General features: G+C 42.0%; 5 protein-coding genes and 1 long non-coding RNA gene across 7 annotated transcripts in view; 4 read left to right on the plus strand and 2 right to left on the minus strand.

Moving 5' to 3' along the window:
• Positions 1-2926, minus strand: part of LOC132985490 (unconventional myosin-VI-like) — a 137121-nt gene extending 134195 nt beyond the window's left edge. Inside the window, exon 1 of the mRNA XM_061052897.1 lies at positions 2729-2926. The gene's annotated coding sequence lies outside the window, so the exon portion shown is untranslated. The remainder of the gene's footprint in view (positions 1-2728) is intronic.
• A 6633-nt stretch (positions 2927-9559) lies between these two features.
• Positions 9560-11555, minus strand: LOC132984598 (uncharacterized). The gene is made up of 2 exons (XR_009674981.1): positions 11372-11555; positions 9560-9928 (listed from the first exon to the last, which is right to left on the minus strand). It is a non-coding gene; the product is annotated as an uncharacterized LOC132984598 (long non-coding RNA).
• Positions 11556-16598: 5043 nt separating this feature from the next.
• On the plus strand, positions 16599-19089 carry LOC132984599 (tripartite motif-containing protein 16-like). Its single transcript, XM_061051447.1, has one exon. It carries the CDS (start codon positions 16699-16701, stop codon positions 18529-18531), a length of 1833 nt encoding a protein of 610 aa, XP_060907430.1. The 5' UTR covers positions 16599-16698; the 3' UTR covers positions 18532-19089.
• Positions 19090-21147: 2058 nt separating this feature from the next.
• Positions 21148-23777, plus strand: LOC132984600 (tripartite motif-containing protein 16-like). The gene has a single exon (XM_061051449.1). The coding sequence runs from the start codon at positions 21237-21239 to the stop codon at positions 23061-23063; it is 1827 nt and encodes a 608-aa protein (XP_060907432.1). The 5' UTR covers positions 21148-21236; the 3' UTR covers positions 23064-23777.
• A 5237-nt stretch (positions 23778-29014) lies between these two features.
• On the plus strand, positions 29015-48282 carry LOC132985469 (uncharacterized). 2 transcript variants are annotated; one of them, XM_061052871.1, is made up of 8 exons: positions 29023-29381; positions 29584-29913; positions 30047-30313; positions 30412-30468; positions 31187-31282; positions 31370-31398; positions 31549-31617; positions 32040-32359. In XM_061052871.1, the coding sequence occupies exons 1-8, from the start codon at positions 29345-29347 to the stop codon at positions 32175-32177; spliced, it is 1023 nt and encodes a 340-aa protein (XP_060908854.1). In that variant the 5' UTR covers positions 29023-29344; the 3' UTR covers positions 32178-32359. The 2 variants fall into 2 exon arrangements, with proteins under 2 accessions (XP_060908855.1, XP_060908854.1); XM_061052872.1 differs by lacking the exons at positions 30412-30468; positions 31187-31282; positions 31370-31398; positions 31549-31617; positions 32040-32359 and adding exons at positions 46871-46927; positions 47802-47888; positions 47968-48282 and having other exon boundaries at positions 29015-29381; positions 30047-30322.
• LOC132984601 (tripartite motif-containing protein 16-like) lies at positions 36060-38378 on the plus strand. The gene has a single exon (XM_061051450.1). It carries the CDS (start codon positions 36062-36064, stop codon positions 37814-37816), a length of 1755 nt encoding a protein of 584 aa, XP_060907433.1. The 5' UTR covers positions 36060-36061; the 3' UTR covers positions 37817-38378.
• Positions 48283-71431: the final 23149 nt, after the last annotated feature.

Raw genomic sequence — 71431 nt, forward strand, 5'->3', positions numbered from 1 at the left:
AACAATGTGAGTAAGAGCAAACGATCAGCTTTGAGTCTGATTGGACACACAGGTGCTGACAGGAAGTGACCAGAGGCAAAGCACAACATTGAGGGCAGTTCTTGAGAGCTCTAATCAGTATAGAAACCATCTTATAAGTCGTCGTTATCAAACAAAAACCATCGTCATTACCATCATCATCATCAATAATATGGAGACCATCATCATTAAGTTAGTAGGTATTCATGAAAGAGCTGGGTCTTTAGCTTTTTCTTAAAGGTGCAGAGGGACTCTGCAGATCACATGGAGTTTGGTAGTTGGTTCCACCACCGGGGGGCGACAGAGGAGAAGAGTCTAGTCAGCGTCTTAGGACCCTGTTGTGAAGGTTGGATCAGACGCTTTTCATTGGCAGAGCGGACCTAAAGACAATTTCAACCCAGATCTTAAAAAAAGTGGATCTGCAGAAAGTTACCAACTCCTGGCTTTAAGGCGTAATGAGGGCAGAGCTCTACTGTAGTCCAGTTTATCAGTTCAGTTCAGTTTATTTCCATTTCATAAAAACCACATTGGAAAACATTTCCAAGAGGTAGACATTACAATTGGACAAGGACACCGTTTTTAATTCAAACGCTTTTATAGAGAGATTCTTGTGTTCCTGTATTTTTGTGTCACGTTTGGGTGTCCTGATTGTGACCTTCCACAAAGAATTAATGACCCGTTCGCCAACATCCAGAATACACTTCCCGGATTATTTCCAGGAATTCTTGTCGCCTACTATAGGTTTCCCCTACAATTTCCCTCTGCGGCCTCCAGTTGACTTCCTCCTCAGAATCACCGAACATAAAAACAAACATCTGTTTTACAGCGAGAGTATAATACTCTGAATATGTTCAAACTGCTGTGTGTTGTTGTTTTGGTTGTCTCATTTCCGGAATCCTCTGCTTTCTCATGTATTCAAGGATATGTTAAGTGGATGAAGATGCATGTAAACTGCTTATCCTGAATAAGACACTTTGGCATGCGCCATTACCCAGCATGCCAAGCACTTTTTTCACTGGACCCATGTCTTGCAGCCAACGAGTCCTTCTTAGTTAACGCCCGACTCTGGTGCTCCAGTATATCTGATATGAATATCACTACGGCCGCAGCATTAATCCAATAATCATGCAAACATGGACTTTGATCCCTGAAGTTCCTGAACCTCAGGAAGGACAGCGTGGTTACTGTAAGCAGTGTTTCCTGTTGTGACATAATGCAAATATAAGTCAATAGGGCCATAAAACACGGAGCAAAAGTCAAAGTCCCTGCAGGGGATCAGGCAGCAGGAGAGGCCTCCACCCTGGAAAATGCAAGCTTGTAAATCTATAACATTCAAAGCACTATGGAAAACAGCACAAACTGCACATACAGAACATGAAGATTACGATAAAAAGAAAAAACACAACACAATGTGCTTTTTGAGAAAGTCAGACAGGTTTTCAGAGGTTTTGTTAGGAGATAAATGACCATTATAGAGATCTAAAAGCAGCCTCAGCATAAAGAACACAATAAGCACAGAGAGCTCTTATGTAATCATGCAACACACAGATAAAAAAAAACACACAGCCATGACTGAGCCTGTTCTCTGCATCCTGACTTCAGAGGATGCCACATTATCCTTCATCATCGCTCAGGCAATAACACCACAATGGCCAAACCCACCACCACCAGCCGGCCTGTGCTTTTTTTTTATTATGCAAAACATGTCCATTGACTCTTCTTCTTCTTCCCAGGCTCAGCAGGAGCAGCAGTGTGGGTGTGTGTAAGTGTGTGTGCAGGCCGCAGTCGTGCTCGTATTGTGAGATCTGACATATTGGAGCTGCTGCACAGCCACACAGTCTCTCATGTCATGTACGCACCAGTGAATCCTCCACGCAGCTGCCAAGCTCTGTCCCTTTTGAACTCCCCTCTAATGAAATAAGGCTTGTGCTAAATGCTTTCTCCCGATGTGTGCAGCGCTCTCGACTGTGTAAACACGGTCTCGCGACGCGCCGAACCTCCTTTAAAAAACATTACACTCTGCTATCGCGTTGCGTTTTAGCAACAGAAATACACAATGCACAATGAATCATCACTTTTTCTACATCGGGATTTACTTGTCTTTAATTCGGCGTACATGAGATCCAAAAAGAATCCCGACTTTTTGGATAATCCAACTTTTAAATGTTGTTCAACGGTTGTTCGCCGCTGCTCTTTCAGCCCTTTGGTGGCAGTGGAAGTGACGGTGAGCGTGTTAAAAAAGTTGAAGCCATACTGCAATAAAAGCAGGCACAGTTGATTTTTCACAGCCGAATGATTAACTGCCTCCTAAGTGTTCAAAATATATAATAATACATGTTTTCTAATATAGATGTCTTTATTTATCATCGAAAAATGGTTAAGTTGCCTTTAGTTTGAATGAAGTCTGGCGAAGACTCCTCTGAACAAAGCTAGACAAACGGGAGCACGGTTTTTGTTGATAAAAACATAAAATGTCCCTCCTGTGAGTGTAGGAATGATTAACATCAGGTTGATGTTACATTATTGAGGATGTATGTATGTGTCAGAGCTTTTCCTCCTGGGAAAGCCACAATGTGCGCTGACAGCCTCCCTGCGCTGCTAGCACCGGGGGACGCTGCTCCGTGCTGCTGTAGCCGCGTCAGCTAACATCCCCGTCTTGTTGAGATAAATTCTCCCTTCACCATGCACACGGCGTGTCGGTGTAGCTTACCTCGTTCCGTGCGTGAATTTTCCAGCAACTTCTCTGACGAATTCAATGTTATTATCCCACAAAATGAATGCGCACGTCCCTCAGAAAAACGCAGCCGCACAAGCCGGGTGTCTCCTGATGATAGGTAGGTGTCCTCCTCTCCGGCAGCTTGGGCCAAAACTCTCCCCGCCCTGCAGCCTCCGACTCCCGCAGCAATCCTGGGAAACTGGCCCTGTGACGTCACGAGCTGGATAAATACTCCTCGGCCCTGCAGAGTCTCCCTACAGAGGGCGCTGTTTTTTTTACTCCAAGAGTGGGATTGGGAGGTTTTTTATTTATTTATTCATGCTTTGCTGCACAATGGAGCATCCAAGGTGCAGCCGCGATGGAGGGAGGAAACAGATCCTTTAAAGGGGACATATTAAAAATTAAAAAAGTGTTTCTGAACATATATCTGGGTAACCTGAGAGTCTACTGACCCACAACATGTGAAATAAACCCATCCAGTCCTTTGTTTGTGGTCTGCATAAGTCTTACAACACAGAGAAAAATGCTCCGTTTCAAATGTGCTCTCCTTGTGATGTCACAGTGGGATTCTGGTAAAAAAAAAAATCCCCTCCCCTCCCCTGGTATCTCCACCCATGGACTCCACCCCCAGTCTATCCTCTACAGCGGAGTGATGTCTACGGGGAAAACTCAGGGGGGGGGGGGGGGGGGGGGGGTCATTTAAAGAGACACACACACCAAAACGGAGCGTTCTGAGAGAGCTGGTTTTTGATTGGTCCTTTACCGTGTGTCATGTTTTTTCAGCCTCTACAGGATGAAGTGTTTCCTTCTCTCTGCTGTCTGAGTCACACTGAGCTGTAATACTTTAATGAAGACGGGGATTAACGGGGATGATGTCAAAGACGACAACAAGGGTGCTAATCCGTCTGCTGCACCCTCGACTGGTCGCTGCAGACAAACGTCCCCCAGGAACACCCTAGGACCCCCAGGACCCCCAGTACCCCCAGGACCCCCAGGACCCCCAGGACCCCCCAGGAGGACGCTGAGAGGGTCTCAGGTCTCATACTTTGGATTCATGCACGTTGCTTATAACCGTTTATTTTAAAGTCAAAATCTGATCAAAACCCTCCACCTTCATCCCTCCACCTTCATCCCTCCACCTTCATCCCTCCACCTTCATTTCTCCATCTTCATCTCTTCATCCCTTCATCCCTCCACCTTCATCCCTCCACCTTCATCCCTCCATCTTCATCTCTTCATCCCTTCATCCCTCCACCTTCATACCTCCACCTTCATCCCTCCACCTTCATCTCTTCATCCCTTCATCCCTCCACCTTCATACCTCCACCTTCATCCCTCCACCTTCATCTCTTCATCCCTTCATCCCTCCACCTTCATCCCTCCACCTTCATCCCTCCACCTTCATCCCTCCATCTCTTCATCCCTCCACCTCCATCCCTTCATCCCTCCACCTTCATCCCTTCATCCCTCCATCTCTTCATCCCTCCACCTCCATCCCTTCATCCCTTCATCCCTCCACCTTCATCCCTTCATCCCTCCATCTTCATCCCTCCACCTTCATCCCTCCATCTTTTCATCCCTCCACCTCCATCCCTTCATCCCTCCACCTTCATCCCTTCATCCCTCCATCTCTTCATCCCTCCACCTTCATCCCTTCATCCCTCCATCTCTTCATCCCTCCACCTCCATCCCTTCATCCCTTCATCCCTCCACCTTCATCCCTTCATCCCTCCATCTCTTCATCCCTCCACCTCCTTCCCTTCATCCCTTCATCCCTCCACCTTCATCCCTTCATCCCTCCATCTTCATCCCTCCACCTTCATCCCTCCATCTTCATCTCTTCATCCCTTCATCCCTCCACCTTCATCCCTCCACCTTCATCCCTCCACCTTCATCTCTTCATCCCTTCATCCATCCACCTTCATACCTCCACCTTCATCCCTCCACCTTCATCCCTCCACCTTCATACCTCCACCTTCATCCCTCCACCTTCATCCCTCCATCCCTACACCTTCATCCTTCCACCTTCATCCCTCCATCTCTTCATCCCTCCACCTCCATCCCTTCATCCCTTCAACCCTCCACCTTCATCCCTTCATCCCTCCATCTTTTCATCCCTCCACCTCCATCCCTTCATCCCTTCATCCCTCCACCTTCATCCCTTCATCCCTCCATCTCTTCATCCCTCCACCTCCATCCCTTCATCCCTCCACCTTCATCCCTCCACCTTCATCCCTCCACCTCCATCTCTTCATCCCTCCACCTCCATCTCTTCATCCCTTCATCCCTCCACCTTCATCCCTCCACCTCCATTTCTTCATCCCTCCATCCCTTCATCCCTCCACCTCCATCCCTTCATCACTCCATCCCTTCATCCCTCCACCTTCATCTCTTCATCCCTCCACCTTCATCCCTTCATCCCTCCACCTTCATCCCTCCACCCTCAGTGTACAGATCATCAGACTTGATGTGTTCTTTGTTGGTGAAGTCTCCGGTCGTCCTCGGCTGCAGGTTACTTTCTCTCCTATAAACACTTCAATCAGCTCTTAATAAAGGAGTCTTTAATATTTGATCTGATGCAGACTCACTGATGGAGCTCTTTAAGTGGGACGACAAAACAACAGTTCAGAAGTCCTGAATGTTTTAGTGTTCTGTAACTGAACACTGTGAGAGTCCGCTCTGACTGAAGAAGAAGTCACTCAACACCAGACTGAAAGCTGAGAGCATCGCTTCATAACAAACCGTGAGAGAGAGAGAGCAGGAGACATGACGGTCTTTATAAACATCTCACACCTGTTTGAATTCAAACTTCAGGCCTGTTGCTTTAAAGAGGACATATGATCCCCCTCCTCCACCTTTTCAAACAGTCCCCCTACTCCACCTTTTCAAACAGTCCCCTCCTCCACCTTTTCAAACAGTCTCCTCCTCCACCTTTTCAAACAGTCCCCTCCTCCACCTTTTCAAACAGTCCCCTCCTCCATCTTTTCTAACAGTCCCCCTCCTCCACCTTTTCTAACAGTCCCCTCCTCCACCTTTTCAAACAGTCCCCCTCCTCCACCTTTTCAAACAGTCCCCTCCTCCACCTTTTCAAACAGTCCCCTCCTCCACCTTTTCAAACAGTCCCCTCCTCCACCTTTTCAAACAGTCCCCCTGTGGTCTAAATGAAACATCTGTGCTTTGGTCAAAATATAACATGAATCAAGCAGCAGAGGAGGTTTGTGACCCTGTATAAACCAGTGGGCGCGCACTGTAGCTGTTCCCACTCAACGTTCTTGAAGCCAAAATACGCCGCTTACGGGCGCTTCCATCTTGCGATTTTATTTATTCATGCTTTGCTGCACAATGGAGCATCCAAGGTGCAGCCGCGATGGAGGGAGGAAACAGATCCTTTAAAGGGGACATATTAAAAATTAAAAAAGTGTTTCTGAACATATATTTGGGTAACCTGAGAGTCTACTGACCCACAACATGTGAAATAAACCCATCCAGTCCTTTGTTTGTGGTCTGCATAAGTCTTACAACACAGAGAAAAATGCTCCGTTTCAAATGTGCTCTCCTTGTGATGTCACAGTGGGATTCTGGTAAAAAAAAAAATCCCCTCCCCTCCCCTGGTATCTCCACCCATGGACTCCACCCCCAGTCTATCCTCTACAGCGGAGTGATGTCTACGGGGAAAACTCAGGGGGGGGGGGGGGGGGGGTCATTGCATTTAAAGAGACACACACACCAAAACGGAGCGTTCTGAGAGAGCTGGTTTTTGATTGGTCCTTTACCGTGTGTCATGTTTTTTCAGCCTCTACAGGATGAAGTGTTTCCTTCTCTCTGCTGTCTGAGTCACACTGAGCTGTAATACTTTAATGAAGACGGGGATTAACGGGGATGATGTCAAAGACGACAACAAGGGTGCTAATCCGTCTGCTGCACCCTCGACTGGTCGCTGCAGACAAACGTCCCCCAGGAACACCCTAGGACCCCCAGGACCCCCAGTACCCCCAGGACCCCCAGGACCCCCAGGACCCCCCAGGAGGACGCTGAGAGGGTCTCAGGTCTCATACTTTGGATTCATGCACGTTGCTTATAACCGTTTATTTTAAAGTCAAAATCTGATCAAAACCCTCCACCTTCATCCCTCCACCTTCATCCCTCCACCTTCATCCCTCCACCTTCATCCCTCCACCTTCATCCCTCCACCTTCATCCCTCCACCTTCATTTCTCCATCTTCATCTCTTCATCCCTTCATCCCTCCACCTTCATCCCTCCACCTTCATCCCTCCATCTTCATCTCTTCATCCCTTCATCCCTCCACCTTCATACCTCCACCTTCATCCCTCCACCTTCATCTCTTCATCCCTTCATCCCTCCACCTTCATACCTCCACCTTCATCCCTCCACCTTCATCTCTTCATCCCTTCATCCCTCCACCTTCATCCCTCCACCTTCATCCCTCCATCTCTTCATCCCTCCACCTCCATCCCTTCATCCCTCCACCTTCATCCCTTCATCCCTCCATCTCTTCATCCCTCCACCTCCATCCCTTCATCCCTTCATCCCTCCACCTTCATCCCTTCATCCCTCCATCTTCATCCCTCCACCTTCATCCCTCCATCTTTTCATCCCTCCACCTCCATCCCTTCATCCCTCCACCTTCATCCCTTCATCCCTCCATCTCTTCATCCCTCCACCTTCATCCCTTCATCCCTCCATCTCTTCATCCCTCCACCTCCATCCCTTCATCCCTTCATCCCTCCACCTTCATCCCTTCATCCCTCCATCTCTTCATCCCTCCACCTCCTTCCCTTCATCCCTTCATCCCTCCACCTTCATCCCTTCATCCCTCCATCTTCATCCCTCCACCTTCATCCCTCCATCTTCATCTCTTCATCCCTTCATCCCTCCACCTTCATCCCTCCACCTTCATCCCTCCACCTTCATCTCTTCATCCCTTCATCCATCCACCTTCATACCTCCACCTTCATCCCTCCACCTTCATCCCTCCACCTTCATACCTCCACCTTCATCCCTCCACCTTCATCCCTCCATCCCTACACCTTCATCCTTCCACCTTCATCCCTCCATCTCTTCATCCCTCCACCTCCATCCCTTCATCCCTTCAACCCTCCACCTTCATCCCTTCATCCCTCCATCTTTTCATCCCTCCACCTCCATCCCTTCATCCCTTCATCCCTCCACCTTCATCCCTTCATCCCTCCATCTCTTCATCCCTCCACCTCCATCCCTTCATCCCTCCACCTTCATCCCTCCACCTTCATCCCTCCACCTCCATCTCTTCATCCCTCCACCTCCATCTCTTCATCCCTTCATCCCTCCACCTTCATCCCTCCACCTCCATTTCTTCATCCCTCCATCCCTTCATCCCTCCACCTCCATCCCTTCATCACTCCATCCCTTCATCCCTCCACCTTCATCTCTTCATCCCTCCACCTTCATCCCTTCATCCCTCCACCTTCATCCCTCCACCCTCAGTGTACAGATCATCAGACTTGATGTGTTCTTTGTTGGTGAAGTCTCCGGTCGTCCTCGGCTGCAGGTTACTTTCTCTCCTATAAACACTTCAATCAGCTCTTAATAAAGGAGTCTTTAATATTTGATCTGATGCAGACTCACTGATGGAGCTCTTTAAGTGGGACGACAAAACAACAGTTCAGAAGTCCTGAATGTTTTAGTGTTCTGTAACTGAACACTGTGAGAGTCCGCTCTGACTGAAGAAGAAGTCACTCAACACCAGACTGAAAGCTGAGAGCATCGCTTCATAACAAACCGTGAGAGAGAGAGAGCAGGAGACATGACGGTCTTTATAAACATCTCACACCTGTTTGAATTCAAACTTCAGGCCTGTTGCTTTAAAGAGGACATATGATCCCCCTCCTCCACCTTTTCAAACAGTCCCCCTACTCCACCTTTTCAAACAGTCCCCTCCTCCACCTTTTCAAACAGTCTCCTCCTCCACCTTTTCAAACAGTCCCCTCCTCCACCTTTTCAAACAGTCCCCTCCTCCATCTTTTCTAACAGTCCCCCTCCTCCACCTTTTCTAACAGTCCCCTCCTCCACCTTTTCAAACAGTCCCCCTCCTCCACCTTTTCAAACAGTCCCCTCCTCCACCTTTTCAAACAGTCCCCTCCTCCACCTTTTCAAACAGTCCCCCTGTGGTCTAAATGAAACATCTGTGCTTTGGTCAAAATATAACATGAATCAAGCAGCAGAGGAGGTTTGTGACCCTGTATAAACCAGTGGGCGCGCACTGTAGCTGTTCCCACTCAACGTTCTTGAAGCCAAAATACGCCGCTTACGGGCGCTTCCATCTTGCGATTTTGACGTCATTTGGAGCCAGAGTCTGCGCAGTAGGGTCCGGGGGGAGGAGCCCTGGTAACACGCCCCGCCCATTTAGCGTACTGCCCTGATGACTTACGCAGCCCAGCTACGCCGAAAGCGCTCCGCCGGTCTACGATGAAGAAATGTGTAAGTACAACAAACCACCGTATTCAAAGTCTAATATTTAAACACACTGTTTCAAAAAATCTATTTTGATCATTATTGAAAATACGTGGGCTGCTGGGTCCTCTGTTTTTAACGAAATCGTTCTATATTTAAGCTAGGTTAGCACCACAGACCGTAGGCTACAGGTGGTAAGATATGTTGTATTCTGTTAGAAACTGATAGTCTGTAATGTGATTCATGTCTGCTTTTCTAATATATTTAAGTGAACAGTAAATCAATTGTTTTTTGTGTCTTCATTTAGACAAAGAAGAGATAAAAGCAGCTGGTCTGACATCTTCCAGAGGTGAAGTGTAAGTTAAAATCATCTGTTAAAAGTTTATATCCTGTGATCTTTATTTAAGTTTCATAAGAGGATTGTAAAAACAAGCTATTGTTAACAATACAGTCTTCTAAAATAAAAATCACACTGAGTTATACACCAGCTAAATGTTCAATAGAAAGGTGATGTTTTCTTTTCCTTTTTACAATCAACAGAACCTAAAAATGACTAATTTCAACCTTTGTCTGCACACCTGTTACAGAGGTCAGGCTGGGGTCACATAGTCTGAAGGAACCTCCTCCTTCTTTCACCTGTGCCAGACGCCCTGCTCATCCACTGTGGTAGAAATGACCTTACACCAGCAGCTCTCCCAGATGAAGAGTCCTCTCTGCCATCACCCAGAGGAGCTGATCAACGTCTGCACAACTGAAGAAGGTGGACAAAGTCTGGAGCTTTGTTACAGTGAACAGTGAGAAGGTGGACAGAGTCTGGAGCTTTGTGACAGTGAACAGTGAGAAGGTGGACAGAGTCTGGAGCTTTGTGACAGTGAACAGTGAGAAGGTGGACAGAGTCTGGAGCTTTGTTACAGTGAACAGTAAGAAGGTGGACAGAGTCTGGAGCTTTGTGACAGTGAACAGTGAGAAGGTGGACAGAGTCTGGAGCTTTGTTACAGTGAACAGTGAACAGTGAGAAGGTGGACAGAGTCTGGAGCTTTGTGACAGTGAACAGTGAGAAGGTGGACAGAGTCTGGAGCTTTGTGACAGTGAACAGTGAGAAGGTGGACAGAGTCTGGAGCTTTGTGACAGTGAACAGTGAGAAGGTGGACAGAGTCTGGAGCTTTGTTACAGTGAACAGTGAGAAGGTGGACAGAGTCTGGTGCTTTGTGACAGTGAACAGTGAGAAGGTGGACAGAGTCTGGAGCTTTGTGACAGTGAACAGTGAGAAGGTGGACAGAGTCTGGAGCTTTGTGACAGTGAACAGTGAGAAGGTGGACAGAGTCTGGAGCTTTGTGACAGTGAACAGTGAGAAGGTGGACAGAGTCTGGAGCTTTGTTACAGTGAACAGTAAGAAGGTGGACAGAGTCTGGTGCTTTGTGACAGTGAACAGTGAGAAGGTGGACAGAGTCTGGAGCTTTGTTACAGTGAACAGTGAGAAGGTGGACAGAGTCTGGAGCTTTGTAACAGTGAACAGTGAGAAGGTGGACAGAGTCTGGAGCTTTGTGACAGTGAACAGTGAGAAGGTGGACAGAGTCTGGAGCTTTGTGACAGTGAACAGTGAGAAGGTGGACAGAGTCTGGAGCTTTGTGACAGTGAACAGTGAGAAGGTGGACAGAGTCTGGAGCTTTGTGACAGTGAACAGTGAGAAGGTGGACAGAGTCTGGAGCTTTGTGACAGTGAACAGTGAGAAGGTGGACAGAGTCTGGAGCTTTGTTACAGTGAACAGTAAGAAGGTGGACAGAGTCTGGTGCTTTGTAACAGTGAACAGTGAGAAGGTGGACAGAGTCTGGAGCTTTGTGACAGTGAACAGTGAGAAGGTGGACAGAGTCTGGAGCTTTGTTACAGTGAACAGTGAGAAGGTGGACAGAGTCTGGAGCTTTGTTACAGTGAACAGTGAGAAGGTGGACAGAGTCTGGAGCTTTGTGACAGTGAACAGTGAGAAGGTGGACAGAGTCTGGAGCTTTGTTACAGTGAACAGTGAGAAGGTGGACAGAGTCTGGAGCTTTGTTACAGTGAACAGTGAGAAGGTGGACAGAGTCTGGAGCTTTGTGACAGTGAACAGTGAGAAGGTGGACAGAGTCTGGAGCTTTGTTACAGTGAACAGTAAGAAGGTGGACAGAGTCTGGAGCTTTGTTACAGTGAACAGTGAGAAGGTGGACAGAGTCTGGAGCTTTGTGACAGTGAACAGTGAGAAGGCTACCATAGTCATCCTCAGATAAAACACAGAGATCCTGGTCAATATTTAATTTATTTTTCTCTCCATGATGTTGCCCTGTGTTTGAAAGGCCAGATGCTGGAGGGTTGTGTTGGATTTGCTTTTCCATCATCTTTTAATAGTTAAACAATCATCCAGGATCTTTATACTTTATTTGATTTTTGTTTGGATTTCTTTATTAAATTATTTTTTATACTTTCTCCTATGTCCCAGCAGTTCGACCTGATGGTCTCCCTTACTTATTTTCCACATGGTTCATGAAGCCAGGGGTTGTTTATTGAAGTTTTCTTTTTTCATAAAATGTTTAAATAAACTTTTTTAAAATCTGAATTGACTGTCTCTGATTAACTGGAGCACTACAAAGTGTTGGTCACAATAAAATCATTTAGCAGTTAAGTTTATAGCTCACATTTGAAAAGGCCTTGAACTGACATTAATTTCTTCTTGACCAACAACAGCTAAGACAACAGCAAAGCTAACAGACGAGCTCAGCTTGTCACAGCCGGTCTCGTCTGAGATAAATGTCCTCTCTCTTCAAGTCAGTGAGCCTATGGACAGGGACAGACAGATGAGCAGAACCGGTTTATACTGGTTTGTGTTAGCCATAGATACTTTTATTTCTGAAGTGCAAACACATGAACACATTTAGTTTAGACAAAACTCACTTTAGACACTAGGTGGCGGTATTTGGCTGTTTAGGTTATTGCTCAGTAAATTGGGTCATTTGTTGTATCTGAAGCAAGTTCAACATATCCAGGCTTTCTTTAAGAAAGCCAGAAGCCCCAGATAAAGATATCTGATAGCATGAGCTGATTATGAACTTTTTTAACTCAGGCGTTCTGCTTCAGGCGTCCTGCTTCAGGCGTTCTGCTTCAGGCGTCCTGCTTCAGGCGTTCTGCTTCAGGCGTCCTGCTTCAGGCGTCCTGCTTCAGGCGTTCTGCTTCAGGCTCTCAGCGCGTCACAGAAAGGGGGCGTATGAAACGTCTTTTGACCATTCTTACTCACAAAAGCGTTGAGTGCAGGCGGTCCAATATGATGAGGTGTGATGATGAAGTTAAAGTGGTAAAACAGGATACTGCAGCTGCAGATAAGGAACGAGAGAACAATCCTGCATACTCACACTACAACTGTGAAACTTAAACAGTGAGACTTGATTTCAGCAGTGTGAGCAGAAACTGCAGTTAGTTGGATTCTTGTGCTTCTTGACAAATATGCAGATGTAGCTTCAGTATTTGGCTAAAAAAAAAGTAAATTCAATGTACTGATTTGGTGTTGTGTGGTAATTACCCATTAAACGAATCAGACAGCCAATTTGTGTGCAGAACCTCACCGGAGCTGGAATCAGAGTCTGGACTGCTGTTTCCTTTTGGGCATTGAGACAGAAAGAAGAACAATTTAAACATGAACTTCTTGTAGAACCATAGAGGCTGTTAAAATCTTCTGCTAGTCTTCCTTACATTTTAAGAAAGAATATAAATTGTTACTAAAATTACTTTGATGCTGATAGCGTTTACAATAACACGGTCCAATCATATGAGAGATCATTTTACCTTGGAGTCCTATATGAAGGCGTTCTCTTCAGAATCAGCACTGCAAAGACAAGATGATGGCGTCCACCTTCACAACATGCTGCTTCAGTCTGGCTGCATCATGGTCACCTACAGGAACATCACACAAATGCAATCAAAGCACTTCACTTTATTTATCAGAGGATGTACTCAATGCAAAGTAGAATTAATGTTTTAGCTATAATTCCTCAAAAAGATTTGAGACTGCTTTGTTATTTGAGAGGTTAAAATTTAAGTCTAAAACTAAAAAGTTATAACAGACAAACATGATAATGAAATAACCAAAAGAGCATTTTAAATAGAAATGAATCTTGTTGAACAGAAATAGTGTTAAAAACAAGAAAGTTATTATATAACAAAGCAAGAAGAGTATTTCTGAACAAATTCTGAATAAGCTGAACTAAAGTCACAACAAATCAACTGTAAACTATTGAATTGACTCCTGGTAGTGTGCTGAAGTCTTGAATATTAACTAAAGTAAATTAACACTGAAGTCAACCTGTTGAAGTCTTAAATATTAACTAAAGTAAATTAACACTAAAGTCAACCTGTTGAAGTCTTAGTAGAATATGATCAGCCTGTTTTGAGTCCTTATACAAATCATGTTTGGTTCATATTACATTTCACCGTCGGCTGCTGATGTTAACATGTCCGTTCTGTTTCTTTTCTTTGAACAGTTAGAGACATTATTGAACCAGATAATAACTTTAGTGTTATCTGAACACATGAAGAAATATTCTGCCTCTTCCAAATATTAATGTTACATTTCAGCCCCGCAGCAGCATCACAGGGAGCGGAAGAAAGTCGAGCCTGTTATTCTTACAGTCTGTGCACACTGAGCAGACTGAACAACTGTTAATGTTATTAATAATGCAGACCATCAGGACATATTCTATTTTACTTTAACAGACCGTAAAGTAAAGTTATATAATGCAGACCATCAGGACATATTCTATTTTACTTTAACTGACCATAAAGTAAAGTTATTGTCGGTGATGCGCAACTATATGATGAATTTGACTACAGATCTGATCGTTCATTAATATGAATCTTGAGCACAATTATAGTTTCATCAAGCACAGCCAGCATAGTTTATCAGGATTATCCCCTGATTCTTTACTGAAATTAAAAAATATATATAATGTGACAGTACGGCGTGGAGCTTCAGTCAGTTAGCTAAGACGGCTGCAGTAGACTTAGTTAAAGGATGGGCGGATTATTAAACGTACAGACAAACCAGACAGACTAAGAATCACAGCAAACTGTTCTCTGGTGATGACGAACGCCACAAAGGAGGATTTTGGTCGATACTTCTGCATTCAGGAAAAACTGGGACAACGACAAGACGGAGAAGCTGTGGTTGATGTGACTGTTGTTACCAGTAAGTACATCATCATGTTTGTTACGATGACTGTTTAGAAGAGTTTTACACGAGTTGTCTTCCACCATTGAGTGTCTCCGCCTCCTTATTTTAAACAAAATTGAAGCCAAAATCCCCCCTAGGACAGGCGCCGACGTGTTGTGGATTCTGAGCTATAGTCCGTGCAGGAGGGATCAGCTGGTAAAGCGATTGTATTGACGTCCCGCCACTTCCTCTGACCAAAACAGTTCTCCCTCGCCCCCGGCCTCAGGGGTGTGTGAGAGAAATCTCGCCTTTTTTTTTGTTTAAAAGGCTTTCTGGTCAAAAAAATGAAATTAATTATATATATATATTTTATTACATTGTTATAATAATAATGATAAAAAATGAATGAATAAATTACGTCAGCAATGATTATAATATTCTTCCACATCATCAACATTATTATTGCCACCATCATCATCATCACTACTAGCAAAAACAAATTTGTGCTTTTACTGTAAATAAGAAACAGGATCTCATGTTGTGTCAATAATCTTTGCACACTGACTCCGAACCCTTCGTCCATTGTTATTTAATTTGGAAGAGGTTCAATCTGTGTGCATCGTTCCTTCGTGGTCTTCTTTTTAAAGGGGACATATTCTGAAAAATCCTCTTCTACAGTGTTTCTGAACATATATCTGTGTAACCTGAGAGTCTACTGACCCACAACATGTGAAATAAACCATCCAGTCCTTTGTTTGTGGTCTGCATAAGTCTTACAACACAGAGAAAAATGCTCTGTTTCAAATGTGCTCTCCTTGTGATGTCACAGTGGGATTCTGGTAAAAAAAAATCCCCTCCCCTCCCCTGGTATCTCCACCCATGGACTCCACCTCCAGACTAGAACAAAACTTTTGAGCAGGTCGGCCTATTTTTATTCTCTCTACAGAGGAGTGATGTCTACAGGGAAAACTCGGGGGGGGGGGGGGGTCATTGCATTTAAAGAGACACACACACCAAAACGGAGCGTTCTGAGAGAGCTGGTTTATACAGGGTCACAAACCTCCTCTGGTGCTTGATTCATGTTATATTTTGAACAAAGCACAGATGTTTCATTTAGACCACAGGGGGACTGTTTGAAAAGGTGGAGGAGGGGACTGTTTGAAAAGGTGGAGGAGGGGACTGTTTGAAAAGGTGGAGGAGGGGACTGTTTGAAAAGGTGGAGGAGGGGACTGTTTGAAAAGGTGGAGGAGGGGACTGTTTGAAAAGGTAGAGGAGGGGACTGTTTGAAAAGGTGGAGGAGGGGGCTGTTTGAAAAGGTGGAGGAGGGGACTGTTTGAAAAGGTGGAGGAGGGGGCTGTTTGAAAAGGTAGAGGAGGGGACTGTTTGAAAAGGTAGAGGAGGGGACTGTTTGAAAAGGTGGAGGAGGGGACTGTTTGAAAAGGTGGAGGAGAGGACTGTTTGCAAAGGTGGAGGAGGACTGTTTGAAAAGGTGGAGGAGGGGACTGTTTGAAAAGGTGGAGGAGGGGGACTGTTTGAAAAGGTGGAGGAGGGGGACTGTTTGAAAAGGTGGAGGAGGGGACTGTTTGAAAAGGTGGAGGAGGGGACTGTTTGAAAAGGTGGAGGAGGGGGACTGTTTGAAAAGGTGGAGGAGGGGACTGTTTGAAAAGGTAGAGGAGGGGGATCATATGTCCTCTTTAATGTTTTTGTCAATTCAGAAAAAAAAGTGTTGACAGAAATGTCTGAGTTTAATACAGACCTTTGACTCAAACTGGTAACTATAATCATTCTTCCTCAGTTTGCTGGTTTATAACTGCCCTGCTCCTACTTGATGTGTGTATAACTACCTCCCTTTACGGCTTGTATTTGTCACATCTGCATGTAGATGACAGTACTCCAAGTTAAAGACTGTTACAGGAGTTGTTACGACAGCGTTATGTTTACGGCACTAGACTGCTTTACGACAGACAGAACATGCTTTTGCACTGCGTTATTTTCTCTCCTGAAAATGGAGCTGTATGTTGATCACCTACAATAAACCTGTGTGGTAAAAGTAACTCGACCCTCGATCATTCTACAATATTTAGAAGTTTTGTACCTCCTTATACTGAGAGTATACTTTACTTGATGTTTATATTCAACCCTGCTTTTATTTTGAAATAAAGTGAGTGTGACACCTTTTCTAAAATCTGAAAGGAGAAGTGTTTTTAAAAGAGAAATGTTCCCTGTTGTAAACAAGTATCTCTCTCAAACCGCTCCTCTTCCTGGAATGAATCGTAGTTCGATCAGCCCTCCCTCTTCTTCCTGCTCTCAAACACAGCCTGCTGCACTCTGTCCTCATACTTCATGGTTCCCTCCCCTTTAGATCTACAGTTTGAGGATGGGTGTAACCAACAAGAGCTGCACAGTCACATGCACAGACACATGCTTTGTGGATCAGAGGTGAAACTTGTTTTCAGTTATGAGGAAGTGAATCTCAGACAGTCGTTGTTACCGAGAGGAGAAATGGCGCAGAAAGGAGTTCAGCTGAGCCAGGAAACTATTTCTTGTTCGATCTGTCTGGATCTCCTGAAGGATCCGGTGACTCTTACCTGTGGACACAGTTACTGTATGAAGTGTATTAAAAGCCACTGGGATAAAGAGGATGAGAAGACAGTCTACAGCTGCCCTCAGTGTAGACAGACCTTCACAGCGAGGCCTGACCTGAGGAAAAACACCATGTTGGCAGATTTAGTGGAGGAGCTGAAGAAGACTGGACTCCAAGCTGCTCCTGCTGATCACTGCTATGCTGGATCTGAAGATGTGGCCTGTGATGTCTGCACCGGGAGAAAACTGAAAGCCTGTAAGTCCTGTCTGCAGTGTCTGGCTTCTTACTGTGAGAAACACCTCCAGCCTCATTTTGAAGCAGCTCCATTTAAGAAACACAAGCTGGTGGAGCCCTCCAAGAAGCTCCAGGAGAACGTCTGCTCTCGTCATGATGAGGTGATGAAGATATTCTGTCGTACTGATCAGCAGTCTATCTGTTATCTCTGTTTAATGGATGAACATAAAGGTCATGACACAGTCTCAGCTGCAGCAGAAAGGAGCGAGAAGCAGAGAGAGCTGGAGGTGAGTCGACAAAACATCCAGCAGAGAATCCAGGACAGAGAGAAAGATGTGAAGCTGCTCCAACAGGAGGTGGAGGCTATCAATGGCTCCGCTGATAAAACAGTGGGGAACAGTGAGAAGATGTTCACTGAGCTGATCCGTCTCATGGAGAAAAGATGCTCTGATGTGAAGCAGCAGGTCAGATCCCAGCAGCAAACTGAAGTGAGTCGAGTCAGAGAGCTTCAGGAGAAGCTGGAGCAGGAGATCACTGAGCTGAAGAGGAGAGACGCTGAGATGAAGAAGCTGTCACACACACAGGACCACAACCAGTTTCTACACGACTACCCCTCACTGTCACCACTCAGTGAATCTACACACTCATCCAGCATCAAGATCCGTCCTCTGAGGTACTTTGAGGACGTGACAGCGGCTGTGTCAGAAGTCAGAGATAAACTACAGGACGTCCTGAGAGAGAAATGGACAAACATCTCACAGACAGTGACTGAAGTGGATGTTTTACTGCCAGAACCAGAACCAGAGCCCAAGACCAGAGCTGAGTTCTTAAAATATTCATGTGACATCACACTGGATCCAAACACAGTAAACACACATCTGTTATTATCTGATGGGAACAGAAAAGTAACACGCACGAAAGAGACCCATCATTATTCTAGTCACCCAGACAGATTCACTGGATGGGAGCAGGTCCTGAGTAAAGAGAGTCTGAGTGGACGTTGTTACTGGGAGATAGAGAAGAGAGGAATAGGAGTTTCTGTAGCAGTCACATACAAGAATATCAGCAGAGCAGGGAGATTGAAAGAGTGTGTATTTGGACGTAATGACAAATCTTGGGCGTTAGATTGTAACAACAACAGTTATAACTTTTGGTACAACAAAGTCATCACTCCTGTCTCAGGTCCTCAATCCTCCAGAGTAGGAGTGTACCTGGATCACAGAGCAGGTATTCTGTCCTTCTACAGCATCTCTGAAACCATGACTCTCCTCCACAGAGTCCAGACCACATTCACTCAGCCTCTACATGCTGGACTCAGGTGTTTTGGAGACTCTGCTGAGTTGTGTAAACTGAAATAGACAGAAGTCATTAACGAGACAGATGTTTAACTTGCTGTTTTAAATCTTCAACTTGATTTTTATCCACGCTCGTTGCTGAGATCTGATCGTGGTCACCTGTCAATCAAACTTTATGGGCGGTACTTTGACCTCTTCTCGTCTGTTCTGTAAATGTTTGAGTGTCTTTAAGTGACACTCCTTCCTGTGTCTGTTTAGCCGTGGACTCTTTCACTGCTCAGGATGACTTTTGTTCACCTGAACTGACATTTCTCTGCGTGATAAATATCAACTTCTCTCCTCTCTCCATGTTTGATTATTTGTTTTCATACATTTATATTTTCTGTTGTTTCTGTTCTGATTCAGGAGTCTGAAGAGAGAGAGAGAGAGCAGCAAACTTTTCTTTCATGCTGATTTTCTCTTCTCACCACTTTGTACATTTGTAGAAAATCTATAAAATCAGACTTAAAGAAATGAGTTAGTCAGAATAAATGTTGTTGTTCATATTCAAAGTGATGTAAAAATGTCCTCTGAGGTGTTTTAAAAATGTAATCCTCCTGATTAAATCAATAAGGAGATAAATCATTGTTTTCTGTGAGTGGAGATTCTGATCAAACAAAGTGATTGTGTGGATGAAGTGAATGTGTTCATGAAATGACTGAACACACTTTACTGATTTGATGTGTGAACAAACTGAATTTTCACATCCTGAATAAACTCACATGAACTAAATGTTTTCTTCTGGTCTTCATTGCAAACGTTCAAGAGAACAACAAATAAAAAAAACCTGCTACTGTTTGTACCTGCTGAGCTTCTGTATTCAGGAAGTTCAGCAGGAAATAGATGAAGTCAAATAGAGGGGGAGGAGCTACAGAAGAGAGGAGTAATGACCAGGTTAAGTACTCTGCATATCACTGGAAAACATTCATCTGCTCTTTGTGAGGTATGCAATCAAGCAGAAGCAGGTGAACATGTACTTACTAAATGTAGGAAGTATGTAACACATAGACAGAACATGAAGTCAGAAATGGAGAGAGAGAGGGACTTGTAAGAAGAGAAAAGTATTTTGGAGGGTGGTGAAAGAGGGAGAGGCTGAAGATGCTTGTTTAAATCTCTTTTGAGAACAGGTCTGTTGAGGGATATTTAAATCCAGCAGATGGCAGTAATGACACTTTTCTGATGTCAGCTGCCAAAGAAGAAGAAGAAGAAGAAGAAGAAGAAGAAGAAGAAGAAGTATTCAATTGCAAAATCAGCTTTAAATCTAATTAATATAGATGTAAAGGTACCGTTTGGAAAAACTGAATACAGAAGTAGAATCAAAGAAGGTCTTGAGTGGGAGTGGAAAGAAACTTTGGGAGAAGGAAAAAAAGAGGCAGACATTATTTTAATCCACAACCTTTGATTAGGAAGTCTGTCAGTTATTCTGGAAAGTTAAAATAACTCGACTGAGGCTGGGTCACTGTGGGTTAAACCAATATTTACACACTATAGGAAAACATCCCAGTGGGCTGTGTGAGTGTGGCGCTCCTGAAACAGTTAAACACATATTATTACACTGTAAAAACTAAACCTTACAGCCCTCCCCTCCCCTGGTATCTCCACCCATGGACTCCACCTCCAGACTAGAACTAAACTTTTGAGCAGGTCGGCAATTTTTATAGGGTTTAGGAGGAGGGGGACTGTTTGTAAAGGTGGAGGAGGGGGACTGTTTGTAAAGGTGGAGGAGGGGACTGTTTGAAAAGGTGGAGGAGGGGGCTGTTTGAAAAGGTAGAGGAGGGGACTGTTTGAAAAGGTAGAGGAGGGGACTGTTTGAAAAGGTGGAGGAGGGGACTGTTTGAAAAGGTGGAGGAGAGGACTGTTTGCAAAGGTGGAGGAGGACTGTTTGAAAAGGTGGAGGAGGGGACTGTTTGAAAAGGTGGAGGAGGGGGACTGTTTGAAAAGGTGGAGGAGGGGACTGTTTGAAAAGGTGGAGGAGGGGACTGTTTGAAAAGGTGGAGGAGGGGGATTGTTTGAAAAGGTGGAGGAGGGGACTGTTTGAAAAGGTGGAGGAGGGGCATAATATGTCCTCTTTAATGTTTTTGGTTTTTGTCAATTAGGAAAAACATGGAAGTGTTGACAGAAATGTCTGAGTTTAATACAGACCTTTGACTCAAACTGGTAACTATAATCATTCTTCCTCAGTTTGCTGGTTTATAACTGCCCTGCTCCTACTTGATGTGTGTATAACTACCTCCCTTTACGGCTTGTATTTGTCACATCTGCATGTAGATGACAGTACTCCAAGTTAAAGACTGTTACAGGAGTTGTTACGACAGCGTTATGTTTACGGCACTAGACTGCTTTACGACAGACAGAACATGCTTTTGCACTGCGTTATTTTCTCTCCTGAAAATGGAGCTGTATGTTGATCACCTACAATAAACCTGTGTGGTAAAAGTAACTCGACCCTCGATCATTCTACAATATTTAGAAGTTTTGTACCTCCTTATACTGAGAGTATACTTTACTTGATGTTTATATTCAACCCTGCTTTTATTTTGAAATAAAGTGAGTGTGACACCTTTTCTAAAATCTGAAAGGAGAAGTGTTTTTAAAAGAGAAATGTTCCCTGTTGTAAACAAGTATCTCTCTCAAACCGCTCCTCTTCCTGGAATGAATCGTAGTTCGATCAGCCCTCCCTCTTCTTCCTGCTCTCAAACACAGCCTGCTGCACTCTGTCCTCATACTTCATGGTTCCCTCCCCTTTAGATCTACAGTTTGAGGATGGGTGTAACCAACAACACCTGCACAGTCACATGCACAGACACATGCTTTGTGGATCAGAGGTGAAACTTGTTTTCAGTTATGAGGAAGTGAATCTCAGACAGTCGTTGTTACCGAGAGGAGAAATGGCGCAGAAAGGAGTTCAGCTGGACCGGGAAACCTTCTCTTGTTCGATCTGTCTGGATCTCCTGAAGGATCCGGGGACTCTTACCTGTGGACACAGTTACTGTATGAAGTGTATTAAAAGCCACTGGGATACAGAGGATGAGAAGACAGTCTACAGCTGCCCTCAGTGTAGACAGACCTTCACAGCGAGGCCTGACCTGAGGAAAAACACCATGTTGGCAGATTTAGTGGAGGAGCTGAAGAAGACTGGACTCCAAGCTGCTCCTGCTGATCACTGCTATGCTGGATCTGAAGATGTGGCCTGTGATGTCTGCACCGGGAGGAAACTGAAAGCCTGTAAGTCCTGTCTGCAGTGTCTGGCTTCTTACTGTGAGAAACACCTCCAGCCTCATTTTGAAGCAGCTCCATTTAAGAAACACAAGCTGGTGGAGCCCTCCAAGAAGCTCCAGGAGAACGTCTGCTCTCGTCATGATGAGGTGATGAAAGTATTTTGTCGTACTGATCAGCAGTCTATCTGTTATCTCTGTTTAATGGATGAACACAAAGGTCATGACACAGTCTCAGCTGCAGCAGAAAGGAGCGAGAAGCAGAGAGAGCTGAAGGTGAGTCGACAAAACATCCAGCAGAGAATCCAGGACAGAGAGAAAGATGTGAAGCTGCTCCAACAGGAGGTGGAGGCTATCAATGGCTCCGCTGATAAAACAGTGGGGAACAGTGAGAAGATGTTCACTGAGCTGATCCGTCTCATGGAGAAAAGACGCTCTGATGTGAAGCAGCAGGTCAGATCCCAGCAGCAAACTGAAGTGAGTCGAGTCAGAGAGCTTCAGGAGAAGCTGGAGCAGGAGATCACTGAGCTGAAGAGGAGAGACGCTGAGATGAAGAAGCTGTCACACACACAGGACCACAACCAGTTTCTACACGACTACCCCTCACTGTCACCACTCAATGAATCTACACACTCATCCAGCATCAAGATCCGTCCTCTGAGGTACTTTGAGGACGTGACAGCGGCTGTGTCAGAAGTCAGAGATAAACTACAGGACGTCCTGAGAGAGAAATGGACAAACATCTCACAGACAGTGACTGAAGTGGATGTTTTACTGTCAGAACCAGAACCCAAGACCAGAGCTGAGTTCTTAAAATATTCATGTGACATCACACTGGATCCAAACACAGCACACACAGAGCTGTTATTATCTGATGGGAACAGAAAAGTAACACGCACGAAAGAGACCAATCCTTATTCTAGTCACCCAGACAGATTCACTGGATGTTTTCAGGTCCTGAGTAAAGAGAGTCTGAGTGGACGTTGTTACTGGGAGATAGAGAAGAGAGGAAGAGGAGTTTCTGTAGCAGTCACATACAAGAATATCAACAGAGCAGGGAGATTGATTGAGTGTATATTTGGACGTAATAACAAATCTTGGAGGTTAGATTGTAACAACAACAGTTATAACTTTTGGTACAACAATGTCATCACTCCTGTCTCAGGTCCTCAGTCCTCCAGAGTAGGAGTGTACCTGGATCACAGAGCAGGTATTCTGTCCTTCTACAGCATCTCTGAAACCATGACTCTCCTCCACAGAGTCCAGACCACATTCACTCAGCCTCTACATGCTGGACTCAGGTGTGTTGGAGACTCTGCTGAGTTGTGTAAACTGAAATAGACAGAAGTCATTAACGAGACAGATGTTTAACTTGCTGTGTTTTAAATCTTCAACTTGATTTTTATCCACGCTCGTTGCTGAGATCTGATCGTGGTCACCTGTCAATCAAACTTTATGGGCGGTACTTTGACCTCTTCTCGTCTGTTCTGTAAATGTTTGAGTGTCTTTAAGTGACACTCCTTCCTGTGTCTGTTTAGCCGTGGACTCTTTCACTGCTCAGGATGACTTTTGTTCACCTGAACTGACATTTCTCTGAGTGATAAATATCAACTTCTCTCCTCTCTCCATGTTTGATTATTTGTTTTCATACATTTATATTTTCTGTTGTTTCTGTTCTGATTCAGGAGTCTGAAGAGAGAGAGAGAGAGAGAGCAGCAAACTTTTCTTTCATGCTGATTTTCTCTTCTCACCACTTTGTACATTTGTAGAAAATCTATAAAATCAGACTTAAAGAAATGAGTTAGTCAGAATAAATGTTGTTGTTTATATTCAAAGTGATGTAAAAATGTCCTCTGAGGTGTTTTAAAAATGTAATCCTCCTGATTAAATCAATAAGGAGATAAATCATTGTTTTCTGTGAGTGGAGATTCTGATCAAACAAAGTGATTGTGTGGATGAAGTGAATGTGTTCATGAAATGATTGAACACACTTTACTGATTTGATGTGTGAACAAACTGAAGTTTGACATCCTGAATAAACTCACATGAACTAAATGTTTTCTTCTGGTCTTCATTGCAAACGTTCAAGAGAACAAAAAAAACCTGCTACTGTTTGTACCTGCTGAGCTTCTGTATTCAGGAAGTTCAGCAGGAAATAGATGAAGTCAAATAAAGGGGGAGGAGCTACAGAAGAGAGGAGTAATGACCAGGTTAAGTACTCTGCATATCACTGGAAAACATTCATCTGCTCTTTGTGAGGTATGCAATCAAGCAGAAGCAGGTGAACATGTACTTACTAAATGTAGGAAGTATGTAACACATGGACAGAACATGAAGTCAGAAATGGAGAGAGAGAGGGACTTGTAAGAAGAGAAAAGTATTTTGGAGGGTGGTGAAAGAGGGAGAGGCTGAAGATGCTTGTTTAAATCTCTTCTGAGAACAGGTCTGTTGAGGGATATTTAAATCCAGCAGATGGCAGTAATGACACTTTTCTGATGTCAGCTGTCAAAGAAGAAGAAGAAGAAGAAGAAGAAGAAGAAGAAGAAGAAGAAGTATTCAATTGCAAAATCAGCTTTAAATCTAATTAATATAGATGTAAAGGTACCGTTTGGAAAAACTGAATACAGAAGTAGAATCAAAGAAGGTCTTGAGTGGGAGTGGAAAGAAACTTTGGGAGAAGGAAAAAAAGAGGCAGACATTATTTTAATCCACAACCTTTGATTAGGAAGTCTGTCAGTTATTCTGGAAAGTTAAAATAACTCGACTGAGGCTGGGTCACTGTGGGTTAAACCAATATTTACACACTATAGGAAAACATCCCAGTGGGCTGTGTGAGTGTGGCGCTCCTGAAACAGTTAAACACATATTATTACACTGTAAAAACTAAACCTTACAGCCCTCCCCTCCCCTGGTATCTCCACCCATGGACTCCACCTCCAGATTAGAACTAAACTTTTGAACAGGTCGGCAATTTTTATAGGGTTTAGGAGGAGGGGGACTGTTTGTAAAGGTGGAGGAGGGGGACTGTTTGTAAAGGTGGAGGAGGGGACTGTTTGTAAAGGTGGAGGAGGGGACTGTTTGAAAAGGTGGAGGAGGGGACTGTTTGTAAAGGTGGAGGAGGGGACTGTTTGTAAAGGTGGAGGAGGGGGCTGTTTGAAAAGGTGGAGGAAGGGGCTGTTTGAAAAGGTGGAGGAGGGGACTGTTTGTAAAGGTGGAGGAGGGGACTGTTAGAAAAGGTGGAGGAGGGGACTGTTTGAAAAGGTGGAGGAGGGGGACTGTTAGAAAAGGTGGAGGAGGGGACTGTTTGAAAAGGTGGAGGAGGGGACTGTTTGAAAAGGTGGAGGAGGGGACTGTTTGAAAAGGTGGAGGAGGGGACTGTTTGTAAAGGTGGAGGAGGTGACTGTTAGAAAAAGTGTAGGAGGGGACTGTTTGAAAAGGTGGAGGAGGGGGACTGTTTGAAGAGGTGGAGAGGGGGACTGTTAGAAAAGGTGGAGAGGGGGACTGTTAGAAAAAGTGTAGGAGGGGACTGTTTGAAAAGGTGGAGGAGGGGACTTTTTGAAAAGGTGGAGGAGGGGACTGTTTGTAAAGGTGGAGGAGGTGACTGTTTGAAAAGGTGGAGAGGGGGACTGTTAGAAAAAGTGTAGGAGGGGACTGTTTGAAAAGGTGGAGGAGGGGACTGTTTGAAAAGGTGGAGGAGGGGGATCATATGTCCTCTTTAATGAGAGGTTCTAGAGAGCAGCATATAAATCTGGACCACTGTTATCCTGAAATACACCTGGAGCTCCTTTTCAACAGGTCAAAACTCTCCTTTTTATACATTTAGTGAAAGAGCCAATAAATGAAGTTATCAGGTTGATCCCTCTGCATGATGAGCACGAGACATTTTGTCTGATATGCAAATTAATGGAAAATAAACACAGCGGACTCAGTGTGCAAGGTGTCTGTGAGTAAAGTTTTTTTAATGGATCTGAAAAAAATGTCCTCTGTGCAAAGGCCTTTACACCCACTTTTCTTTTTTAATCATACTTGTAACATAATGAGACAGTTACATTTTTTAAATCTACAAGCAGTGTCTAACTTCCCCAACAGAGAAAAGAAAAGTGGAATAACACAACAAAGCTAAAATTCTCCCTTCTTTCTGATTCATCATTAATGTGTGTTGTGTTCACTGCGTAGGAGGATCCTGAAGAAGGTGTGGCTTACGCCTCCGTCAGCTACACCAAGAAATGTCACAGCAAAGCCAAGGTAAGCGCTCTGATTGGACACACAACTGTTCATTTATATCGAGCTAAATGCTTCATGTAGCATGCTAACCAAAATAACAAAGCTAACATGCTGAGGCCAAGCAGGAGCGCTAGCTGAAGGCTCCTTTCAGATATGAACTCCTGACATTTTAAGCTTGGGGGTGAAAGGTCACAGGGGAGGGATAATAACTAGTTCCCAAAATATGAATATCTTGTCTGACAAAAAAAACAACTTATGGGGAGATGGTGGCCTAGCGGTTAGGTCGTGCCCCATGTACGGAGGCTTTAGTCCAGGTTCAAGTCTGACCTGCGGCTCCTTTCCTGCATGTCTTCTCCACTCTCTCTCCACAAGTTCCTACTCTATCCACTGTCCTGTCAAATGAAGGCTAAAAGCTCAAAAAATAAATCTTAATAAAAAAGAAACCTGTGACTGAAAGATGAATATCATGTGTGCCAAAGATAAAACCTTGTATCTACAAAATGATTGATTTATGCCCACAAGATAGTTGTTCCCAAAAGACTAGTATCTTAACTTGTTCCCTCAGGATGTGTTAATGTGTAAGATAAATAACTGTTGGGTCATTTGGATCCATTATTGATCATTTATAAAGAAACTCTATATTTAGGGTGTATGCATGTTTTAAACCACGTTATGAGTTTGTTATTGTAAAGTGATTTTTGTGTTTTGTTTGGCCTCAGGATCCTGCTTTTTTTGTTGCTTGCATCTTAATTTCAATGTGTTGAAATATGCTGAGTCATGTCCTGTTCTGATATGTTTCCTGCTGATTCTCGTATCCATAAGGCTGATGATGACGATGAAGGTGAAGGTGTGACGTACAGCACTGTGAAAGTTTCCTCCCCTGATGCTGAAGCCTCCGTTGATCCCAGCGGCCTCTATGCCACCATCAACAAACCAAACAATGGAGAGACAAACGGATAGTTATCATGTCATTAATCTGATATCATATGTATATCTTAAGAGAAGAGTTTCATACTCTCACTTGGTACTTATTGCTTATTCTATTATTTCCATGTTATTTTATATTTGATGTATATATTTGTTAGAATGTATTTAAATTCCAGCAAGGCTGAGATCATTTTAATTGGACCACAGCACCTGACTAAGCAAGTACTGCCATCTGCTGGTACCCTAGTAGACCACATCAAACCTGCTGCAAAACATCTGGGTGTCTGGTTTGACAGCAACTTACATTTTGAGCAGCACACAACAAAGCTTGTACAGTCTTGTTTTTATCAGCTCAGAAATATTTCTAAAATGTTTTAGATTTGAACTGTTAAAGACACAGAGATGATTTTACATGCTTTTATCTCATCACGTCTTGACTTTTGTAAAAGCCTTTTTACTTGCCTGAACAAAGAAATCTATCCATGGACTGCAGTTGGTACAGAACTCAGCTGCCAGACTTTTAACTAGAACCAGAAAGCATGAGCACATCACTCCTGTTTTAACATCTCTACACTGGCTCCCTGTGTGTTTTAGAATTGATTTTAAGATTTTACTGATTACTTTTAAAGCTCTCCATGGCCTTTCCCCCAGCTGTTTATCAGACCTTTTACTACCTTACAAACCCACGCAGCACATTGAGATCCTCGGGCAGAGGTCTCCTGGTGGTTCCAAATACAACATTAAAAACAAAAGGGGATAGAGTATCGACCTGCCCGAGGAGATCCGGTCGGCAGAATCACTCATCTCTTTTAAGTCTCTTCTTCTTAAGACACACTTTTTCCGGCGAGCCTTTCCTGATTTTTGTTGATTTTAAATTGTTACTATTTTCACTTTTTAGAATTCCTTTAAAAGAATTGTATGTATTTTACAGTTCTTTTAAAAGTGATTCATTATTCTATGACCTGAATGTTTTTATATTTGCTGTCCTTGTAAAGCACTTTGTAACTTGTTTTTAGATTATTATCATTATTATTATTATTTTCATGTTTTCATTCACCTTGGAGACTTTTGTGGATATGTTAGCAGTGTTGCAGTGATCGAAATTGGTCGTAGTCTCAAGACCCGTCTCGTATCAGACCACTTTTTGAAGGTCTCGCTATCGTCTCTGAATCTAAAGCATTTTTACCCGGTCTTGTATCGGCCTCAGACCGGGTGGACTCCAGATTTTAAATCAAGACTGCCAATGATCGGCAAGAGAAACTGTAACAAGATAATCTCCTCCTGGGATTAATAAAGTACTTCTGATTCTGTGCTTCTGATATGTTTGAATTATTTTGCCAAACAAAATACCTTTATAACCTGCCACAGAGGTGCAACACTTCCACTATTGTAATTAAAATACTTCAGACATAATGTAATTACAAGACAATCAATCTTTATGTTTAAGGTCTTGTTAGATTTTTTTCTTTAGCTTATTAAAAGGTTTCTGTTTTCATTTCTATTCATCAACTAAAAAAGGAGCTTTAACCAGCTCAAAGCATCAATGCATGGTGAAGGAGGGGAGTGGTCAGGTTTAAGACTCAAGACTCTCTGCTACCACCTGCTGGATGGAGACCTGAAATGCTGTTATGAGCACATTTTTCCTGCAGCCCAAGAAGCTCTGATCTCCTGTGTTGAAGAGAAGTCAAAGGTGCAGTACAAATTGTAACAACAGTCAGAGATACTTATAATAATGCTGATAATACTACATTATATTTATGTAGCGCTTTTCAAAACACTTAAAGACACTTTACAGATTTACATTCAGACAAAAACAAGCTGAGGAAACACAAAAATTAAAACAATGTCCCAGGTTGTTTGAAGGTCAGGAGAAGGACTTTGAACTCCATTTGTTGGGGAAACGGGAGCCAGTGGAGGTTGTGGTGGCCAGGGGTAATGTGGTCACAGCCTCCACCATCGGATTGTGTCATCCCAAATGCGCCCTCAGAAGGATGCAACCCTTTAAACTTTAGACATAGCTCATGTACCAACACTGTACCAACTCTGAAACCTTTTCTCATGAGTTCTCAAAAAGAAAAAAAAACGAGTCACAATGAGGAACAAACGTTTCTCAAACCGCTAAAGATATCACCCCTCCCATTGGTCACCATACAGCGCCATGAGCCGGGGGCTTCACATCCGTGTTGGGCAATGATTTTTATGTTTATTACACTGTGAAGACTCTTACATTTTGTCCTTTAAGGGTTTTCTTGTTGATATTTGACGTACGATCAGGCCGAGTCACAGCTGCCCTGTTTTCCAGAGTTCAAGAGAGAATAACAAGATGAGGGGAAAAAAAAGACTGAAGTTGCTCAGAGGAAGTAAAAAAAGAGAAGTTAAAGCTGTAACTCTCTATTTAGAGTGTTTGAGAGTAAAGGGTGTGAGAACGAGAGAGAGCACGAAGCGAGATCCGTCACTTCAGAAGGATTAAAATGTCTTTATCTGTGATACTGATGCTTCTGTTTACAGGTAAGAATTTACTAAAAAAAACACATCCACCAATAAGATACACTGCAGATGTTTTTAACCTATTTTAATGGATGACATTGATTTCAGTCAGATACTTAAGTTTGCTCTCTCTTTTTGCTTCTTCTTACAAAACTATTAACAATTAACAAAGAAATGACTATTTATTGATTTAAAAAATATATTTCTCTTTGATCTTCTTCAGCTGTAACTGGAGATGATACTGCCTCCCTCACAGTCAGACATGGACATGATGTCACTTTGCCATGTGGAAATGTGATTAAAGATCAGCAGAAATGTGACAGTACTTCTTGGCTTTTCAGTCGTGATAGTGGGAGCACAGCAGTAGAGCTGGTTACACTCGGGAATATAAATAAAAATGAGAAAGCTAAAGCTAAGAGGCTAAATGTTGCAGAGGATTGTTCTCTGGTTATTAAAAGTGTCACACGTGAAGATGTTGGTCGTTACACCTGCAGACAGTTCAGATCAGGAGAACAAGTTTCAGAAGCTCGTGTGTTGCTGAATGTTATTAACAGTAAGTGTTGATTTGAATATTTTCATCTCAGATTCTCTTGTTGAAACATTATCCTGAAACATTGGAATAAGTCTATAAAAAAGTGTGGAAGTTAAATTTACTCTTGTGTTCTCTCTCACAATATCTTCACCAGATACCTCGGACGATGCCTTCAGGTTTTACTGCTCTGTGTTCAGATATGGAGACTGTGCCCACACAGTGCAGTGGTATTATAAGGGTGATGAGACAGATATATCACAACACCAACAGTTAATCTGTACAGCTACTGTGTCATTTAAAAGTCTTCATGTTGTTCAGAAGTCAAACTTTAATGAGTTGCTGTTTTGTAAAGTAACAGACAATAAGAGTGGACAAACACTGCTGTGTAATGCCTTCTCTAAGTCCTCCTGTGAGAAAACAGGTACGTCTGGTTTTACTTGATTAATTATGTAGTTAAAGTGCTGAACTCTGTTTTATCATCATGTCTTCTGCTTTGTTTATTTATCTCACATTCAAAAGACACAAAAGGAAGCACATCAACAGAAGGAGATGAAATGAAAGAGGATGACAAACCAGGTAAAAAAATAAGTTTTCTTTAAGACTTTCTTTCTCATTGTGAAGTCTAACATGTGAAACATCTGGATAATCGTCTTTAATCCACAGACAGTATGAGTGGAATATATTTGAGTCTATAGAAACCAAGCAGCAACCTCCAGTCAATGCGGAAGTGCAAAATCCTGCATTTCCTCAAGAGTCCGCTTGAGGCTGGCCCCAGGAACACCTGAAGTCACATAAACAGGCAAAAACAGCAGTTTTTACAGCAGAAATCAACATGTTTACAGACAAGAAAACTAAAATATGTCTGATTAGTTATTGTCATCACTGGAAAACACTGTACGAGGGGTGAATTGTTTTAAGACGACTCTGTTTTGATTTTATGAAAGATATGCGTTATCCATAGTTAGGGGCGTAGCTGACCTGATTGACAGGTGGGCGTGATGTAATGTTTCATCAAGAGGTTTAAAACCCGCCTCAGCTCCAGCTCTCAGCCTGTCGTTAGGTTGAATGAAAGTTAGACTGAGACAGCATTTCCAACATGGTGGCTGCTGCTGATGAGCCTCTAGAGCCCCCTGCAGGAACAGACGGGTGACGTCACTCAGGCTTTGTCCATTAATATTTACAGTCTATGATAGAAACTAGCAAACCACTGCTTGTTACAGAGACTTCTATAAAAATGTAACTTTTCACATGTAAGCTACACTTCAAAAATACTTCAATGTTTTTATCCTTTCAGATTGGTTGCCATATGTGATTGTGGCCGCTGGTTTAGCAGCCTTCTTAATCATCTTAATAGTTGTTGTGGCATTCATGAGACGGAAGAGAACTAAAGGTGAGAGCGTTTACAGATACAACTGTTATGCATGCAGTCACTTTCATAAACCTGTAATTCACTGTCTTCTCTCTTTTGACTTTTCAGGGAACAAAACACAGACGGACAAAAACATTGTGAGTTATAACCTTAATGATCAAATGTTTAACAGACATTTAAACATATTTTTAACATTAGTCCCGCCTCTGACAGGGAAAATAGCCAATCATAGATTAGGATTTTTTGGGGTGACACGGTCATTACTGTGTGTTGTCTTCGCTGTGTAGGCGGAGCATGAAGATGTTGTTGCCTACGCCTCCATCAGCTACACCAAGAAGGGCAACAGTAGAGCTCAGGTAAGCTCAGTGATTGGTTACACCATAACTAGACTTTACACAACATCCTGTAGCATGCTATTAAAGCACACTCAAAATAAAAATGTTGACATACTGATAAGTGCGTCATAAGTGTTATTCAAATTTAGCATCGGCAGCATGCTCACATACAGTCAGGGCTGTGTCCAGAGGGGTGGTCAGGGGTTGATTAAACTTTGATTGGCTCTGTCCTAATTCACATATAGTAAGCTAATTAGCTCTGAACACAAAGTGCAGCTGAGACTGCTGGGAAACTTTGATGGCAGATGTTATCTTGTGTTCATTTGCAACACGAGATAACAGGATGCAAGATAACTAGTTTCCACAGAAATAATTCTCCTGTCAGACAAGATGATCAACAAGATAAAAAATGATCCCTTTGGTGGACTTTCTTTGTTTTGAAGGCTGATGGAGATGCTGAAGGTGAAGGTGTGACGTACAGCACTGTGAGAGTCCCCTCCTCTGACACTGAAGCCTCTGTTGACCCCAGCAGCCTGTACGCCACCGTCAACAAACCAAACAAGAGAGAGACAACAGGATAGTTACAGCTCATGTCACTAATCTTGATAGACCAATGAATGTGACTCCTCCCCCTGCACCTCTTACATGTATCTTTAATTTAATCATCATTACTCTCTCGTTGTGTTTTGTGCATTTTGTGGATACTTTCTCAGAGTTCTTGTAGAGTTTCTACACACATATGAACATCAAATAGATGTGTGAATAGTTAAAAAGTTGATAAGATGTATTCTTTATTGGTGTAAATTATCATTGTATTACCTGTATTTGTTTCAAATGCATTCATTTGAGCATGTAGGAAATAAAAGAGGTGGCTGGAGAGGATGAGAGGAAGTGGTTTGTGACATCCGTTATCGACACTGAAGTTAAAAAAAGAGTCACACTAAACTGAAAACTGAGAAAACCACAATGGATTTATGTTTCATTTACTTCTGTGGGAAATGTAAAGTCACCTTTTGAACGAGGTCGTCAACACTGGACTCATTTCAAGCAAGGTGTAACAGATGGAAGTATCCCGCCATTAAAACGCCCTCTGACTTCTTCATACAGCTACAACAGAAAGAAATGATGACCTGCTTTACGAACACATTTACCCCAATGGGTGATCAATAATATCTTATCTTTAGGTTGGATACACACTAGACAATTGTAGGACCGATTTTTCACCCACAGACCCACGCACAACAGAAAATGTGTGCTCAAACAGGCCGTTTGGAGATTTTCCCTTCATGACATCACAAAGGGCAGTAGCCCCTCCCCCAGGTGGGTGACACTCCCACAGCTAGGTGTTTGTTCTGCCCTCTGAGTCTGCCTTCTCACCGTAAACAATAGGACATAGAGCGAGAAAGACCGAGTACACCCAAGCCCTTCCAGAGAGGGGGTGTGGTCAGACACAGCTCATTTAAATATTTAAAGGTACAGACACAGAAACAGCCTGTTCTTCGCAGGGCTGAAATAGAGGGGTTTATAGACATGATCAAATACAGGATCAGAGTGGATTTAGAACAAGAAACTTCACACACATGTTTTGGTGAGCTCTGAGACTTATTTAAACTTGTTGAAGAGGAGGATATGTCACCTTTAAAGAAAAAAAAATATAATCTTGAAGTTTTTCTCGTATTTTTTAGGTGATTTTTTTGACGCCTGTTAAAACATAATTTTACCAGTTTTGTATATTTAAAGGTTTATTTAAAAGGACGAGAAAACCACTGGCCTCTCAGGGCTTGCATAGAAATCTATTCCCAGCTCATGTCACAGCGTTGACTTGTTGGTGACTCCTCTGACATGTGGTTTTAAGTCAGAGAGGATGCACTCTGCCATCATTTAAAAAGAAGAGAAAAGACCCAAAGTCACCATGAGGAAGTGAAACTTTCAGGAGGCACGTACATGCAGTGTTACATTTATGAATGAGTACGGCTAGAGAGAGGAGTATGAAACCTAGAGAGACATGAGAAAACAAAGATTAAACAGAATGATGGTTGAATCGAGAGGGTTTCAGATGTTTTTATTAGTTTTTCTGGTGCTTCAGGTTACAGGTAAGGACACATATCCCTCTACAAGATGTATTAGTTTGAATATTAAGCTGTTTTATGAGCATTGTTGCTTTGAAAAAAAAGTTCTATGGACTTTAAAACGAATGGTGTTGTGTAAAATAATCCCTATTCATGTTTCTTTTACAGCAGAAACCATCTTAGTCCGAGATGGAGATGAAGTCACTCTGCCTTGTGAAAATGTCCTCAGCGATCATGATAACTGTGACAGCATGACATGGAGCTTCAGTCAGTTAGCTAAGACGGCTGCAGTAGACTTAGTTAAAGGATGGGCGGATTATTAAACGTACAGACAAACCAGACAGACTAAGAATCACAGCAAACTGTTCTCTGGTGATGACGAACGCCACAAAGGAGGATTTTGGTCGATACTTCTGCATTCAGGAAAAACTGGGACAACGACAAGACGGAGAAGCTGTGGTTGATGTGACTGTTGTTACCAGTAAGTACATCATCATGTTTGTTACGATGACTGTTTAGAAGAGTTTTACACGAGTTGTCTTCCACCATTGAGTGTCTCCGCCTCCTTATTTTAAACAAAATTGAAGCCAAAATCCCCCCTAGGACAGGCGCCGACGTGTTGTGGATTCTGAGCTATAGTCCGTGCAGGAGGGATCAGCTGGTAAAGCGATTGTATTGACGTCCCGCCACTTCCTCTGACCAAAACAGTTCTCCCTCGCCCCCGGCCTCAGGGGTGTGTGAGAGAAATCTCGCCTTTTTTTTTGTTTAAAAGGCTTTCTGGTCAAAAAAATGAAATTAATTATATATATATATTTTATTACATTGTTATAATAATAATGATAAAAAATGAATGAATAAATTACGTCAGCAATGATTATAATATTCTTCCACATCATCAACATTATTATTGCCACCATCATCATCATCACTACTAGCAAAAACAAATTTGTGCTTTTACTGTAAATAAGAAACAGGATCTCATGTTGTGTCAATAATCTTTGCACACTGACTCCGAACCCTTCGTCCATTGTTATTTAATTTGGAAGAGGTTCAATCTGTGTGCATCGTTCCTTCGTGGTCTTCTTTTTAAAGGGGACATATTCTGAAAAATCCTCTTCTACAGTGTTTCTGAACATATATCTGTGTAACCTGAGAGTCTACTGACCCACAACATGTGAAATAAACCCATCCAGTCCTTTGTTTGTGGTCTGCATAAGTCTTACAACACAGAGAAAAATGCTCTGTTTCAAATGTGCTCTCCTTGTGATGTCACAGTGGGATTCTGGTAAAAAAAAATCCCCTCCCCTCCCCTGGTATCTCCACCCATTGACTACACCTCCAGACTAGAACAAAACTTTTTAGCAGGTCCTCCATTTTTATTCTCTCTACAGAGGAGTGATGTCTACGGGGAAAACTCAGGGGGGTTCATTGCATTTAAAGAGACACACACACCAAAACGGAGCGTTCTGAGAGAGCTGGTTTATACAGGGTCATAAACCTCCTCTGGTGCTTGATTCATGTTATATTTTGAGCAAAGCACAGTACAGATGTTTCATTTAGACCACAGGGGGACTGTTTGAAAAGGTGGAGGAGGGGACTGTTTGAAAAGGTGGAGGAGGAGACTGTTTGAAAAGGTGGAGGAGGGGGATCATATGTCCTCTTTAATGTTTTTGGTTTTTGTCAATTCAGAAAAAAAAAGTGTTGACAGAAATGTCTGAGTTTAATACAGACCTTTGACTCAAACTGGTAACTATAATCATTCTTCCTCAGTTTGCTGGTTTATAACTGCCCTGCTCCTACTTGATGTGTGTATAACTACCTCCCTTTACGGCTTGTATTTGTCACATCTGCATGTAGATGACAGTACTCCAAGTTAAAGACTGTTACAGGAGTTGTTACGACAGCGTTATGTTTACGGCACTAGACTGCTTTACGACAGACAGAACATGCTTTTGCACTGCGTTATTTTCTCTCCTGAAAATGGAGCTGTATGTTGATCACCTACAATAAACCTGTGTGGTAAAAGTAACTCGACCCTCGATCATTCTACAATATTTAGAAGTTTTGTACCTCCTTATACTGAGAGTATACTTTACTTGATGTTTATATTCAACCCTGCTTTTATTTTGAAATAAAGTGAGTGTGACACCTTTTCTAAAATCTGAAAGGAGAAGTGTTTTTAAAAGAGAAATGTTCCCTGTTGTAAACAAGTATCTCTCTCAAACCGCTCCTCTTCCTGGAATGAATCATAGTTCGATCAGCCCTCCCTCTTCTTCCTGCTCTCAAACACAGCCTGCTGCACTCTGTCCTCATACTTCATGGTTCCCTCCCCTTTAGATCTACAGTTTGAGGATGGGTGGAACCAACAAGAGCTGCACAGTCACATGCACAGACACATGCTTTGTAGATCAGAGGTGAAACTTGTTTTCAGTTATGAGGAAGTGAATCTCAGACAGTCGTTGTTACCGAGAGGAGAAATGGCACAGAAAGGAGTTCAGCTGGACCGGGAAACCTTCTCTTGTTCGATCTGTCTGGATCTCCTGAAGGATCCGGGGACTCTTACCTGTGGACACAGTTACTGCATGAAGTGTATTAAAAGCCACTGGGATACAGAGGATGAGAAGACAGTCTACAGCTGCCCTCAGTGTAGACAGACCTTCACAGCGAGGCCTGACCTGAGGAAAAACACCATGTTGGCAGATTTAGTGGAGGAGCTGAAGAAGTCTGGACTCCAAGCTGCTCCTGCTGATCACTGCTATGCTGGATCTGAAGATGTGGCCTGTGATGTCTGCACCGGGAGAAAACTGAAAGCCTGTAAGTCCTGTCTCTTCTGTTTGATCTCATTTTGTGAGAAACACCTCCAGCCTCATTATGAAATAGCTGCCTATACAAAACACAAGCTGGTGGAGCCCTCCAAGAAGCTCCAGGAGAACGTCTGCTCTCGTCATGATGAGGTGATGAAGATATTCTGCTGCACTGATCAGCAGTCTATCTGTTATCTCTGTTTAATGGATGAACACAAAGGTCATGACACAGTCTCAGCTGCAGCAGAAAGGAACGAGAAGCAGAGAGAGCTGGAGGTGAGTCGACAAAACATCCAGCAGAGAATCCAGGACAGAGAGAAAGATGTGAAGCTGCTCCAACAGGAGGTGGAGGCTATCAATGGCTCCGCTGATAAAACAGTGGGGAACAGTGAGAAGATGTTCACTGAGCTGATCCGTCTCATGGAGAAAAGACGCTCTGATGTGAAGCAGCAGGTCAGATCCCAGCAGCAAACTGAAGTGAGTCGAGTCAGAGAGCTTCAGGAGAAGCTGGAGCAGGAGATCACTGAGCTGAAGAGGAGAGACGCTGAGATGAAGAAGCTGTCACACACACAGGACCACAACCAGTTTCTACACGACTACCCCTCACTGTCACCACTCAGTGAATCTACACACTCATCCAGCATCAAGATCCGTCCTCTGAGGTACTTTGAGGACGTGACAGCGGCTGTGTCAGAAGTCAGAGATAAACTACAGGACGTCCTGAGAGAGAAATGGACAAACATCTCACAGACAGTGACTGAAGTGGATGTTTTACTGCCAGAACCAGAACCAGAGCCCAAGACCAGAGCTGAGTTCTTAAAATATTCATGTGACATCACACTGGATCCAAACACAGCACACACACAGCTGTTATTATCTGATGGGAACAGAAAAGTAACATTTACAGGTCAGACCGATCCTTATTCTAGTCACCCAGACAGATTCACTGGTTTGTGTTGGCAGGTCCTGAGTAAAGAGAGTCTGACTGGACGTTGTTACTGGGAAGTGAAGAAGAGAGGAATAGTTTCTGTAGCAGTCACATACAAGAATATCAGCAGAGCAGGGAGATTGAATGAGTGTATATTTGGACGTAATGACAAATCTTGGGCGTTAGATTGTAACAACAACAGTTATAACTTTTGTTACAACAATGTCAGCACTCCTGTCTCAGGTCCTCAGTCCTCCAGAGTAGGAGTGTACCTGGATCACAGAGCACGTATTCTGTCCTTCTACAGCATCTCTGAAACCATGACTCTCCTCCACAGAGTCCAGACCACATTCACTCAGCCTCTACATGCTGGACTCTGGTGTTTTGGAGACTCTGCTGAGTTGTGTAAACTGAAATAGACAGAAGTCATTAACGAGACAGATGTTTAACTTGCTGTGTTTTAAATCTTCAACTTGATTTTTATCCACGCTTGTTGCTGAGATCTGATCGTGGTCACATGTCAATCAAACTTTATGGGCGGTACTTTGACCTCTTCTCGTCTGTTCTGTAAATGTTTGAGTGTCTTTAAGTGAAACTCCTTCCTGTGTCTGTTTAGCCGTGGACTCTTTCACTGCTCAGGATGACTTTTGTTCACCTGAACTGACATTTCTCTGAGTGATAAATATCAACTTCTCTCCTCTCTCCATGTTTGATTATTTGTTTTCATACATTTATATTTTCTGTTGTTTCTGTTCTGATTCAGGAGTCTGAAGAGAGAGAGAGAGAGAGCAGCAAACTTTTCTTTCATGCTGATTTTCTCTTCTCACCACTTTGTACATTTGTAGAAAATCTATAAAATCAGACTTAAAGAAATGAGTTAGTCAGAATAAATGTTGTTGTTCATATTCAAAGTGATGTAAAAATGTCCTCTGAGGTGTTTTAAAAATGTAATCCTCCTGATTAAATCAATAAGGAGATAAATCATTGTTTTCTGTGAGTGGAGATTCTGATCAAACAAAGTGATTGTGTGGATGAAGTGAATGTGTTCATGAAATGATTGAACACACTTTACTGATTTGATGTTTGAACAAACTGAATTTTCACATCCTGAATAAACTCACATGAACTAAATGTTTTCTTCTGGTCTTCATTGCAAACGTTCAAGAGAACAAAAAAAAAACCTGCTACTGTTTGTACCTGCTGAGCTTCTGTATTCAGGAAGTTCAGCAGGAAATAGATGAAGTCAAATAAAGGGGGAGGAGCTACAGAAGAGAGGAGTAATGACCAGGTTAAGTACTCTGCATATCACTGGAAAACATTCATCTGCTCTTTGTGAGGTATGCAATCAAGCAGAAGCAGGTGAACATGTACTTACTAAATGTAGGAAGTATGTAACACATGGACAGAACATGAAGTCAGAAATGGAGAGAGAGAGGGACTTGTAAGAAGAGAAAAGTATTTTGGAGGGTGGTGAAAGAGGGAGAGGCTGAAGATGCTTGTTTAAATCTCTTTTGAGAACAGGTCTGTTGAGGGATATTTAAATCCAGCAGATGGCAGTAATGACACTTTTCTGATGTCAGCTGCAAAAGAAGAAGAAGAAGAAGAAGAAGAAGAAGTATTCAATTGCAAAATCAGCTTTAAATCTAATTAATATAGATGTAAAGGTACCGTTTGGAAAAACTGAATACAGAAGTAGAATCAAAGAAGGTCTTGAGTGGGAGTGGAAAGAAACTTTGGGAGAAGGAAAAAAAGAGGCAGACATTATTTTAATCCACAACCTTTGATTAGGAAGTCTGTCAGTTATTCTGGAAAGTTAAAATAACTCGACTGAGGCTGGGTCACTGTGGGTTAAACCAATATTTACACACTATAGGAAAACATCCCAGTGGGCTGTGTGAGTGTGGCGCTCCTGAAACAGTTAAACACATATTATTACACTGTAAAAACTAAACCTTACAGCCCTCCCCTCCCCTGGTATCTCCACCCATGGACTCCACCTCCAGACTAGAACTAAACTTTTGAACAGGTCGGCCATTTTTATAGGGTTTAGGAGGAGGGGGACTGTTTGTAAAGGTGGAGGAGGGGGACTGTTTGTAAAGGTGGAGGAGGGGACTGTTTGTAAAGGTGGAGGAGGGGGCTGTTTGAAAAGGTGGAGGAAGGGGCTGTTTGAAAAGGTGGAGGAGGGGACTGTTTGTAAAGGTGGAGGAAGGGGCTGTTAGAAAAGGTGGAGGAGGGGACTGTTTGAAAAGGTGGAGGAGGGGGACTGTTAGAAAAGGTGGAGGAGGGGACTGTTTGAAAAGGTGGAGGAGGGGACTGTTTGAAAAGGTGGAGGAGGGGACTGTTTGAAAAGGTGGAGGAGGGGACTGTTTGTAAAGGTGGAGGAGGTGACTGTTTGAAAAGGTGGAGAGGGGGACTGTTAGAAAAAGTGTAGGAGGGGACTGTTTGAAAAGGTGGAGGAGGGGACTGTTTGAAAAGGTGGAGGAGGGGGATCATATGTCCTCTTTAATGAGAGGTTCTAGAGAGCAGCATATCAATCTGGACCACTGTTATCCTGAAATACACCTGGAGCTCCTTTTCAACAGGTCAAAACGCTCCTTTTTATACATTTAGTGAAAGAGCCAATAAATGAAGTTATCAGGTTGATCCCTCTGCATGATGAGCACGAGACATTTTGTCTGATATGCAAATTAATGGAAAATAAACACAGCGGACTCAGTGTGCAAGGTGTCTGTGAGTAAAGTTTTTTTAATGGATCTGAAAAAAATGGCCTCTGTGCAAAGGCCTTTACACCCACTTTTCTTTTTTAATCATACTTGTAACATAATGAGACAGTTACATTTTTAAATCTACAAGCAGTGTCTAACTTCCCCAACAGAGAAAAGAAAAGTGGAATAACACAACAAAGCTAAAATTCTCCCTTCTTTCTGATTCATCATTAATGTGTGTTGTGTTCACTGCGTAGGAGGATCCTGAAGAAGGTGTGGCTTACGCCTCCGTCAGCTACACCAAGAAATGTCACAGCAAAGCCAAGGTAAGCGCTCTGATTGGACACACAACTGTTCATTTATATCGAGCTAAATGCTTCATGTAGCATGCTAACCAAAATAACAAAGCTAACATGCTGAGGCCAAGCAGGAGCGCTAGCTGAAGGCTCCTTTCAGATATGAACTCCTGACATTTTAAGCTTGGGGGTGAAAGGTCACAGGGGAGGGATAATAACTTGTTCCCAAAATATATTCATCCTGTTCCCACAACATAATGATATTGTGCACACAAGGTATTCAATTATCACAAGATTAATAACTAGTTCCCAAAGTATAAATATCTTGTCTGACAAACAAAACAACTTATGGGGAGATGGTGGCCTAGCGGTTAGGTCGTGCCCCATGTACGGAGGCTTTAGTCCAGGTTCAAGTCTGACCTGCGGCTCCTTTCCTGCATGTCTTCTCCACTCTCTCTCCACAAGTTCCTACTCTATCCACTGTCCTATCAAATGAAGGCTAAAAGCTCAAAAAATAAATCTTAATAAAAAAGAAAGCTGTGACTGAAAGATGAATATCATGTGTGCCAAAGATAAAACCTTGTATCTACAAAATGATTGATTTATGCCCACAAGATAGTTGTTCCCAAAAGACTAGTATCTTAACTTGTTCCCTCAGGATGTGTTAATGTGTAAGATAAATAACTGTTGGGTCATTTGGATCCATTATTGATCATTTATAAAGAAACTCTATATTTAGGGTGTATGCATGTTTTAAACCACGTTATGAGTTTGTTATTGTAAAGTGATTTTTGTGTTTTGTTTGGCCTCAGGATCCTGCTTTTTTTGTTGCTTGCATCTTAATTTCAATGTGTTGAAATATGCTGAGTCATGTCCTGTTCTGATATGTTTCCTGCTGATTCTCGTATCCATAAGGCTGATGATGACGATGAAGGTGAAGGTGTGACGTACAGCACTGTGAAAGTTTCCTCCCCTGATGCTGAAGCCTCCGTTGATCCCAGCGGCCTCTATGCCACCATCAACAAACCAAACAATGGAGAGACAAACGGATAGTTATCATGTCATTAATCTGATATCATATGTATATCTTAAGAGAAGAGTTTCATACTCTCACTTGGTACTTATTGCTTATTCTATTATTTCCATGTTATTTTATATTTGATGTATATATTTGTTAGAATGTATTTAAATTCCAGCAAGGCTGAGATCATTTTAATTGGACCACAGCACCTGACTAAGCAAGTACTGCCATCTGCTGGTACCCTAGTAGACCACATCAAACCTGCTGCAAAACATCTGGGTGTCTGGTTTGACAGCAACTTACATTTTGAGCAGCACACAACAAAGCTTGTACAGTCTTGTTTTTATCAGCTCAGAAATATTTCTAAAATGTTTTAGATTTGAACTGTTAAAGACACAGAGATGATTTTACATGCTTTTATCTCATCACGTCTTGACTTTTGTAAAAGCCTTTTTACTTGCCTGAACAAAGAAATCTATCCATGGACTGCAGTTGGTACAGAACTCAGCTGCCAGACTTTTAACTAGAACCAGAAAGCATGAGCACATCACTCCTGTTTTAACATCTCTACACTGGCTCCCTGTGTGTTTTAGAATTGATTTTAAGATTTTACTGATTACTTTTAAAGCTCTCCATGGCCTTTCCCCCAGCTGTTTATCAGACCTTTTACTACCTTACAAACCCACGCAGCACATTGAGATCCTCGGGCAGAGGTCTCCTGGTGGTTCCAAATACAACATTAAAAACAAAAGGGGATAGAGTATCGACCTGCCCGAGGAGATCCGGTCGGCAGAATCACTCATCTCTTTTAAGTCTCTTCTTCTTAAGACACACTTTTTCCGGCGAACCTTTCCTGATTTTTGTTGATTTTAAATTGTTACTATTTTCACTTTTTAGAATTCCTTTAAAAGAATTGTATGTATTTTACAGTTCTTTTAAAAGTGATTTTTTATTCTATGACCTGAATGTTTTTATATTTGCTGTCCTTGTAAAGCAATTTGTAACTTGTTTTTAGATTATTATCATTATTATTATTATTTTCATGTTTTCATTCACCTTGGAGACTTTTGTGGATATGTTAGCAGTGTTGCAGTGATCGAAATTGGTCTTAGTCTCAAGACCTGTCTCGTATCAGACCACTTTTTGAAGGTCTCGCTATCGTCTCTGAATCTAAAGCATTTTTACCCGGTCTTGTATCGGCCTCAGACCGGGTGGACTCCAGATTTTAAATCAAGACTACCAATGATCGGCAAGAGAAACTGTAACAAGATAATCTCCTCCTGGGATTAATAAAGTACTTCTGATTCTGTGCTACTGATATGTTTGAATTATTTTGCCAAACAAAATACCTTTATAACCTGCCACAGAGGTGCAACACTTCCACTATTGTAATTAAAATACTTCAGACATAATGTAATTACAAGACAATCAATCTTTATGTTCAAGGTCTTGTTAGATTTTTTTCTTTAGCTTATTAAAAGGTTTCTGTTTTCATTTCTATTCATCAACTAAAATCTCCTCACAGGAGCTTTAACCAGCTCAAAGCATCAATGCATGATGAAGGAGGGGAGTGGTCAGGTTTAAGACTCAAGACTCTCTGCTACCACCTATGGTAAATATGGAAGTTGGTCTGGTTGTTGGACAGGTGTCAGGTCACTTCCTGAGTACTGCAGAGGTGCCCTTGAACAAAGCACTGAACCAAAAGATCTGGTGCACTCTAGATGTTGTTTAAAATATTTATGGTATCAACAAAACTGCTGCATTTGTTTTATTGTTGCTGAAACGGTGTGTTCGCCTATCTGTGTATTTATTCACTGTTGTGCTAGCTCACTTTCAGTTAACTGCTTTCACCATCAGAAAGACCAATGTACCTGCTGTTGAATCAAAGTCTGGGCACTGGCTTTCTTGTGTTTAAGTAATAGCTACTGAACTTATATCAGAGATCTGCTTCAAAGGCCAAGCCACATGGCTCCCTTGTGATGTCACCACATTGTGCATTTTCTCTCTCTGCCTCCCTAACTCTCTCACTCTCTCTCTCTCTCTCTCTCTCTCTCTCACACACACACACACACACACACACACACACACACACACACAAATGCACATACACTCACATGTGCCCCTTTGTTTGCTTGTATATATTTTGTTTGCTGTAGTTTAGTTTATAATATTTATTTGTTTCATTGAGTTTCATTGATTGCAGTTGTTGTTGCTTTATTAAATAAATTCTGTTATAATTCAAAGTGCAGTTGTCTGTTATAACTGGTGTATGTGCATTGTGATATAAGCTGGGTGCGAGGGCTAGAGTACAGATTTGAGCCTTCCATTTATTTAAATACAGGTATTTATTAACTAATAGTAATATTGGTATTCAACTAATTCAATTTGAGACAGATTTTGTTTCATTTGGTTATTGTTCCCTGATTTCAGGGTGGTGCCCCGTTATTATCACACTGTCAGTGTGTGTGGTTGTCAACATGTGAGCTATCTCTCAGAGTGGAATCAAAGAAACAGGCTCCTCAATCCGTTGGCCCCTTCCCAGTCTCCAAGGTAATCAACACAGTCGCTGGTCACCTCCAGCTCCCTCGTGCCATGAGGATCCACCCCAAATCCCAAAAGTGCAATTTTTGCTACTTTGATATAAGTCATTTACAGCAATGTTTTTTTAGTGGCCCATTCTGCCAGTAGAGGAGGTGGCAGGCTACAGGTTTGAAAGATTTTTGTTTATTAGTTTAATTGATTCTACATTGATGTTTGAATTGATAATGTAGATTAATAATATGTATATTTATAAAAAGATTATCGTTGAATCAAAAAGGTGTTCCTCTGTTACTTGGAGTTGAGAAACTTCACAAGCTTGACTAGTTACACTTCCTGCCCTGCAGTGACTCTGACCACAGAAGCCAGATCATTCAGAGCTGCCACTGATGTGAGATAGATAAACACCCTGCTCGAACATGCTTAATTCATACATACATAATAAGCTCATCCGTATATCATGTATGCATGAGTATGTATCTGTACGCATTTATTTATGTATATACATGAGATTATGTTTGCATGTTAAGGTGTTTAGTGTGAATTTATATGTATGTGCAGGCAAAGTATTCATATTTAGTGTTTCGTACCGTCTATGTCTGTTTCCTGTGGTTTTTCTTCTGTTTTGTGGGTGTCAGATTGACCTTGTTTTCTTTCTCTGTGGCTGAAGCATCACAGTCTAGTGGACGAGGAGTTTGACATGCAACCCATTTTTGAAGTTCACAGTTTGACTTGAGGTTTCTCTGACTGCAGCTCATGTCATTTTTTCCACATCGGATCTCATCTGGCTTTTTAGCTGTTTAGTTATCTACCAAAACATCTTCAAGTAAGAAGTAAGAATAGGGGGAAAAATACTCAAGTCACTACAGATCTAAGAGGAAGTAAAAGCTGTAACTCTTCAGAGTCTTTGAAGGCGTGAGAACAAGACAACACGAAGCAAAACCAGTCGAATCAGAGGAATTAAAATGCCTCTATTTGGGATTCTGATGCTTCTTCTCACAGGTAAGAATAATATACAAAACCATACACGGATAAAGACACGGTCCAGATGTTTCTATCATTTTTTTTAAATTGCAAGACAATATTTGAAAACAAAGACAAAACCAAAGAGAGAAACAATTAAAAAAAGAAACAACAATAGTGAGCATTAAGTATCAGCCAAGAGCAAACTTTCATCAGAATAGTTCTCCAGAGTTGCAGTCTTGTTTGTCATGATGAGTGGGGAGGTGAGGAAAATAAAAAGTACATTTATTCATTTAAAATGTACTTAACTAGGGACAACTCATTGAGATTAAGAATCTAATTTACATTTAAAACAGAGACACAAATTAACTTCTTTACAAGCTGCTGTATATGGAGCTTAAAGGGGTCATATTCTTCTTTTTCTGGTTTTATATGCTCTTCAGTGTTTTTTCCAAGTGTTCTGTGCATGTTTAGGCACATCTATGTGCAAAAATTCAAAGTACGCAGAAACGCAGCTTCTCCTACGTCCTCCTGTTAGCTGTAGCATTAGCTGCATGTAACGCTCGGTTCTAGCCCCCCTCGAAAAAAAATTGCCAGTGTGACGTCTTGTCAGTGTGATATCCCTGATCTAAGCCCATTGGCTCATTGTGGCAAGCCCAGCAGCTCATGTTGCACGCCCGTTAACTTCTGTAGCACGCCCACGATATGCCGCAGCCTGCAGTAACACAGTAGTGCTAAGGTGCTAATGTTTTTGCTCCCCACAGAGCCAAAGTGGCTGCATTCCCAAATATGGTAAAAGGGGCGTGACATTTCTGAGAACCGTGCTGAGTGACTGACCAATTACGGCAGAGCCGACAGGCCGACCGATCAGATCAGACTTGGCACCCGTGGGGACTCTGAACATGGGCACTTCAGAGCCTTAGAGAGAGAGTCAGAAGAGAGCCGGTGCATGGAGCGGCAGTTCATGAAAACAGACACTTTTTTATAACTTTAGCTATATCTTCATTTCTGTTGTTTGTTGCACTTTTATTCTCTTACAAAACTATAAACAAATAAAAAAGTACAAATTCATGTTCTTATTTTTTATATATTTCTCTTTGATCTTCTTCAGCTGTAACTGGAGATGATACCGCCTCCCTCACAGTCAGACTTGGACATGATGTCACTTTGCCATGTGGAAATGTGATTAAAGATCAGCAGAAATGTGACAGTACTTCTTTGCTTTTCAGTCGTGATAGTGGGAGCACAGCAGTAGAGCTGGTTACACTCGGGAATATAAATAAAAATGAGAAAGCTAAAGCTAAGAGGCTAAATGTTACAGAGGATTGTTCTCTGGTTATTAAAAGTGTCACACGTGAAGATGTTGGTCGTTACACCTGCAAACAGATCAGATCAGGAGAACAAGTTTCAGATACTTGTGTGTTGCTGAATGTTATTGACAGTAAGTGTTGCCTCATAATCATTACAATTTAAACAGAATAATATCCTGAAACATTTTAATATGTATGAACAAGGTGTGGAAGTTAAACTTACTCTTGTGTTCTCTCTCACAGTATATTCAACAGATACCTCGGACGATGCCTTCAGGTTTTACTGCTCTGTGTTCAGATTTGGAGACTGTGCCCACACAGTGCAGTGGTATTATAAGGGTGATGAGACAGATATATCACAACACCAACAGTTAACCTGTACAGCTACTGTGTCATTTACAACTGAAGTTCAGAAGTCAAACATTGAGGAGTTGCTGTATTGTAACGTGACAGACCGGATCGGACAAACACTGCTGTGTAATGTCGACCCCGGGTCATCATGTGAGAAAACAGGTACAGTTATTTACATTTTATTTCAAGTAAACACACTTCTTCTGTTATCAGTGTGACTCCAGTTGGTTAAAGGGATGTATGTCATCTTTATTTTTGTTTCTTGATATCATCTTCAACAAATGAAAAGGAAGCACATCAGCAGGAGGTAAAGAGAAAACAGAGGACGAAACTCTGAAGAAACCAGGTAGAGTACAGACCACATTCACACAGCGGCCATTTTCCTGTGATGTCACACTCAGGCTGGTGTAAATTATATCATGTTGTACTGCTTTGTTCAGTGAAGCTCTCAATTCAATTCAATTCAGTCAGCTTTATTGGCATGAATGTGAAAATATCTGCATGGCTTATAAGAACAAATACTACAAAAATAATAACTACTAAAGATATTTTAACAAGAGGATTAATTAATTAATTAATCATAAATATGAATAAACATCTCAAATATAATACAAAACAAATTAAAGAAATAAAGTGTAATTAATTGTTTTATAGTGTGTGTGTTTGTGGTCTGTGTGTGTGTGCGTGCTCATGTTTGCGTTGGTGTGATTGTGTCTGTGTATCTGTGTGGTTGTGTGTGTGTGTGTTTAACATTAGTGCTGTGTGTCTTTGTGCCTCTGCCGTTAATCCAAGGATTGAGGGGTCTTTGCAAATTTAACAGCCAGTAAAAACCTCTGCTCTTCCTCAACCTCCAAGTCACCTTTATAAACGTACAATATGTCAAATTTTATTAGAAAGTTTACATTTAAATATCTAAATTACAATGGGGAAGCAGAGAGGACTCCCATGATTCTCTGCCAGCCTCAACTTCATCTTTTGTCATTGTTTTGATTGAGAGCCCCCTGGTGGCGGAATTTACGTACTGTGCCTTAAAACGATACACCATGACAACCAGAGGACTTTAAACCTACTAGGAGCTTGGTGTAAGGTTTAAGTTGTGATGTCTGCCCACGTTGGAACTATCTTCAGCTCGTGTAAAAACATTAAAAGTGTTGATCCTGACTTTGAATTGAACAATCACTGCAGTTTAAATGATTGTTTGTTTTTATTCTCATTTTCAGGTTGGATCAGGTTCATCATTGTGTCTGTGGGACTGGCAGTACTCATAATCATTTTTGTGACGATCAGCGTATGGGTGAGAACTAAAGGTGAGAAACCTTTTAAAATGTTATTAGTTTGACTTGGTTTACAATGTGAAAACTAAATTTTACTCTTTTGTCTTTACAGAGAACAAAACGCAGACGGATCACAATGCTGTGAGTTAAAAAACTAAATAATCAGCAGCTTGTTTTTCTGATATTTCAGAGATAACTGTTCTTTATATAGAGTAAAACTACAGTGTTTAAATCTAAGAGGCTGAAGGATAGAGAGATGTATTATCGTGTCTTTATCTGAGTAAATCAAGTTTGTAGCCTTTTCTTTTCACAGGTTGAAAATGATGAAGGTGAAGCTTCAGTAATCTATGAAAACTCTGGAGGTCATGATGCTTCTGTCAGATTCCAGTGAACAACAACGTCAGGATCAATATCACCTGAAAAGAGACGATAATTTTCAGTGTTTTTTTAGCTTACAACGTTTCTTCTAGTTTAACAACTTCAGATTTATTTTTTGCACTACCACCACCCGACGTCCCTGACGTCCCAGTGTTACGCCGCTACACAAACCCACCACTAAATGCTATCCTAGCGCCTGACGCTAAGGCCAGTGAGCCCGTAACTTAACGCCTCTCCTTACGTGTTGCGTAAACGTGAGGGTATATCCTGCCTTACCTGAGTGTGTGTGCATCTGTCCTGTCTGTTTGAGGGGTGCGTGTAGGTGACTCACCCCGTGAAGTGTTGAAACAAAAACAAACGTTACTTCAGATTCAGTCTCTCAGGTGTCTGCGTCCTCGCTTCTTCCTCGTGGCGTCTCTTCGACTCAAAACCAATTTCCGCCAGCTCCTCCGCAGGTGCTGCTGAAGAAGATTACAGAGACAGAGCCACCACACCCCCCCGTCAGGTGTGTCATCAGTACTGACCCTGCTTTTCCTTAGCTTACAAAGTTTCTTCTAGTTTAACAACTTCAGATTTCTTTTTTTTAATGGGGGGGGGGGCTTTTTATGACTTGATTTGTGAGTCAGGACAGTGGATAGAGTCAGAAATCAGGCAGAGAGATAGAGTGGGGAATGACATGCGGGAAAGCCGCTCTAGTCCAAGTGCGGATCAAAATATGGAAGTTGGTCTGGTTGCTGGAGAGGTGTCAGGTCACTTCCTGAGTACTGCAGAGGTGCCCTTGAGCAAAGCACTGAACCCCCAAAAGATCTGGCGCACTCTAGATGTTGTTTAACATATTTATGGTATCAACAAAACTGCTGCATTTGTTTTATTGTTGCTGAAACGGTGTGTTCGCCTATCTGTGTATTTATTCACTGTTGTGCTAGCTCACTTTCAGTTAACTGCTTTCACCATCAGAAAGACCAATGTACCTGCTGTTGAATCAAAGTCTGGGCACTGGCTTTCTTGTGTTTAAGTAATAGCTACTGAACTTATATCAGAGATCTGCTTCAAAGGCCAAGCCACATGGCTCCCTTGTGATGTCACCACATGGTGCATTTTCTCTCTCTGCCTCCCTAACTCTCTCACTCACTCTCTCTCTCTCTCTCTCTCTCTCTCTCTCTCTCTCTCACACACACACACACAAACATACACACACACACACACACATGCACATACACTCACATGTGCCACTTTGTTTGCTTGTAGATATTTTTTTTGCTGTAGTTTAGTTTATAATGTTTATTTGTTTGATTGAGTTTCATTGATTGTGGTTATACAATAACTGGTTATAACTGGTGTATGTGCATTGTGATATAAGCCGGGTGCGAGGGCTAGTGTACAGATTCACGCCTTTCAATCTATATTAACAATTAATACACTTAATTATTTATATTACTTTAATAGCCAAATTGACTACAAAAAACCCCAACAATATTGTTGTTTGCGTATGAGCTCTGCAAAACCCCAACATAATTGGTGCCCCGTCTGAGGCCCTTAATAAACCAGTTTTATCGGGTTTTTTTAAGCACTTTTTTTTTTCCATCTTTTTATCCTGAAGTAATTCTTCTCCTACATTCAAGAAATGTATTTTTCATGTGAAAATGTACTTCTAATTTCAAGCAAAGCAGACATCAAGTTGTGTTTTAGTTTGTGTTGTTTGTTTTGGTGAGTTAGGATAGGATAGGATAGGATAGTACTTTATTGATCCCCAGAGGGGAAATTCGGGCGTTGCAGCAGCACAGACAAGTAAGGTCATACAAAATACAAATTAAACAGAATAGATTAGATAAGCTAAATAAAAATAGAGGGTATATACAAGTACAAAATAAATGATGAAGTTAACTATGCAGGGAATTGAGACAGTATGTGCAGGGAATGGCAAGATAAAGTGACAAGTGATGATTAAAGTGACTTGGTATGATAAATAGCAGCAAGTAATGTAAACAGCAGAGAAGAGAGGCAGTTGGCAGTTGGTCGTCTAATTAACTTACTTTTGTGCTCTTTGTTGTTTGAGACAACTAATTTAGCCATTTGTACAGTTAATAATAATAATAATTTTATTTATATAGCACTTTCAAGCTAGAGGCACACATTGCTTCCCATAGACAACATACACAAGACAATCAATGAAGGAAGTTAAAAGCAGTGACCACAACAACACACAAAATCAAAAGAGTTGAGAGTGTAACCTAACTAACACACAGTGTAGCAACCTGTCTGAGAGGTGTGAGTTCCCCCAATCCTCATTGGATTTTAGATGTGAATTCCCTCACCTAGCTTCCAGGATAGAGTGCAGTGATATGTTTAATAATTTAGATCAGATTTGCTCCCCTGTTGATTTAGTTTTGTTTAGCTCAACAATTTTACTTACAATAATTATGAGCTACTGTGGTTCAGTTTTACCAGGTAAAATGTGTACCAAGACCCTATGTGAGCAGGAGCTGAGACTCCCTTTGGTTTAGACCATGCAGCATTGCTAGAAACAGTTGCTGGTCTGATGAACCTCTCCTTAGAGGAGATTGCCAACCTAAATAGCTATTCAATTAGAATTTGCGATAAGAAGTTGAAGGAGCTAGTTGATCATGTCAACCACCGAACCAGGAAACCCCAAAGCATGATCCTGGAAGTTCATGGGCAACTCCTCCTTCTTTCCCAACACAAGACCTATTTGCAGTTAACCCAGCTGCAAGTTGAAAAAGGAGCTCTGCAGGAAAATAACCAAAGCATGCAGAACCATCAAAAACAGTTATATCATGAGAGAAGGTATCTCTTAATCTCTTAATCAAAGCACAATGACTTCAGTCTTGTCTGAGTTAAGCAGCAAAACATTTCTGGTCATCCAGGTCCTAATGTCCTTATGGCATTCTTCTGGTTTACATAACTGATTAGTGTCGTCAGGCTTCATTGATTTGTATAGTTGAGTATGATCTGAATAGCAATGAAAATGTATGGAGTGTTTCCCCATAATATTACCCAGAGGAATAAAGTTTAAAAAAATCAGTCCAAGCACTGAACCTTGTGGCACTCCATGGCTAACTTTGCTGTCCCGAGGACTCATCATTAACATGTTCAAACTGAGATGGATCTGATAAATAGGATTTAAACCAACTTAAAGCAGTCCCTGTTATCCCAAGTAATTGTTCTAGTCTCTGTAGTATGATGGTCTATCGTGTCAAATGCAGCACTAAGATTTAACAGGACTAGCACAGAGAGAAGTCCCCTGTCTGAGGTTTGAAGTAGATCATTTGTAAATTTAACTTGTGCAGTCTCAGTGCTATGGTGGACTCTAAATCCTGACTGACAGTTCTCTAACTGTTGTCATGGAGAAAGTCTTTGAAGGAACTTGTGTCCTTTCACCCAAACAGAACCACTAGGTAGGAGGCTAGGTAGCATTTGTTCCGTCGGCTTTCTCGTCTTTTTTACTTCGTCTGGAGAGTTTGTTTAACACATATCTGACAACAAACATGGCTTGCTGTGCGGTTAACAGACCATCCAAGAAGTTGATGCTTCAGTTTTTTTCGTTAAGTGATATAGTAGTGTTATATTTACTGCATACTCATGTGTCGGTATTTATATTTACGGACCTAGCTTGTTTAGCGCTTGTAAACCAGTCGGCTAACTGTACCCAGTGTAGCCCATTATTTACGGTCAATGGTTTAGAAATTCTTGTTGTTAAGATGTTGTTGTTGAAAAGAATGAGTTTGTTTGATGTTAGAAGCTAAAGGATCTCCTCGGTGGTTAACGGCAGACTGTAAATATCTCTGACGTTATGATGAATATTATACTCCACGTAAATGTCGACATTAAAAAACAAACTGTTTAGTAATTATCCGTCAGTACTTGGTGGCGTACACGTTACATGGTTGATGTAGTGTCTTAAGATTTGTGCAAATTGTTACCAAATTTAAAAAAAAATCACTTTGAGTTCAGGGGAATGTAATATGGTTATTAATATAGTTCTTAATCATTACAGATGTTCTTACAAAGAATATAACAGTAGAAATATAAAATATAAATAACATATGGAATGAAAATAAGATATAAAGCAAGTAGTACAAGAAATAGTTTGAAGAATACAGCCATGTACCGAGCTCATGTTAATAATAAATTCGCTACTGTATGTTCTGTACTGAAGCACAGAGACTGTTAATGATTTAAATAATTCAGGTTATATTTGTTTCATGTTAAGATGAAGTACTATCCACAATAAATTGCTTAATCTTTCCTCACACAAAATCTGAGGAAATTTGATGTGGAATATCATTGTGCAAGTGAGTGAGAGAGCTGAAAATATCATGATTACAATAAGGTTTATCTTCTTAACTTTGAATAGATGTTGATTACCTGAATACTGTACCTTTGTTGTCTGGGTAGTACACTGTTGAATTTATAAATGTGCTCTTACGCACAGATGAATACAGAAAAATATATGAGAACAAAAAAATGATTTAATGAATAACTGCTATTTTCTCTCTTTCTTTGCCATCCTGAAGACCCCTCACTAAAAGTCCATGTTCTCCTGGATCCATGTCACATGCTCGAGCTTCTTCAGAATTACTTTTCAACAGTCAAAGTTCTGGTGAGAGAAGATGGCCAGCAGATAAGACGGCAGTACATGAAGGAGCTCCACAAGCTTCAGGAGAAGAAGGAGGGTTTGCAACTTGGAAGACTGTATTCATGCTTCAGCTGTTCAAATAAAAATAAATCTCCTCCAAACAACTTGCAATCAAACTATTTTCTTCCCATTTTAAAACCCTTTGTCCAGTTTAGATGGGAGAAGTTGATATTATGTGATATTGATCTGGGAAGACTACATTTCTAAATCATTTGTAACTGTTTTTATTCACAAGTTATTGATCTTATTTACTCTCCATGTATCTTGATTTAAGAATGGGGCTGTGTTTAAGGGCAAATTTTGCAAAGACTCTGTTCCATCCCGTTTTCAGAAATGAACTACATTAGTATTTGGTAAAAAAAAATGTCAAAAGAATAAAAAGCTGTGTAAAAGTAGACTTCCTTCCCTAAGCTATTGAGTTGAGCATTAATGCACATTTTAGTCTTGTCATTTCAAATCTGAAATGTATACTCATAAGTAGACATAAAGTAGTGCATTTATATAGAAATATTTATTTAATCTGAAAAACCACATTCAAGAAGCCTGTTTTTACAGCAGAGATTAACATGTTTACAGCTTGGTACAAAACAAACAAATAGGTCTGATTAGCTCATGTCTTGATCGACTCACACTGTACGGGGGTCGTTTGATTTGATGAAGGATAAGAGTTATTCACAATAAGGCGTGTAGCTGACCAGCTTGATAGGCGGGCGCAGTGTAACGGTTTGTCAAGAGGCTTAAAACACGCCTCAGCCTCAGCTCTCAGCCTGTGGGTGACATCACTCAGGCCATCCGGGGGAGACCTCCCTCGCAGCGAGTTATTGAAGAAGGGAAGCAACCGAAGTCAACCCCAGAAGAACCAACAAATACAGATGTTGTTGAGGCTCAGGTTTCTTCCTCTGTCTCTGCAGCTCTCTGGGCACCTTGACGGACCAGTCACCAATAATCCACACTGTGTCTATAGGAGAAATACAAAGGTGTTCAATTCATGCCTCAGACAAGACAAAATGTACAGTTAACTACATGTGACAGCTCAGGGTGTTTTTTTGTTATTAGCCACATCTGCAGGAATAATGAACAAGGTAGCTGCAACTCATAATAATAGATGCCAGTCTTAAAGAGCCCATATTCTGCCCTTTTTGGGGTTCGTATATTTAATCTATGTTCCTACTTTTGTACGTTCACAATAGATAAAGTTCTAAAAAAGTGTCTGTTTTCATGTACTGCTCCTCCTTGCTCCCTCTCCGCTCTGAGTCCGTCAGCTGCACTCTGTTGAGTCCACACTGTTAGACCCCACGTGGGCCAAGTCTGCTCTGATTGGTCTGCCGATCCGCTCTGGCGTTATTGGTCAGTCACTCAGCACGGTTCTCGGAAATGTCCCGCCTCTTTTACCATATTGGGAATGCAGCCACTGGCTCCGTCCGAGGGGAGCATAAACATTAGCACCTTAGCACTACTGTGCTACTGCAGGCTACGGCATATCGTGGGCGTGCTACAGAAGTTAACGGGCGTACAACATGAGCTGCTGGGCCACAACGAGCCAATGGGCTTAGATCAGTGATCTCACACTGACAATGACGTCGGACTGACACATTTTTATCGAGGGGGGCTAGAACCGAGCGTTACATGCAGCTAATGCTACAGCTAACAGGAGGACGTAGGAGAAGCCGCGTTTCCGCAGACTTTGAATTTTTGCACATAGATGTGCCTAAACATGCATAGGACACTTAGAAAACACACTAAAGAGAATATAAAACCAGAAAAAGAAGAATATGGGACCTTTAAACACTATTTTTTCTAATACTTAAAGTTTTTGGTGTGAAGCTGACACTGTCCACAGACTCCATGACTTCACGGGGTTCTATAGAAAACAAATATCTTATAATAAACACTAAATAATAATTTTTCAATTGTCATGTTCACCCACATTGCTGCTGACATCTGTAAATATAAAACACAGACATTCCTCTTTTTGTCAGAACAGTAACATGAACTGTATGCTTTGTAATATTGATTTCTTCTGGATGTCTCACATATTTATTTACAGTCTATGGATAAAACTTTGCTAATGTATTGCTCTGCTAACACTGACAAAGTCTAGTAACTTCTCTGAAAGATAACTAATAACCATAGTTGTATATTTTAAAAAAGTGTACTTTTAAGACTTTAATTAAATATTTGGGTTGAATATAATTTGTTTTAACTGTGTTGTAGAAAAGTTAAATGTTAACTTACTGTTTATAGCGTTTTCTCAGGACGAGCAGGAGTAGGGGATGATAGCAGCCTAGCCGTTAGCTATGCTGTGAAGTGGACTGCTAACGTCGAGCTGAATGGGCGGAGTTAAGTCCCGCCGGTCCCGCCTTACTGCTGTTGCTAGGTTGATCCGAAGTTAGGTTGAGACTGCAAATCCAATATGGATGCGGCCCTCAATTGGACTCATTTGCTGCCTATGTAACAGACGGGTCAGGGTTCGTCCAGTAATATTTACAGTATATGATCCATCATAGTCCTACAGCTGATATAGTAGCACTTTTATCACACACATATAGAAACTGAACACAGAACTTGGTGATTTTGCTTATTGTAGCGTCAAGATAGTACAGAAGAGGATAAGGGCCACTGAAAAACAATTTTATTCTGACTTTTCTTAAAATCCTGAGATAAATAATAACTAATACTAACTGTATTTATGTAGCACTTCTCAAAAATGGGTTGCAAAGAGCTTTACAATTAAGACAAGAAAACACAACATTATGTCGAGAATCAATATGTAACACCAAGAATAAAAATTATAAATTCAACCCTACAATAAAAATGGTTCTTCAAAAGAGACTTAGAATAAGATGTAGCCTTAAAACATTTGTTCTACACCTATTTCTTCTGGAAATCTTTTATATACAGTGAACATGTCTTTGTCAGAATACTATCTCTGTCTGTAATTTTTACATCATTTTCCATTCATTCATCTGGAAAACCAGTGCATAAAATGCAGTTAATAAAATGATAAAACTGGAAACAGAAAGAGCTGAGAGCAGCAGCATTCACACAGAGAGAAGTAAATGGACCCAGTCATTGTTAAAGTATAGTGTAGTCTTCAGAGTCCATTACTGAGGCCCTCTGGGTTTCTTCCAAACATAGGACATATATTACATGGAAGAGCCATACATTTTAGTAATAAGGAAAGTAATGATGAAGATCTACAGCTCTGCGTGAATCATGCTTCAATTTGCTCTCAGTAATTTATGAGCTGCTCCGTCCCCAGATGGAGAGTTTGTCTGCTCCAGAAGAAAGGTCAGTTTGTTGACTGAGAAGGAACATTTTCGTTTATGCCAAACAATTAGGTGCAAGTTTTAATACAGAAGAAATCCCACCAATATTCATTCATGCAATTACTTTGATTGTATACGTGAGCATGAATACACTTCAACTTTCAACTTTATTGTCCTCGAGGGGGAATTTGGTTTGCAACCAGGTGAAAACAATATAAAAAACATTTAGAAATACAGGCACATAGACTCAACACACTGTGAACAACATTAGATACATAAATGTTGTCTCGGATATAACTGTAATATAAGCATTTATTTCCATATCCTCCAGAATGCACTGATCACTCTTAAAATTGTACTTAATAGCAGTAAAATATTTTTCAAAAGACACAAATGAATTACTTTATTCATAGAAAATCCTAAAAGCTGACCAATTTCTTTCCCTAATGTCACAAAGTCCACCCTTGGCAGTCACATGAATCTTCAGTGCTAAAGTACTCAAAGAGAGGTTAAACAACTGAAGGACAGAATAACTGGAGGGTAAATTAAACTGCATGGCCAAAGTCCTTTGAATTGAGATACAGGACTGTTCTGTGAGGGCTGTTGTTCTCCTTCCAGTGGAGTGTGACTGGATTTAAAGCAGAGTTTTAGCAGCACTGGACAAAGTCATTTTATTCCTCGGCCCCAGGACCCCGGTACCCATTAAACCATACTTTGATACCAAATAAGGTCTAAGTGTTTCCGATTTTTTACTTTGTTTGCTTGAAGTAATCTCACAGCCTTTAATTAAAAGATGCCAAGTGATTAAATGCCTGCACACATGCACTCTTACATGAATGCAAACACATACTCACACTCAGTTCCCGGTCGCTGTTCCTTGACAGAGGCCATTTACTAAATCCTAATGGAATTCATTAGTTTCTTCATTTGTGTCCGTGGAGGCTGACGATGCACCGTTAATCACCATTCAGGCTGACCCACAGTCAGCCTTTTGTTTCTCTGAGCAGTTTAACATACCTCAAATGTATTCATGTAAGTTATTTAGATCACTCAATTTTGTAGGAATACCAATAAAATGAGTCTTTGATTTCAACACTTGGACATAAATCAAAAACAAAGAACTCATTTTAATGACAGAAACATGTGTCAGTATGTTGTTCACCTCTCTTTTGTTGATATTGTGATTCCGTCAAATTACACGTTGCATTGATATAAAGGCGTATATTCTTATTATAGCATCAAATAGTGGATGCTTGATTTGTCCCCGACTTCAGTGTGTTTTTTTGTTTTTTTTACATCACATCCACAGGAGACCCTCCGCCCCCCTTCCTGTCTGACAGAGATAATCTCCCGCTGTGAAGAGCCAGGTCAGGTGAATATCTGGAGCAGTCCTCCTGAAATAATCTAGATATTTTCAGGAGTGCATTTGTGAAAATGGCTATGGACAAGGTAACCCTCGGGCCGCTGTGGCTCGGTTGGTAGAGTTGTCGTCTCTCAACCGGAAGGTCGAGGGTTCAATCCCAGCTCGTAACAACATGTACTATGGATTAGTTACCTTTGATCTCACTATACAGCAACCATTTTTTTAAGATTTATTTTTGGGCTTTTTGTGCCTTTAATGGAGAGATAGGACAGTGGATAGGGTCGGAAATCAGGGAGAGAGAGAGTGGGGGAAAGGAGCCACAAGCTGGATTTGAACCTGGGCCGCCCGCTTGGAAGACTTCAGCCTCCATACATGGTGTATGCGCACTAACCACTGCACCACTGCACCACTGCGCCACCAGCACCCCAGATCGTCATTTATTGATTGCAGTAGTGGACTCGGCATCATGAGCATGACAGCGTCACTCACCAAGAAAACCGGGAAATTCAGCCACTCTCTAGATTACAAAAGAGCACGTTCAGACTCACTGCCCAGCACAGGTACATCTCCATCTCCATCCACATCCAACGAGGTAAGAGAAATACTCCTCTCAATCAAAAACAGAGCTCGCCATTTTTAAGTTAATATGAATCACTTTTCAAAGTTGGAAAACTTTCAATTAGTTGAGGTGACATAAACATATAATATTGAGTTAACAACATTTTGATAGACTTGAAGTAAAACTAACTGAGAATGTTATGTCATCATGACTTTTTGTTTTACAGTGTCATTGAACCTCTGGGCAGTGATGCACATTAAAAAGGTTAAAAAATGTTTAGCAAAGAAACAGTGGTAGGCTGAGTATTACACAATGGTTTAATGAAATGTCTCTGTGCTTGGCTCTGGAAAAGATAACATATACACTTAAAGACAAAGGAGAAGTATTTGACGATATCTGGGGCCTGTATATTCATTTTCTTCGGGATAAAGATCTGTCACATATTTTGAGCTAGGCTGGTAAAGACTTGGTAATGTCTGTAATTATGCATGTAATTTGCAGAAACTGTTCTAGGGAAGAATATTTGTGATTAACAAATAATCTATGGCAGTGTACTCCATTTGGTTATTTTTATTTAATACGGACAGTAATCATTTTGCAACATTTTGTCATTAAAGTTTTTTTTATTTTTTATTATTATTATATTTTACTTTCCCCCCTTATTTTATGTGTATGTGCATGTGTATATCTTTTTTTTTCTATATAATTTATTTAATTGTAATTGTGTGTCTTGGAAAAATGTTTAAAACTCAATAAACATATTGTTTAAAAAAAATGTTTTGCACATGTGTATAATAGATATTAAGTCATATTGCACAGAACTGTTGCACATGAAATGTCAACGCACCATGAATAGAATAAAATTGCACATATCATGCTCAGTGTCAAATCTAAGTCCTGTCCATGTTTGGTCTTGTTGGTGTTTGGGGTGGTGTTCCTGTAGAGTTAAGATCCGTGATGGCTGTGGGGCAGCAGACAAATATGGTAGTTAAAGGTGTGAGTTACATCCTTCACAATGCAGCTGGCTCTGAGGAGACTGAAGTTGACCTCCAGTGAGGCCAGTGGGAGTCCAATAACTTTCTGTGCCTTGTTGATGATTCTCTGGAGGGCCTTCCTGACCGCTGCTGAGCAGGTGGCATACCAAGCTGTATTACAGTAGTGAGAATGCTTTCTAATTAGTTTCCATATTGTTTTTGTGGAGTGAATTTTCAGATCTCAAAACTGACCTACTAAACATAAACTTACTCAACATATACATCTGCAAAACTGTATCCAGAATCATTGGAGTGATTCTCTCTGCTTCTCCAACGCCACTTGGAAGGAAAATTAACACAGAGTACTGTAGTCATGACGACCGGGCGAAACCGACCTGAGGAAGAGAAAGTGTTTACTGACGAGCTGATGTATCCGAGTATCATTTACATGACGTTTTTATCACAGCAACACATACAGCAACAGTACGCCAGCTTTCAGTAGCAGTTCAAGGTCCCTTAGCAGTCCTTGAGGAAACATCCAGTGATTTCTCTGGGTTTGATAACTGTTGGAAGTCTTTGAGGTAATGTAAGTACTCAACAACAAATATATAGACAATATTGGTTTAATAATTAATTAATATTTTAGTGTAAATATTCTACATATGGCATCTTTAATTCTGCAGTGTTGTTTTAAGCACAACCCAGCCTTCACTTTTGTTCCTATAACAAGCCTTTTGTCCACAAGAGGGAGCTGTGAATTAAGTTACTACTGCAATATAGAAGCAGAAGACCAATATTTATAAGGTGATCTGACACAAAATATATCGATATATAGATAGATTTTGTTAGATGTTTTTATAATACTTAAGCATGAGCATGATTATCAAAGGTTGAGTAATGTGTTGAGATGAAAATACCTTCCTGTAATATCATGCATCAATTTTTGCAACCTTGTTTTGCAAGTGTCATTCAAACAAATGTTCTGTGTGTGTGTGTGTGTGTGTGTGTGTGTTGATCGAATATGTTATATATATATATATACATACATTTATATTTATTGTTTTAAATTAAATTAATATTAACATTTTGTGAAACAACCCTTCAAACACGTAGAAATGAACAAAATGTGCACAATTCAACAGATGCAACAAGGGGCAGAAATCCCATTTGTTGCAGATTTATCACTTGTTGACGCCTTCGTCGATCAAAATCCACCAATCACATAGCGGTGTCATTACCACATAAGGTGCATCGTACCCTTCGGCCCGCCCCTCTTTGTTGGCTCGACCAATGAGAGCCCATCGTCCGCTGCCAAGTGCCGGGGAACCGAGCAGTAGAGAGGTACAGGGGAGCTGTTACTAGCATGTTGGACCGCGTTATCTACAATGATTTCATCACGTAAGGATTGGAAAATGGATCCTCTTTCAACATGAAGCTGGATTGATATTAAGGATGGGGTGCCGTGCAGGCTGCTGACGAGAAGGGATGCAACGGAGGAGGTCATTTTCCCGGACAGGGATGGAGGGAGGCAACGGCCCCCGCAGTGTAGTGAGAGGAGCAGAGTGAGCTAGCTAGCAATATAGAAGGACTTCCGGAGTAGATTTTCAGATTAAAACGACGTGACGAAAACAGGGTTTGATTTGATTAAAATTTCGCTGTAATACTTGAACCCACGCTCTTAATATCTTAACACACTTAGAAGGTAATTGCTTATGAGCATCTTACAAAAAGTCTTAATACATTCTCCTCGAATTAACACAAGTGTGAAAACATCCAGCTTTTACTTTGACAGTGTTCCAAAGCCAGTGCTTGTCAGCGGGCGGTAGCTTGACTCGCACAAGACGAGGTGAAGTTACAAAGCCTCGGACCAAAACAAGACTTTACAGCCTGTAGCGGACAACGACGCCTTGTTATGAATGGGACCTACCTCGTCTCCCTGCGTGTTCTTCGACTCAAATGCCTTTAAACCCGCAGGATTCGTCTTTTATCTCATATCGGAGCACCCCATGGAAAAATACGGTACGGCTGGATTCATAACGGTTGGGATATTTTTCACCGGAAACGAAAATTCCTTTATTTATGTTAACTTTTGCAGTTTATTTTGAATTTATACTAGCATATCGTTTATACTTATAAAAGGTGTTTTTTAAGTGTGGTATCATCACCATTAGAACTAAACCCGCACATAATCAATTAATTGTTGATTGTTTTAATAACCCTTAATTACCATTGAACAACTTTGGTTTCCATGGCTACGCGTGATATTCTATAGCTTGATTTTCTCATGTAGATTTTTTAATTTTCTACATAATGTGCTCCCAAAGAGTGTTTTGTAATCATTTTTGGACTTAAAATATCTCTACATGATCATGATCTTAGTTTTTCTGTGATAATTATGCTTTCTGACTATATAGGGAATTGCTATTAAAGAACTCAATGTAGTTTGGTTTCTTTACAGCAGCATAGTTTTATAGTAGGGTATTTGTTGTCCTGTTGTCAAGGCTTTATACTTTGCTGTTGCACCATCATACCTCTTCCAAAATAGGACATGCAGAAATCCTCTCAGGGTGCATACCTCTCAGTGGGAAGCTCCTTGGTAAAACACTTCTGTACCTTTTATGGAAACAGATTTTAAAATGATCATCGCTCTGCAGGTGCAGGTACACCGTACTGTTTTTTGGGAAGCGAATTATGTTCTAGTAATGTTGAAGTTTTTATTTCCCTCTCAGGTTTGCCCTTTAGAATCAGCATGGACCGTCCAACACTGACAAACAAAAAGAAGCTCTTGTAGCCGGAGGAGGATTGCCTTCTCCTACTTTTTGTTTGGCTCAATGACGGGACCCAACTCCCCAAGCCGGGCTGGGACCTCCCCGGCCAAGCTGAGCAGGCACGGCCGCTCCAAGAGCACCAGCGCACACTGCCTCCTCCGCTGCAGCACCCAGGAGGATTCGTCCACGTCTCCCCCTAACACCGGTTCACGGTCCCCTGGGGAGGAAGAGGAGAAGGATGGAGGGATTCTTTTCTTTGTGAACAGGACTGGTTTTCCCATTGAGAGCGCGACCTGGGATAGGATGTGATCCCACGTGGCTGCTGTGCATCCCGAGGGACAGGAGATGGTATAGAGTGAAGTATTCCATGTTGGGCGGGAAGGGGTGGGGGGGTCTCAGGAGGCAAGACACTGAAGAAATCCAAGACGGTGGACGAAGCAACAGACTCCACCACTCATGATGTTTTTTTGCTTTTATAAGTGCTGTGTAATTGGACGTATTCACAGTATCAGCAAACGAGAGGATGGGCAGAAAAGAGAAGGAAGGTGCTTCATTACCTGCAAGAAGATCACATCGATCGCATGATATAAAAGTCATGACCCCGCCTGCTTTTCAGAATGTTCCCTGCTGCATTCACACATCTGCATCTGCCCCGACTTCACACTGAAACTTCACTAGAGGGGCTGGCAGGAAAAAGTCAGGATGAAAAAATTTGGCTGTTAGCGTTCGTGCAACTTGACCGAAATATTTTAGGAAATCTTGAAGAGCATGTGTGAAGTTAGTTAACTTAGCTAACCCTACACTTGCCTAGAGTCAGCATGCTAGCATGAATAAGTTAGCATGCTGATGTAAGCATTTAGCTCGTAGCATTAATGTGCCTTCATTCAGCCTCACAGAGATGCTAGTATGACTCAAAACTCTTTGTCTTCTGACAGAGAAATTACTTATTTTTTTGGTTCGGTTTCGCAGTAAGAGACCCGCGCAGAGGCAGGACATTTCTTGTGTGGGCCCCTCTTATGGTTAGCAGCTGGAGACAAGTCTTCTTTCTAAATGAAACCAGATCAAATGTTGATTTTCTGATTTAAAAGTAGAGGACAGGCTTTTTTCTTTGAGGTGTAAACTGATACTTATGATCACAACCAGATACAATCAAGTGCATTTCACACAGATGTTGAGCAGATCCAGAGTCAAAGGGTGTTCTCTGGACCAGAGCCCAGGTCTCGGTCGGCTGTCCTTTAGTTTACAGAGAGCTGAGAAAACTTTCACTGGTGTTTGAGCAGCTTTGAAAACAAATGCCAAATGCTCAATCACCACTTCAGAGATTCTCTGAGCTTGTATCATCGTTGATTCTTTCTCATTGTAGACTCGAGTTAACAGTTCAGGTAATATCTGTTTTTGTAATTTTCCTCATGAATTTCACAAACAAGCTGCTTCAGCTCTTTGGTCATTTACAGACGTTCACCCAGGGTCATTCAAATCGTGATGTAGGCCACAGAGACGATGATCTTGTTGATTTTGGTACACTCAGACTTCATGACACGCCTGCCTTCATCCCTCTGTTGAGTTTGATACAGTTGTATAAAAGGCATTACTGGTCTGGGGCCCCAAGCAGTTGCCTGCCTTGCCTGTTGACAGACAGCGCCTCTCATCATCGAATGTGGAGTCTGAATAAATGTTTTTAAAATGATTTCATTTAACGTGTGCAAATCTAATTTTGAAAAGCTCAGAGCAGACCGAGGCCGTGAGATCTCAGGCGCCCCTCCTTAGAGTGGCCCGGACCTCAGGTTGGAAACCAATGGTCTAGAGGTCCCTTCACACTTATTTGGGGGTCCGAACACCAGTTTAAGATATCGTTTTAAGTAAATATGAGCTGAAATTACTTTTTGAAATTTAGATTTTTGAATGAAAACTGTTAAACCGAGGAGTCGGAGGTTCATTATCCTGCCGACAAAATCACCCTGGACAGTGAGAGTTGAACCTGTCACATCGTGTTGATCAGAATGTCCGTCAACCTGCTGCAGCTCCAAAACAAACACCAAACTCTTCTCATGTAACCGACCTTGATCTGCTGCTCCAGTGCAACACGAGAGGATCCTGATCTTTCCCAGAAACGTTACTCACCGAGTTTGTTTGTGTGTCGTGTTGTCCATCTGTCCCGGCTGTTGATTTCTCCGGGCAGACGTCCTCCACCTCGCTGCTGTTTGAGGTCTCTCCCTCACAGAGCCAAGCTTTTTCCAGAGAAGTCCTGATCACCTTCTCGCCAGATGTTGTGGAGAGCTTCAGCAACAGCTGTAGGTATGTAAACACTCTGAGAAACAAACAGATTGGGGCTCTGATAACCAGACGTCTCAAGCTGATTCTAACTAACAAAATGATTTACTGCAAAGGCACAACAAACACAACAGGTTCAGCTGGCCGTGTCTAACCACTACACCGCCATGCGGCAGCCCTGGGTTATGTCCAAGTGGCTTTATATGTACAGACAAACTAACACAGCATGATTTACCATCATGCATTGGGCTGAATAGAAAGAAATTACTTCAAAACTGGCTCAGTTCAAATGTAGAGTCCAAAAGTGTTTTAGATCTAACCACGACTAAATCCAACTGAACCCATTCACAGTTTGTAGATAAACATTGAGATTACTGACCTGACATAGCTGTTATGATGAATGGATAAAAACTGGACAGACGAGTATAAACCTGTAGTTTTTTCACACATATGGTCTTCATCATGTCTGTGCTCTACAACATAGGTTACAATAACGGGAGGTGGTTTCTTCTTCATGTCTTTTATCTCCCTGAACACACATGTTCAAACAGGAATCTGTGCAGGAAGTATACGTTTCTTGCTTTTCCTCGTAACACATTTCAGACATTGAACATGAAGCACACGTGTTAAACAAGCTGCAGCACGCTGAGATCATACCGTCCTGTACACTGAAGGATATTTATATCAGCATGTAGCGATGTTAAAGGTTAACTATCGGCTCAGCAGTGAGGAGGAAACTCTCGAAGAAGAAGAAGCATCTGGTTTCAGTTCGTCATACATGACTTCACGCTAACACGACCTGATGCTACAACATTAGCAGGTGAAATTCCAAAGCAAGTCCAATCAGATGACAGCATCTATGTGATGATCATATTGGTGCGTAAAAGATGGAGGAAAAGCTGCTAGCATTAAAGGGGACATATATGAAAAATCTACTTTCACAGTGTTTCTGAACATATATCTGTGTAACCTGAGAGTCTACTGACCTACAACATGTGAAATAAACCATCCAGTCCTTTGTTTGTGGTCTGCATAAGTCTTACAACACAGAGAAAAATGCTCTGTTTCTAATGTGCTCTCCTTGTGATGTCACAGTGGGATTCTGGTAAAACGAAATCCCCTCCCCTCCCCTGGTATCTCCACCCATGGACTCCACCCCCAGACTAGAACAAAACTTTTGAGCAGGTCGGCCATTTTTATTCTCTCTACAGAGGAGTGATGTCTACCAGGAAAACTCAGGGGGGGAGGGCTTATTACATTTAAAGAGACACACACACCAAAACAGAGTGTTCTGAGAGAGCTGGTTTATACAGGGTCACAAACCTCCTCTGGTGCTTGATTCATGTTATATTTTGACCAAAGCACAGCACAGATGTTTCATTTAGACCACAGGGGGACTGTTTGAAAAGGTGGAGGAGAGGACTGTTTGAAAAGGTGGAGGAGGAGACTGTTTGAAAAGGTGGAGGAGGGGACTGTTTGAAAAGGTGGAGGAGGGGACTGTTTGAAAAGGTGGAGGAGGGGGACTGTTTGAAAAGGTGGAGGAGGGGACTGTTTGAAAAGGTGGAGGAGGGGGACTGTTTGAAAAGGTGGAGGAGGGGACTGTTTGAAAAGGTGGAGGAGGGGACTGTTTGAAAAGGTGGAGGAGGGGACTGTTTGAAAAGGTGGAGGAGGGGACTGTTTGAAAAGGTGGAGGAGGGGACTGTTTGAAAAGGTGGAGGAGGGGACTGTTTGAAAAGGTGGAGGAGGGGGGAGAATATGTCCTCTTTAAACTTGTGACATCCTCGGCTCGTTCATCAGCGACCTGGACTCTCAGATCCAGATTCCACTATCAGACAGAGGCATCACATCTATGAAGAAAGGTAGATGTTAAGGAGGTCAGTGAGAGACGTTTTATTCTGCATTTATGTAGCAGTAGCAGCTGACTAGCACATCAGCTGAAAAAGGACCAGAATGCACTGCAGCACCAGAACAGAGCGTTTGGTATCTGCTTCCCCCGCAGGGATCAATACATTTGGACTTTAATGAGCGGCCGTAGAAAACAAAGTAAAAGATGGACAAACGTATGTGGCCAAAGATGGGATTTTTTTTTAAAAGAGAGAGAGGAAAGGTCAAAACAAGAGTAACATTTCTAGGTCCAAAGAAGTTGCCTCATCTCTCTTGCGTCTCTGTGATCTGATCTCATAAATGCCTTTGAGCTGAAGTGACTGCTGACACACTGCCGCCCTGTTCTCTGTCTGTCAGGCTCAGCATCAGAGCCAGGTGTCTGCAGCCCTGATGTTCCACTCGAGACACGTCTGGCCCTAAGCATCTACTGTAACCATACCGCCTCAGTCTGGCTCTGGACAGCAGCTGATTGGACAAGCTGAGATGGACAGCTGCGTGATGAAGCTGAGGGTCAGAACTTAAAAACAACTTTGGTCAAGGTAAAGACGACGTTTGAATTAGTGATAATACATCAGAAAAACAAGACTTCAAGCCTTTTTCACACGTCCACCTCACAGCTGTAAGATTTCCCTCTCAGACTTTCCGGTTGAGAGACGACCAACTCTTCCACTGAGCCGTCCAACCATTCATCGAGGGCTACACGACACCATAAAGAACACTGTTGCAAAACACTCATTGCTTGAACTCGACAAAGTCCTCTGTCTCTTACTTCCATCTCGCGGCACCAACTTCATCATTCTTTTTTCGCTCTGCCATTTTGTTTATGCTTGTGACTTTTGTGACATCTCTGACATTGGCTGCAGAAAGAAAAATCAAACAGAAAGTCGTAGGGCCTCCCAGATGTGGCCTTGATTGTCGGACTTACTTCACTATAGCTCCATACAGGGGATGAGGTGCGGGTTGGTCTTCTCTCAACCAGAAGATCGGGGGTTCGATCCCCAGCTCCTGCAGCCACATGTCCTATGTGTCCTTGGGTAAGACACTTAACCCCATGTTGCTCCTGTTGCTTCCTCAGTGACATATGAATGTGTATGAATGGGATTAGTTACTTCTGATGGACTCTTCACACAGCAGCCTCTACCATCAGTGTGTGAATGTGGAGGTGTGACCTGCGGTGTGAAAGCGCTTTGAGTAGGCAGTAGCCATCGCTTGTTATCAAGCTGTTTGAACACCAGGTAAAAACTCCTCCTGAAGTTTCAAATCTTGTCTGTAAGTTTAAGATCCTCCAACAGCTTTTTTATTTTTTTTATTTTAATTGGTTAACTGGTTCATGGCGGAGGAGAAATTCCCATCTGTGTCACTTCGGCAGGAAACTGCGGCTGTCTGGGCATGTTGGTGACTAAATGGAAATGAATAGGCACGCATTGGACACACACGTGGACAAGCATGCCATGACAGAAAACAAGACAACAAGAAGGAGATCTAAATACTGTGTCAGGGGCTACAAATACAGTATGTGGACTAAAGCTCAACAAGGTTTTTCTCAGGCTCTGCCAGCCAAGAAATGAGCCTATTTGTCTGCAGAAACAGATGCACAGACATGCAAAGAAAAACAACAACTCCAAACAGGAACTCAGCATCGAATATCAAAACAAGAAGTCCATCAGCATCTGAACTGTAACTCGATACGTTGGAGCAGACTCACAGATATGCAGCATGTTTCCTCTGTCAGGTTACCGCCGTGGCTCTGCCTGATGAGTCTCTGGTGATGAATGCAGACTGTTGGTGAATCTCAGGACTTTGACCTCAGTGTCAGAGTAGACACCGATGTTTTGTCTCCTGCAACACCCACCAGGAGAAGCAGGTGCTTCACCAGATCCTGCAGGTAAATAATGTACATCAGAAAGAAAACCTGAAGGATTTTCAGGAAGTGAGCGCAGCTGTGAGTCAGCATCTGTTGATGATTAAAACATATGATAACCAATGAGAGCTCAGGTCACAAGGAGGTGAAATACATGGAAGTAAAAACATGTTTTTATAAAGTTTATTGATGAGTACATCTGGCTGATATTTCATTATAACTTGATAAGTATTTTTTTTGTAACTAAAACAAAAGTGCAGCTGCAGAAGATGGTGGTGACCCAAAACTAAGCAAAAAAATTGACAACACGACTTTGTTACAATCGTACGGTGCACGCCGGGCTTTATGTGCTTCTCTCTCTGGGGACACAGAGTGAAAGTCCTGTGATGCCTATCTTCTCCTCCGGGACATTTCATTGCTGCCGATGTAAACAGCTGACGCATGGTGACACTTCTAAATCTGAGAACCAGCTGTGTCAGAGGACAGTAACAGTCTCACAGCTCAGCAGCCCAGAACCTCATCAGAGAAAATTACAGAGATAACAATCAATATGAAAGATTTACTCGGTGGTCATCACCCTCAGGGAGCTTTAATCACACTGTGACTGTAAATGAAACGCAGGCGGGAACACCGTCCATAAATCTGCATAATGGTACGGCAGACTAATAAATCCCAGCGACAATAAGCGTGAAGGAGGCATTAACAATAACGACGCAGCGCCGCGACTTCAAACGTGCTGCCATGATGGACGGCCTGAACTTTTCAGTTTAGACAGAGAGCAGAATATTTGACCCACAGGTGGACAGGAGAAGCAGGTGGCATCTATCAGTCCTCTTGGTTTTATGGCCTCAGACGTTCTGCCTCATTACAGACGACCTGCAGCGCAGTGCACGACGTCCTGTATGTCGACCGCTTTTTTTCAAAATACCACTCAGTCTGAATTTGATTTAATTTTGAGATCTGTACACTGTACTTTAGCCTAGCATAGCTTACATTTACTCAAATATGTAGTGCACAGGAAACATGTGGCAGAATGTTTTTTCATTACTAACATTAACCTGGTCATAGGGTAGCCGACTCACACTAAGGGGAGCTGTTGTTTAAGTTGTTAGTTGTTGGAGTATAGGTTCTTCCTATTTTTATGTTAGGTCCTTGAATGTTGCATGATTGCAGCATGGTGCCGTCTCGTTCACTCTCTGTATACAAACTCCCGCCATTTTATATAAAGAGCAAATACCATGGACATACTGGTTCCTTTAATAAGTAAACGTTACCACAGTTTGCTCTCGTCTGAGAATTGAAAGCATTTTAACTCGGTCTTGTGTCAGTCTCAGATTGGGTGGACTCTGTGTTTTAAATTAAGACCGGTAAAGACCACCTCTGATTAAAGCTAATTTTCCACGTCATCACTGTGAGTAGAAGGAAAACACCTCTTTCTAAAAGAACAAATGTAGTGAGATGCACGCTGTGATTTTTCTGTGATATTTGTCTTGTCTCGATCTCGTCCTGCCTTGGTCATCCATCCCTAAATGTCTCGGTCTCGGAGCACTCTGGTCTTGGGTATGTCTTGGTCTCGGTCAGTGTCTCTGGCTGCCACTCAGAGGCCTGGAAAATGTAGATGCTTTTTCTCTCAGAGTGATTATATAATTGTCAGATGATAGCCAATGGGGTAGAAGCTGAATACTGGACCTGAAGATGGCGCCATTTCAGTCCAACAAGAAATTACTAGCTAGTCTAATTTGCCACACAAACAAAGGGTCCAGGTTTACTTTTTGATAAACATTCTGTGCATTTTATTGTAACAAGTTCAGCATCATCTTCCAAAATGTTTTGCATGGATCCAAAAATCATAAGAGGTTTGAGCCATAGCTTAGCTTTCCTTGTGAAGAGATAGGAAAGTGGGAAATCAGAGCGAGAGAGAGAGAGTGGGGAATGACATGCAGGAAAGGAGCCACAGGTGGGATTCGAGCCTGGGCCGCCCGCTTGGGGGACTATAGCCTCCATGCATGGGGCGCGTGCACCACCAGCGCCCCCAGAAATCTGTTATTATGCCTATGGAATTACTAATATTACCACAGGTCTTTACTTGTTAAACAGCAGGGTCATTGTTAGCGTAGCGGTTAGTGCGTGCGCACATATCATATGTCTCCTCGATGGATGGCGTGTACATATGCACAGACTTTAGTGAGGGGGATAATGTGAAAGTTAAAATTGAGATAACAAAATGTATTGTGCAGCCCTTGAATGGCTTATAAGAAAAAAACTGGATTGGTGCAAAAAACAAATTAAGTCCAATCCTTGTTTGTGCCTCTGATCATTAAAACTTTTCTCCCAAACACAAAAGTCACAGTCCAAACATGTACTTTGTTGCATGCCAAGCGAGGAAAACAAAAGTGTGAAACTCTCCCTTTCTCTGAAAGAAAGAGGGTGAATTTTGATTCTTTCTGACAGAGCAGATCCCACAGTGAACGCAGATCAAAGCAACGTGCTGGACCGGCTCGCTCATCACTCAGCCCCTCAGAGTGTATCGGACTCTGTCAGGATATAAACACGACCGCACAGGCAAAAATATTTCCTCCACGGAGATCCTAACTCCAAACAGGGGTGCCTTCGATGCATCATCTGTCATCATGCAGAGCTGCACCACATGTACACTCGGAGAACACCTGCGCTGCAGACCACGCTGCTCGCTCGCTCGCTCTCATGGACATCAAACAATGCAGGAATGTCCCAAACGCACAGAGCCGAGGCTACTACGTCTGAAAGAGAGAGAGAGAGAGATGAGTCATTAGAACGCGACGCAGCAGAGATCGGGGATCAATCAGCAGCCAAGGACCAATCAGGGAAGCAGATTTTTCTGTTATAAGGATTTTAAAATACTTTAAGAACCAGAAAAAGAAACTGAGTCGCAAATCAGAGAAGAATAAACAAAAGAAAGATGTATTATTAAAAGCAAGGCAGTAGATAGGTACAGGAAACATATCATTCATATTTCATCATCTATGATGTTCACACTGTAGGCAGGAAATGACCTTAAAACCAGTTTACATTTGCTCATATGTGACTCGCGTCTGATTTCTTTAATGACAGTTTAAACAGCACAAGTCACATTGGATCTCCATCCATTTTCTTCAGGTCGCCGTGGCAGCAGGCTAAGCACGCTGACCCAGATGTCCCTCTCCCTATTAACAGATCCTGTCTCCTCCTGAGGGACCCTGAGGCATTCCCAGTCCAGAAGGGATATATAATCCCTCCAGAAAGGTCTACCCTGAGTCTCCTCCCAGTTAGACATGACCAGCAGGCATCCATATCAGATGCCCAAACCACCTCGCCTGGAGGACGTCACAGTCTGGCTCAACCGTATGCGACAAAAGATGGAGACCACACACAGTCGGCAACATTGTGCAATATATTTTTTATTAAATTAAGAAGTCACATGGTTTTAAGCTTGTATATTGAGATAATGATTATGATGGAACAGGATGTTGTCAGCTGGCTGGTCTGGGAGGATGGACTGACTGAAGGGCAGAGGGAGACTCAGGGTCTGGGTTCTGTCTCAGGCATAGTTCTCCCCAAGCCCAGACTGTGCCTA

The sequence above is a fragment of the Labrus mixtus genome, chromosome 12 (genome assembly GCF_963584025.1).
Source record: "Labrus mixtus chromosome 12, fLabMix1.1, whole genome shotgun sequence".
Taxonomy (NCBI): domain Eukaryota; kingdom Metazoa; phylum Chordata; class Actinopteri; order Labriformes; family Labridae; genus Labrus; species Labrus mixtus.

Excerpts from the sequence above, each read along its gene's own strand:
- LOC132985469 (XM_061052871.1), top strand. The coding sequence starts at position 29,345 with ATGTCTTTATCTGTGATACTGATGCTTCTGTTTACAG. Across the intron at positions 29,382-29,583 it reads ACTGATGCTTCTGTTTACAG|CTGTAACTGGAGATGATACT; the intron begins GTAAGAATTTAC and ends GATCTTCTTCAG. Across the intron at positions 29,914-30,046 it reads GTTGCTGAATGTTATTAACA|ATACCTCGGACGATGCCTTC; the intron begins GTAAGTGTTGAT and ends TATCTTCACCAG.
- LOC132984601 (XM_061051450.1), top strand. The coding sequence starts at position 36,062 with ATGCTTTGTAGATCAGAGGTGAAACTTGTTTTCAGTTATGAGGAAGTG.
- LOC132984600 (XM_061051449.1), top strand. The coding sequence starts at position 21,237 with ATGGTTCCCTCCCCTTTAGATCTACAGTTTGAGGATGGGTGTAACCAA.
- LOC132984599 (XM_061051447.1), top strand. The coding sequence starts at position 16,699 with ATGGTTCCCTCCCCTTTAGATCTACAGTTTGAGGATGGGTGTAACCAA.